Source organism: Amblyomma maculatum, chromosome 10 (assembly GCF_055883805.1).
Source record: "Amblyomma maculatum isolate TAMU_Amacu chromosome 10, ASM5588380v1, whole genome shotgun sequence".
In the NCBI taxonomy this organism is placed as follows: domain Eukaryota; kingdom Metazoa; phylum Arthropoda; class Arachnida; order Ixodida; family Ixodidae; genus Amblyomma; species Amblyomma maculatum.
In genome coordinates this window covers 38,729,253-38,801,341 of record NC_139353.1, presented here as the reverse complement: position 1 = coordinate 38,801,341, position 72,089 = coordinate 38,729,253, and the positions used below count along the sequence as shown (strand labels likewise).

General features: G+C 43.3%; 1 protein-coding gene across 1 annotated transcript; it reads left to right on the top strand.

The window, feature by feature from the left end:
• Positions 1 to 25,315: 25,315 nt before the first annotated feature.
• LOC146176209 (phospholipid-transporting ATPase ABCA3-like) lies at positions 25,316 to 64,079 on the top strand. The gene is made up of 23 exons (XM_084580935.1): positions 25,316 to 25,564; positions 27,160 to 27,348; positions 28,372 to 28,556; positions 28,927 to 29,046; positions 29,848 to 29,965; positions 31,133 to 31,287; positions 32,537 to 32,692; positions 33,337 to 33,509; positions 36,497 to 36,707; positions 39,115 to 39,271; positions 41,737 to 41,996; positions 42,844 to 43,043; positions 45,217 to 45,538; positions 47,158 to 47,320; positions 48,018 to 48,143; positions 50,086 to 50,343; positions 53,098 to 53,321; positions 55,412 to 55,588; positions 57,009 to 57,167; positions 59,076 to 59,257; positions 60,524 to 60,697; positions 62,025 to 62,247; positions 63,780 to 64,079. The coding sequence occupies exons 1-23, from the start codon at positions 25,318 to 25,320 to the stop codon at positions 64,017 to 64,019; spliced, it is 4,419 nt and encodes a 1,472-aa protein (XP_084437061.1). The 5' UTR covers positions 25,316 to 25,317; the 3' UTR covers positions 64,020 to 64,079.
• The last annotated feature ends 8,010 nt before the right edge of the window (positions 64,080 to 72,089 follow it).

Here is a 72,089-nt window from a genome sequence, read left to right as displayed (position 1 = left end):
CACGGTGATCGCAAGCTCACCGTGCCAACCATGACCTGCTTTGAGAATCACGAGACTGCCTATAACGCCTGACGGCTTCTCCTGAACAACTGTTATCAAAGTTCTGTATTAGCATTGAAAAGAATAAGGCTGAAATCTCTCCACACCCTCTGCACTCGAGGTGGATGTATACGTGATCGGGAGCACTCGAACGCACTGTTTCTTCATTTTTGTCAGGCCTCATCGCGTCGCGGCTATTTCTTCTGAATCGCTCTGCATTCAAATGCTGTCACCATTTTTTTTTTTTTACAGATACCTGCTGTCCTCTCGCTTCCAAGACGTTCACGCAAAGCAACCTTGAGTGTTTCTAGTAACTGCCGGTGGCAATATTAAATTACAGTATGATGTGAGCCTACGGTCAACAGCCCCCGCGACTCAGTTCTCTGTCGTTTGTTTAAGGGATGGACCGATGTTAAGATTAAAGCAGAAAATATGCATTTGAGAAGATAACATACCTGGTTAATAAATTATTTTTTTGTTTGGATCATAGACATTCCAAAGATGATTGTTCTAAGGTTTCAGCTAAACACGCTGCAAGCTTTGAAGGTTGGAGCTCTCGTCAACAATTAGTAATTACCAGGTTTTATTTAATGCTATTTTCAATGTTTAAGCTTGTTCAAGGTGCCCAGTTCTATTGCACTGAGTGATGGCATATAGAAATAGGCTCCAGAGTTAAACACTGAACGGAGCCACTGGTTAGTAGATTTCGTAGCATTAATTATGAGAAAACGCTAACCAACGACTTAAAAGTATACGTTGGAAAATAAAACTAGAGGATTTCGCTCTGCGTCATGATACGCTGGCTGCTTTAAGAAATTTCAAGATGAATTGGGGTGAATATAAGCAGCAATAATATGTACCAACACAGAGCATAAAATCATCAACTCGTATGACGTAGCAGCCACTTGAACTTCTAAAATCGGCGTTAAGAACACCGACTTAGAGGCGGGCATGGTTACAGTTGTCATAATTTCCTTTGGCACATTGATCAGAATTTAATGACGAGAAAGCAAACCATACCTTTACCTTCGCTTGCTCTAATTTTCTTTAAAAGTTGCTTCATGCGAAAATTGCAAAATGTTCAGGTTAGAAAGGTTCAGTTCACAAATAATGAACAATCTTGAGGGATCAGGTCTTAATTAAATGTTAGATGTTTTGATAATAGAACAATTTTTAGGACTGAATAATTCTAGTAACATTGGTGCTAAAAGCTAAACCTTATAACAGAAGCGCTTAATGTTTACTTCGTGTCGTTCATGCTAAAAGAAAGAGCGAGTCAAATATGTCTGCAAAGTGTGAACCAAACAAGGCTGATCGAAATCCTCTGTTTGCAAGCTAACATTTGACAATGGTTTGCAAACAACATTTTGACAATGATGATCGCCATCAAGGCAGCGCGATCATCATTGGACGGGTTTATATATTTTTTTGCTTCCTAAAAGAAAAATTGAGAGATGGGAGGAGGGAAAAGGAGGGGACGAAATGGAAGAGTGTTTCCTTGGTGATGGGTTTCTATGCACATGGAGCCGTTAGCGGCCATGACCTTAAAATACAAATAAAACGGTCGCAGCAGAAGAAAGAAGGACAATGTTAGGTGCATGATGCTTTCATGTGTTGTTTTTTTTTTTTTTTGAAAGGGCAGGCATTTGAAAGAAAAAAAAATGCAAAAAGATTTCTTTTTTTTACTTCCTAATTTCGCTCCCCATTGAATCCTTTTTTTATAATATTCCGCTTGGCTAGTATGGCATACGCTGATCTATATATAACTTACATTTTTTTTTCAATAGTCCTCCCCTTCTCCTTTTTTCAGACAATGTTCTTTGCCTATGATGGTATTTCTACACTTCCAGAAAACTCTTCACAAGTATTCCTCTTCAGCTGAATTGTTTATAGGGTACTTATAGAATGCCTGTCCCCTTCAATGAAACATGTGCCAACATCGAACCTGCTTCTAGTGCTGACTGCTCATGCAGTTCGCATTGTCCTCTTCACCACTCCTGCCGCATCTTTAAATTTATTTTTCAGGTCACAGGGCCAAGGGTTCCATGGTTAGGGAAATACATCACCTAGAAAACGTTATTTTATTGCTTTACCTGCTCCTCTTCCTCCCTTCCCCCCCCCCCCCCAATTTTTGTTTTTTTTTTCTTCGAAAGCAAAATCATATTTGAGCCCTGCCAGTGATGATCGAGCTGCCCAGACGAAGACAAGTCTCCTTTTCGAAACATTGGCTTCCTAACTGAGGCTCCGCCTCAACCCTCTTTCGGTGCAGTTTCATGATGTTAAACAGGTATTATAATTACGCTTGCAAGATTTGATGCAATAATTAAGGTTGTTTGGACAGAAATCGTCCGAATGCATGGTAAAAGGAGGGCTTTAGAATTTATAGGAGGCTCCAGGAACCATCGAAGAGGTATCGCCAATGCAGATACTCATTTTCAGAGAGGGACGTGAAGAATTTGTTTTAGAAAACTAACTATTTGATGAAAAGGAAGCTTCGATCGTCATTAATCCCAGTATGAGTGATGCTTACGTATACTTAATTTATAATGTTTGTAGTGTTTCTGCTGTTTCAACTTAGAATTGCAGAATTTTGTTTTACTTTCCTGAATGTAGAGCACTTTAAGCCCTGCTGAACAAACAACTTCACAACGGGAAGTTTTTATGATGTCTTGCTGTTGCTATGGTAATAAAAATACCTGAAATAAGAAAGGCGCTACTCACCATACATCCCCATCCCTCCGTACACCCTATTATGAATCTGTAGACTTGGATCTGGAAGCCCAATGTCAGCTGCTATAAAGTAAGAGAACACAGAGATCACTCCATGCAGTGACATTGTGTAATTAAAATCATGACATATTCGGTGACGCAAGGAACGGCCGCACTTTCTTGTACGTTGCAGTCCACTGTCAATGCCTGCTGTTCTTACACTACACTGGGACAGGTCTGTTGGTTTGTACATACTATGAATATTCAATTTTACACATCATGGCCCACCAGATATTGTAGTAATCGCACGCGACAGTGGGCTTACCGTTGTGACCTTAAAAATAATTTGAAATAGCATGCTACACAACGTTGCAACTTAATGAAAGGAAGTAGGAGTAAAATTTTGCTTTGATTTTCTAACGAAACCGACAGCTTTGTCAGAAAAAAATAAATATACCATTTGCCTCATCATATAATCATGTCATATATGAAGCATGTCTTCAGCACTCACCTACACTGTACGCGATCGAGGCTGCGTGCTGTGAGAATGCGGTGCCAGCAGTTTAGTTTAAAATTTCTGTTTGGATAACTTAAGGACAAGTTTGAACAACATCCACATGCGACCTCAAATGCACTAAAGCTTTTTCTCGACAACTTAAATTACCTGTTGTGCTTTTATCATCTGTGGTTCTGAAACGCTTAATTAGACTTATTAAATATTGCACTATTTAGCTCGAAAGCCTGAGTAACCGCATTTGGAGAACATCCATCTCTCGCAACAGTCAGAACTCCATGCTAACAAAACAACTACAAAACTACAAACCAAATAACTATGCAAACGAAGAAATCATCACCCAGGCAAGTGGTGTAGATGAATGCAACCGGCGCACACAATAAACACTAAAATGATTGCACTCCTCTCTAGACTGAGAAGTATATGAAGCTAGTTCTGAATATAATACCGTGCAACAAAACTGGGGCATCAGAGCAGATATGGCAGCATTCCATCAACAATATTGAAACATGTGCAACGATTTGATATCTGCCTCTAGAGGGGCACAACGCCAAGATGACGCAAGTCAAATTGTCTTGATTCGCGGTGAATGCTAAAGTTAATGACACTGTCGCCAAAGAGCAAAGGCAACTCAAATTTGTCAAATTGGGCTTGCAGGTAGAAACATGAGTGGCTGACCGCCTCTTGGCAGTGATCCTCTCATTATCGGTAACTGTGTGCTCCAATACTCTTTGACAGGTGGATACCTTTTTAGACGCTGTGGAAGAGGTTAACATCAATGCGAGGTCACCTCACAGCATTGTCCACAACAACAAAAGCACCTGTTTGCTACATACATAAATGGAGCTGCTGACTCCAAAGAAGTGACGATGACAAACGGGGCATCGTTAGGATGCAGAATTTTGCTCTATCCGCCATATTCCCCAGTGGTGCCGCTAAGTGACTTTTTTTTTTTTGTATGAAGAGCACACACCACGGGATACATACCCGTGAGGACGAGGAAGTGATTGCCCATGTGGAGCTCTTCCGATACTCTCAAAACGAGGTGATTTGCTGCGATGGACTGCGGGAGCTCTTCCATCCTCACCAAAAGTACACGGACGCGAAGGAGAACATGCTCATAAATATCAAGCTCCCAATTATGTCTCACTTCGTCATGTGCATGTTCATGAAATAGTATGAAATTCATGAACGCGATATGCAAGGCGGTCAGAACATCAAAGCATCTACATTTATCAGAATCAACAGATTTGAGAGGTCTCAGTCCTAGTCTCTGAATGGCTCGATTTATTTACCAAGGAATAACAACAAAATAATTCGAGGCGTGATATTCAAAGAGATTTCGAGAACTTAAATTATGCTATTATCATCATCCAAGAAATTCCCACTGAAGGGCAAAGCATGTGTCATATTTCTTCAGATTACACAGATCAGTACTAGTTACAGCCTTGTTATCCCCGCCTACTTTCATGGGCTCATCCAGCAAAAATAATCTGGCCCTCTCTTCTACGCTTGCCTCCTTTTTGAGACAAAAACATTTTTTTTAGATCACTGGAGAATATGCACTGCAGAAATACGTAAGCCTTAACGTTGCTGTGTTGTTAGCGAGATGTGTGAGCGGGATTCCGTGAGTGAGATACTGCGCCTTGCTTTCTTGAGCTGAGAGCCAATTATAGAACGCCGGTGAACTTTGATGCGTTCAAAGGAACAACAAGGGGTGTTCGACTGAGGCACGTGGATTCCCCTGAGACACGTGACCGAAAGCTGAAAACCAAAACCGAAAGTTGGCTGGCTGCCATCTTGGCTCCCAATTACATCTTAATGGATCTAATTATTTACCTTATTAACCCACATCAACCATTCTGTCACTAGCACACTTTACCTTCACGCACTATCCGATGGTACCATTTTTTTCCTGAGACAGTACCAAACAGTTCCTCTTTTATATCTGGGACAAGGTCAGGCCACTGCGAAACCCACTTACATACCAATCTCCGGATCTAGGTCCGGAGCGGAGGCGATTTGGATTGCTCGTTGGTTAGCGCCTGCTGCACAGCAGGCTGTCCAAACGCATCGGTTTGCGGGCACGAGCGATGGAAGCTGCTATATTTTTGTTATTTTGGAGACCTAATGCTTCTACTGAAGAAACGTGGTCATCAGTACATACATAGAAAATGTACACATTACCTTTAGCTGCCTTTATGAAGGGGAGGAAGCAAAAAGCCAGCGCAAAAGCACACATTCGCATCTTCAGCATGACTGGTGAAAGAGGAAACTGTGCAACATTTTATGTGGCTTCCGCGGCTTCTTATACTAGCGAACGTGCCTAAAAGACCTCTCTGACATTTTTATTTCCCGTGGTATGCGCTTTTAATGAGCCAGTCTGAATTTGCTGATTATATTAAGAAAATTCTCGTTATCAATTTTAACACCGTTTTTGTTTTAGTTATAAATTTTGAAATACTAATATAGAGCGCTTCCAAACCCCTCTCATTATATTATGTGCATTCTGAATTAGGCGCTGCTTTCGAATAAGAGCCCCATGCTCTTCGTAGCTTAACTTATTCTGAGTAAAAGGTGTTGTGCATAAACTAATCGCTACTAAGTGCGTTCTGCAGGCCGTACTGATTCACTTGAATTTGTTCGGATTATATCGTTAGCATAGCAATGGAACTTTTCAAAATAAATTTATTACATGATGTACAAGATTTCCCGTATTTCGAAAAAGAATTGCAGGTAAGCGCTGTGCTGGCGCTTCTTCGTGGTATGTATTTCTACATCGCTTAAAACAGATCGACTGCATAGTTTTTATTACGGAAAGGTCAAGCGAAACGTCTTCGGTTTAACTTTTCCATTATATTCTGTTGTATCGTTCGAACTGCTAGATACAATTTTTGATACGTGAAATGTTCTTAGAGCGTGTTTCCAGGGTTTACTTTGCTGAACACTGTCGGAGGAAGAAACTTGCCAAAATAGAATATTGGTGATTGTTAGGTTTGTTGACTGCCTGCAAGTGCCTTATAGCGTTGTTTTCTGAGTGAATTTCAAAGCGGCGCAAAACCTTCTTTCCAGACAGTGTAGTGCCAAGTATTCCCCGTTCAGCAGTCTGGACAGTTAAAGCGGGGGGCCATGTTTTGAAGACGTATGAAAAGTGATAGCGTGAAGGCTGACGTGCGGTAGGAAATACTGTTTTATCCTGGTTTCGTCCAGTGCCTTGTAGAAGGATAACAAGATTGGTTGGCCTGGTTTTGACATCAAAAGAGGTAATTGCAGGGTTAGTTGGTTTTCGCTTGCTCTAATACTATTACTTAGCACGCGTTTTGTCCTGTGTGCTTCGTTCTTTTGTCTGGTGTGCGTTTTGAGGAAAAAGATATTATTACCATGGTATGACGTCACAACTTCGCGCGTGAAAAAAGAAAATGGTTCAAAACATATTACGACAACTAAATGTTGTCGCAACACTAACAAGAAAGAAAGTTCACTCCGCGTTAACAAGCCGGTAGATATTCGTTTCTTACGTTTTTATATTTTTTTTATTTGATTTGATTTATATAATACTGCAGACATAAAGTCCAAGCAAGGTGGGCTTACAATTCACTGACATTACATACAAAAAGCAACACTTCAAACCAAAAAAATACTACATACGACAATTTGGTTAGACCTCATTGGGCAATGGCTGAGTAATCGTATCAATCTGTTATTACGTGGGGAAAAAAAGGAAAACTTCAAAGTGTTTGTTTTAGCGAATTGACGAATAATGTGCACTTCAGTGGAGGCGAAGGGATTGTAATGGCGAACAATTGGCGGTGAAGTCAGTAGACTACGGAGCGTAGTGGAAGCATCGTCGCAGGTTGGAGTCCAGCTAATTCACCGGCCGGCAGAAACTCTCCCTCGCTTCCGCATTCATATAGGTGGCGTAGTACGAGGGATATTCCTGTTACCATACCACAAGTCTTCGGTGCATGCAGTGGAGAGCGCGTTTGCGCTGCCTGCCTCACTCCTTCCCCGCAGCAGGTTTTAATGTGCCTTGCTGGAACTCCGCTCATTTGGATGAGGCGGAGAAGAGACAAGAAGGTCGGAGATAGCCTCATGGTGAAGTAGCGAGGAAACTTTGTATGAAAGATCACATTTTTTTAGGTCACAATAAGAAGTTACAGACAGGGCAGGCATCGGAGCCATGACACAAACCGAATGGAATGCACATCCTCGCTCTTCCTTCCCTTATCCCTAGGTATCTGATTATGACAGTAGTCACTTCGGAAATGAAATTAAATCAAAGTATTTTATCTCACTCGACACGTTACAACTGAGCTCAAAGAGGAAAATGTTGCTAGCCGCATCTTGAAAGAGTACTCTGTGTCCATTGTTCACACTGCGACCGGGCTTGAGCATTCGCGGAGTAATACGAGGTCTGTAGTTTGTGCACAAAAAAACAATTGATTAGAGTGCAGTAATTATGTCCCGCATATGTTAAGTGCAATTTACGAATCATGCACCCACTAAATCTGGCAAGAAAAAAAGTGAAACACAAGAATTGATACAAGAACAATAAAAGTTGAGTGTGAAGCATAAAACTACCGGAGAAACCTTCCGCCACAATGATAAAATATCCGAGCCAATTATTTTGCCATTTTTCTATGGTCTTGACATATTTTGTAAACATTTTCGTTACTTCTGAAAGTTGCAGCACAACGATTGTGTATCTTAAATGGTGAGGCTTAGTGGAAAGGATGAAATGTCATGATTTTGCATTGGACATGCAGGTGTGTATTGAATTCAATGAACCATCCAATGCATACAGTCATTGTTAACTAAAGAACAATTTTATACATGCTTAAATGTCTCAAGGTGTGGCAACGTTCTGATGGTTAGTTTATCAAAGTATGCATCAGTGTGCATATGGCACGGCATGTTAGCAATAAATTTAACAATGCTTTTTTGTGCGGTAGATAATCTGACTATTCTGTTTAGTTATCGCATTTCAGATGGGAATGCAGTACCTGATAAATGGCAGAAGGAAATCACTGTTGGTTACAATTTTTATTGTCGTCGGGAAACAATGCGGTGGCATAAGATGCCAGCAGTTTTACTTTATTTTACAACGAACATTTTATATTTTTATGTGTCCAAAAAATAAAGAGGGTGGCCTACGACCGTCCTCTTCACCATGATCTTCCACAGATGTACTCGAGCTTGTTTTATTGTACTCCACACAACGGACATACCGAAGTAGTGGGTACTGTTCAGGCAGGAAAATGGAAACGCATGTTTCTTCATTGTTCACAAAACCTTTTGCCACAGCAAAGGAACACAAGAACTCCACCACAACCAACTACAATGAAGCGTTTCCTGCACAGCACAGCCATGGTATTGACAGGAGAGCGAAGAACGACCGGTGACATCCCACCCTGCGAGCGAGCTTTTGTTCCAGTCGTAAAAATGCCCCACAGCACTTCGCTAAGGGGTGGAGTTCTTCCTTGTGTGAACGCCGCTTTATTTTCTCAATTGGAAGGAGTGCATTTAGATATCGAAGGGCAGTAAAATACTTTTCGGTGGTAGCTGCTTCGATACGCTCCACCCAATGAGATTTCAAGGATGGTTTGCAGACGAAAGCAAGAAAAGTATGACTGTGTCTGTGCATAAGAAGAGAAATGACCCTCAATCATTATTTATATATCTATGCCTGTAGCTCTCAAAGTCTTAACTTATCCAGACTGAAAAACGAGAAACGTGAATCACGCGCGGTCGCTTGGTATCCGCTCAGGGAGTTTTAATATTGCAGTAGAGTATGAATAGTGCAGCGTTCTTTGAAAATCGGGTATGAAGATTATGGCTTTGAACCAAATTAAAGCCGAATAGTCTAGCAAACCAAAAAATTAAGTTGCTATCTTATTTTTCCGAAGACTAATTTGGTACTTGTGGCATGAGGAGAAACAGCGGAGGAGCAACAGCGTTGCTCGACACAGCCCTATAAGTTTAAATTTAATCAGGCCGGATCTGCACTGTAATAACGCAAGAGTTCCACATTATATGCAGCAAAAATTACGTTAATTATTATTAATCGCAGCTGATAGACTGTTACCGTCGTATCTTGGTAGTAACACAAGCATGGACCGGCATCCATGGTGTCCTGGACTGGGTATTAGGCCAAGGTTTACTACACCCAGAGAAGTGTTGTCGTTCTACCTACAATATTTACTAGCTTTCGCCACATACAAACTGCGCTTCGCAGTGCTTAACCTTTCTTGCATTCATATATGGCTGCAGAATGCTGCGGGACATTAAAAAGAAAGCAGGTTTTGAGAGCTCTTAAAAAATAACTCACGTTTTTTGAAAATTTTATTCAGAAATTTATACTGAAATCAAAGCTTCGTGTCCTTTTGGAACCCTGTCCTTTGGTATAGCGTTGCACTTTCTGTCCTTAGAAGAGAGGGTAAGCCATGAAGATTCAAATAAACGCACACAAAATTATTACTTATCGTGCTTTTCAATCAAGGATGGTACTCACCGACTGGAAGTGGCTGTTCGTAGTGTATGAGTGGGTACTTAGCCGTACAGGATATTTTCGGCGATAATCTTGACAAATATATACGCTTTAACGAAAAAAAAAAACATGCATGAAGGGTTTAGCCATAGCTGAGAGCAAGTGTTACGTGCGGAAAGTAGAAATAGTAGAAGTAATTTCACGCTAACTACCACTACAATGCTTTCTGCTTACCGTAAAATGCTTCTCTCAATTGAGCCGCTTGCTTTCGAGCTTACATTTCGCGCAAAGGTGCCGTAACCTGTAATTATCAGTACCAGTAATTATCAGTAACCTGTACTGTAATTATCAGTACCAAGTCTGGATGATAGCCGTACTTGTTTTGATGAGACGTATTTACAAATCCGTGTCACCTACAGTGTTGGCGACCCAAAATGAGCATCTTTTGCATATCTGATTATTGATGCGCCAATGCTGCATATCCGAGGAAGGCTTGTTTTTTTCTTGAAACTGCACGCGATTACTAGAGGGGAAGTGAACCAACACTCTTAAGTGGCTGGTTTGAAGGTAATATTTCGACTACATTAATAAGATTATACTGAGAATAAGCTATCAGTGCGATTTAGTTCGCCATTTAGTTCAACAAGTCTTCTTGGGGCATGCTGAAATAAAATGATGTAATTATTGCGTGAGTATGCCCTAGATAGTGCCACCAGCATCATCATGAGAAAGCTGCGTGTTTTGGATCACCGAGATTGAGAACTGCACAGATTTGTAATCAATTCGATCAAACCAGGTATGTACTTTCATCGCCTAAACGTGAAACCGGAAATTATATACTGCCCAGAGCTATCAGCACCAAACTTCAGCTCGATTGAGCGATAGGCTCAACCAAATTCGTTTTGCGGTGCGCATTTAGCATTGCAACTGTCGGTAGGCTTGTTTAGACCTACGAGAATTAGCTGAACCTAATCAAGCTTAATAATCAGAGGAGGTACAATTTTTGTTTGTTTATAGAGTTTAAAGTTCCAAAGCTTCAGGCTACGAAAGTCGCCGTAGTGGAGGACTCCGGAAATTCAGACGACATTGAATTCTTTAATGTACACTGGAATCACAGAGAACATGGGCCCCTTGCGTTTGCCTCCATCAAAAAGCGGCCGCCGCGACCGCGATTCGATCTCGTATCCTTTAGCACAGTAGTCGAGTGTCCTAACCACTGAACCGCCACTTTTGTTTTCTTTATTGCCTAATTTGTGTGTGGAGTAATGTTCTTTATGTGTAAAACCACTGAACCACCACGACGGGGTGCAGGTATAAATACGGTCAGTGTTTGTTCGATAGCAAATTACTGCTCTAATATGGCTTGGAAGTTCATTAGATTCAGCTAGGACGATTACGCTGAGCTAGATCTGATAGGCTCAGATAGGCTCACAGCGACATATTTGGAATAATCTGTCTTCAGACATGTGCACAAGTCATCTGTATGTAGCACTAGCTTAAATATTAAGTCGTGTAGGTTTCTTTGACTTTGACCTTGGTCATGGTCACGGCAGTCATGACCACTTAGAAAAAATCACACTATAAATATGTTCAGCGAATCTTGGCTTTTTCAATACCATATCAACTCGATTTTTTGGCGGGAGGAATCCAGAACTTGCAAGTCAGCGAAACACATTGCTTTAGGATAAAAATGCTGTTACACAAAAAACTCTTTTCCAATCTGTACAGTTTATACAGAAGTATATTTTGAATAATGTTTCTGAAACAGTGATGCAAAATACATACATCAAATGCTTTACAGTTTATATATAAGTATATTTTGAATAATGTTTTCTAAAACAGTGATGTGAAATGCATACATCGAACGCTTTACCGTGTATATATAAGTATATTTTGAATAATGTTTTATGAAACAGTGATGCAAAATACATACATCGAACGCTTTACTGTTTATATATAAGTATATTTTGAATAATGTTTTCTGAAACAGTGATGGGAAATACATACAGTGAACACTTTACAGTTTATATATAAGTATATTTTGAATAATGGCTTCTGCAAGTGATGCGAAATATATACATCGAACGCTTTACACTTTATATATAAGTATACTGATACGTGGCAAGGTTAGTCCACGAAGGTTAGTCCAAGATGACACAGCACACAGAAGCACAGCAGCGTCAACCTTCTCCTAGCACCAACAGTTGCTATTCCGTCTTCTTCTATGTCACTGCTGCTGATCGTTTTCTTCTTCAACGTCCAGCAACGCAGGGCATATATGTCATAATATTTTGAATAATGTTTTCTGAAACAGTGATGCGAAATATATACATCGAACGCTTTCTTTGTCGGTTTACGCTGAACCTACTTGCAGGAACGTTCTAGCAGCTAAGTTTTAACCTTCAACGTAGTTTCACTTGTGCGTATAACTATATGAATACTTGTATGGTAAATGTCAATCATAAATTTGTCTCTTGAACCTAGAGTAACAATGAGAATATGCGCTTAATTGCGGTCGCATTGTTAACGTTGTACGCTTTTTTATTCACGTTGTAGAAGCATACATAACGCATAAAACATGTTTCGGTGAAATAGCATGACACGCAGGAATATAATTGCCATTTTAGGCGAATACGATAAGGCATATGTTACGGACACAAGCTGCTGATATTGCAATTTCCCCTAAATGAAATTTTGATTCAATGTCAATTTCCTCTTTAATATTTTGCCTGTGTACGGGCTGCCTTTGAGACCATGATGCCTCGGGTGAAAGTGCTGAATGCTTGAATTTGCTCTCACCCTGGAGACAAATCCGAGTGCACAGGCAATAACTACTCAGCTTGCCTAGGGCATAAGCCGCTGACCATTCGTTGTCAGCCGAATGTGAACACGGCAAAATGACTGGACGTGTTCGAGCATGTTCAACCAATAAAGTCCTGTGTAAAATAATGCGAAATTTGTAAATGTCTTTAATTTTTTTGCTGTATAAGTGAATGCTTCTTCAAGCCCTGAACACGAAACAACATTCACGCCTACACTGTGGTTGCTTCCAGCGGTGATTGTTTCCAGCTATTTTATGGCCACGGCGGGTCCGATAAGACCTGGCTGCTATCGGCATGACAACATAGTTCTCCGGGAAACAATCTGAAACAGCACTCTATGGACCGCGACATTTTGTGTACACTTTGAAGAATAGGTTGGGTGTAGCTGGAGGTATTCATAGACAAACTATAGGGTAGGAGCAATATTAGATAGAGCCAGATTACGCCACTCCTTCTATCGACGCTGATCATCGCAAGTGAGGGAATAATTGAGTAGCGACATTCCTCGGCCCAGTCCGCACTTGAGTTGGCAGGCCGTAGTCTGAGGCTTCAAGACGGCGAATAGGAATTGTGACAGCAGGTTTGAAGGCTCAAGTCTAGAAAAAGCGGATAATCTTTGATGGTGAACTGGTCGATGCTAACTGAAGGGCAAATCAAGAACGGCAGACCAAGATCCCAATTTTTGCAGTCGGGACATATATATGTCCCTAAAATATGTAACTAATTCCACTAAACTTGCTCAAAACCACGCCGTTCGATTCATCTACTCAAATAACTCGTACTCCACCAGTGTTACTTGCCTAAAAAATAATGCATGCCTACTTAACCTACAGCAACACCGTATTGTTGCAAGACTATGTACTATGAAATGTTTCACAATTTTCCTTATAACTATTCTATTCAGCCTGCTCATCGTTCTTCTTCTTCCTTGCTCGTCCGTAACATGACCCGGGGGCGTATTAGCAAACCATATCCCGTAGGAGCACTCGAGCAGACTACGCTTTGGCACGTGATTCCTCTGAGCATCGCCACCTGGCGACAAATAGTATATATATATATATATATATATATATATATATATATATATATATATATATATATATATATATATATATATATATATATATATATATATATATTGTCTAAAACGAATAAGAACGCATTTGAAGGCCGCCGTTCTTGTCGTTTTGGTGGCGTAGGGGATCAACATCACCCATCTACGCACTAATGCCACTTCAGAACACAGGAGTCGAACAGATGTTCGACTCCTATGTCCTGAATATTTTTCTGAATATTTTCTTTGCAATTGCCTTCAACACAATTATATCCTGCCTTCGGTGAGTGTATGTTACCTTTAGGTTGCGTTACCATCTCAACCGTGGCTAATTTCCAGAAAGCGGCCTCTTTCGCTTTAGCAGTAATGTTGGCGGAAAATATTCGTCGATAGCATCGAAAAGCTTGAAACCGGAACAAAGCGTAACTTACCGGCGACATCGCAAGTTGATCTTGCTGTAACGTTTACCGGGAGCGTTGACAATACCAGGAAAGAGAGCGCATGGCACCTGCGTGCAACGTTGAGGAGGATCGTAAAGTCGCTGGCACAGGCCGAAGCAACGAACGGAGAAACAAGAGCAAGAAAGGCGCAAGATGCGCGATATAGAGCGCCTGCGCAATTGGTCAGCGTGCTGGTGGCGCCACCCGACGATTGCAGGTTCCCTCTGCAAATGGCCAATCATACATTTTCTGAATTGATTGCTATGCTTTCCGAATAACAAGCATCGATGTACAAGCATGTCGGTCTGGAGATTAATATAAAATTTCTGTAATGTATTCACGAAATATTTCACCTAACTCGTCATCGCAAAATTTATGCAGAATGTTGAAGAAGCAAAGGAAGGGCGCACAGCACTTCTTTTCTGTGATTTTGTCGTAATTGCATGTGGAAATGTCCGTGTATATACCACTATACCTTGGCCGATCTCCCAATGTAGGCATCTGCCATGTTCCAAAAGGTCAAGAAGAAGAAGAAGCTTGCTGTCGCGAGCGTGAGCCGCTCGCTCCATGAGCTCGCGGTGAGCCCATTAAGAAGACAGCGTAGGCGTCCATCGCTTTCCTCGAAGATTTCTACGACCCCTTTGAGCAGCCACTTCCCCTCTGGTCAACCATGGATACTCGTAAGTGAATATTTATTTTCCTGCGCGTGTAGTCCGCCTGGCTGCACCAGAGCCTACTGTTCAAGACCCTGTATCATGGGTACCTGCTAGTGTTAGGGTTTGAGCCACGGACAAGCCCGTTTTGATATGTGCTGTGCAATTACAATGAGGTCATCATGAAAGCTTTGGTTTCTGGCCCCGGCCTAGTCAGGCGAATCTGTTTACCGTTACATAGTACGTACTGTTCAGCGCAGTGAATTTGACTAGTGATTGATAGCTGTTCGTGATAGCCTGTCTTGAACGGGGCGAAGATGGCGAGGCCTAGTCGGAGCACTCCATGTTGGGCCAACCATTGTTACTGCATCGTAAGCACGGTGATCTCTTTCACCACTACAATGGACGACTCTTTCTTTTTTAGTATCATTTCTTGGCAGTATTTCTTACTCTGACCCAACTGGGTCAGAGAAATAACTCAAATTACTGACATTGGGTCAGAGAAATAATTCAAATTACTGACATTCTAGTGGAAATCAAGAAGAAGAAATGGGCATGGGCAGGGCATGTAGTGCGAAGAGAGGATAACCGATGGTCGCTTAGGGTAACAAACTGGATTCCAAGGGAAGGAAAGCGTAGCAGGGGGCGGCAGAAAGTTAGGTGGGTGGAAGAGGTTAAGAATTTCGCAGGGGTCAAGTGTATTGCAGCTATATCATCGGGTTAATTAGAGAAATATGGGAGAGCCTCCTCCCTGCAGTGGGTATAGTCAGGCTGATGATGACGATTATGACGATTTCTTACTCTAAAATTATTGCCAACGAGTTCGTTCCCATCTACCGTACCTATTTAACCTCACTCCACCGTAACGTTCACACTTCCTTTATGTTTTTGCTTCTCATCTTTTACCATTTCATGCGCCAATTTCCCGTGTACATTCATTGGCTTCATTATATTAATTTCAGACCATTTAATCAAACATATCTAGCACAACCTCCCATGCGTCTAATTTGTTCAAGTTGAAGTTAGACACAGTTACGTTTCGGTAATGTAGAATTGCCCGTTATATGCTGGGTGGCATTTTTCGAGAACAGCTTTGTATATAGAAAGCTCGAAGGGATATGTAGGGTTTCAGGTGGCGCTTTTGCATCAAGCCTGACATCACGTACGTGATAAGGTGTGATGGCTCGAATATTACATACTTAAATTAATCAACTTTACATTTTTTTTTTATTTCAACAGTCAATATTGCAGAAACGTATGGTTGGCAACATCAGATGTGAACGTTAAGGTTTAGTCTTCGTAATTACCGCTGGCGTTCAAAAGATCCAAATTATAAATGACAATTCAAATTTAAAGGGAATCTGAAAGGTGTTTGACATTTGGACGAAATTTCACGATTCGAATTGAAGAAGTTTGTAGCAAAAGCCTGAGTAGCTTCGCGCTAGCAATAAAAATGATTACGTAATCGCGCATTAAATGTTTAAGAATCTTCTCAGCGCGTAGCGGGAATGATAAAACTGATAATGACGTCATGTTGCCGAATGGGTACATTTCCACTGGCTTCGCCCTAATGCTTCGCACATCGTCCGATGATGTCACACAACGCTTCATAGGGTATATATTTGGTGCAGTTGGTTTTTCTAAGTTACCATTCTTTTGCTTGAAAAGTAGCGCCGCTGTGCATGATGTCATCATACGGCCCCAGCCCTATGCTGCGCATTGCGGATAAGTCTGAACGACTACATCACTTCATTATGTGATTACATTGGCAATTCAAATGCTGGCACTTTAAATAGACGTCACATTTTTTACCTGTAAGATTCAAACTTGCATCCCTTTAAATCTCGCCGAATTCTAAAAATCTTGTCATATGTCGTTTAATTCAGATGTTTTTGTCTCAGTAATGGTATAATTAAGTCGTTGGAAGGGGCTATTTGCCCCAACTTTCGTCTCCTTTTTCTGCACCATCCACCCCAAGGACGCGGGATCGAATCCCGGCCTCGGCGGCCGCTTTTCGATGGAGGCGAAAAGCAAGATGTCCGTGTGCTGTGCGATGTCAGTGCACGTTAAAGAACCCCAGGTGGTCGAAATTTCCTTAGTCTTCCACTACGGCGTCTCTCATAGCCTGAGTCGCTTTGGGACGTTAAACCCCACAAACCAAACCAAACACAGTGTCTGTATTTGAAGCATAGATAATGAGCAGACGATATTTTCTGAATTTTCGTTGCTGGAAAGGAAACCTAATGATCCCTGAAATGCTCATTTAAGAGTTCAATAAGATCATATTGAGAACCCCCTGCGGATTAGAGAAATAAGGAGACGGTGGTGACCATTGATGTTGGCGTCCTTCAACCTCGAAATAACATTAAGTTGTAGCGTTACTGGGCATAAGCTCGAGAAAGCATCGCCGTGGCCATTTCCGTGGCCCTACCCTAGATTTAAGAAAAACGTGTTGGAGAAATAGGCGCATGATTTTCTATCAAATTTGTGAGGCCATTGCTCTTTCTGCAGTCCTCAGTGTGGTGGTATTCCATTTCACTTCCCATTTATGAGCAATCTGCTGATCAGATTGTAGGCTGGTTTGCGATAACAGAGCGAACAGAAAACATATGCGCCTCCAATTGTATGCCGTTCATTGTAATTGCAAGTATCCACCGAAAAAGTGAGACAGGTACTGCTCCTTCTTTTCCCCACGAGCAAAGCAAACTAAAGAAGTGCGCTTACATTACACAGCAAACAAACGACATTGCGTTTCGGTGGCCGCGTCTCGATGGAGGTAAACCGTAATAGCGCCTTGTTGTCCGGTGTCAGCGCGTGTAAAGAACCCCATGCGGTCGCGAAACTTCCGGAGCGATCACCTACGGCACCTCATTATAAATGCCGCAGCACTGCTACCTGAATTCTCGCAAAAACCCGAAATCTGAAGACGATTTGACCTTTCGCCTTTCCGATGGACTTCAGGTGTTCAAAGATGCGTGACAGATACTGCGCCTTTTCGTTCCTGTAAACCAAATATAGAACGCCGGTGAACTTTGATCGAAACGCTGCTTTTGTTCGTCAAGGGGCGCAAGGTGTACCGTGTTACAGTGTACTAACCGTGTGCAGTAGCAATGCTCAGGCTTTCGTACGAAGTGTTTGTTTGGTTTGTGGGGCTTAACGTCCCAAAGCAACTCAGGCTATGAGAGACGCCGTAGTGGAGGACTCCGGTAATTTCGACCTCCTGGGGTTCTTTAACGTGCACTGGCATCGCACAGCACACGGGCGCCTTGCTATTCGTCTCCATCGAAAACTAGCCATCGAGGCCGGGATTCGATCCAGCGTCCTTGGGAACAGTAGTCGAGCGCTGTAACCACCGCGCCACACCGGCGGGGTTGTTCGAGAAGGGGCCCGTGGTGTACTTGTGCAGAAGCAACGCTCAGACTCTTTCACCACTTCATATTCTGCAGTGCTCTCGAAACTTTTTTTACGAATACTTCAAATGCCCCATGAAGGGGTATTACATGTGTGAGTAGAACATTCAGCAGATGAAACTCTCGATTTGAATTATGAGTACTCGGTTGTGTCCAATATGGAATTTGGCAGGTGATTCCAATCCCTTGCTGACTTGACAAAGAAAGAGGATAAATGTGCATATTTCCGGGCAGGGGGATGGTAGGTAGCCTTTCTGTGGTTTTTGCGATCAGAAATGCGGTGGTTGGGGTTGCTAATCGAGTTCAGGAAATGATAGTAATAAAACATTTGGAATAAACACAGCCTGGCTATCCCTCGGCTGTTAGATAAGATTGGCAGCTTAGCACTGCGCTTTAGTTCAGAGGCACTAACGTTATGAGAATAGGCATAGAAAATGAATTGAGCAGCGCTATTTTGTACTGTTCCGAGAGTAGTGGAAACGTTATTGTGATGAGGGTCCCTAATAGCGCACGTGTATTCTAGTTTGAGATGAGCGTGTTAAATATTCGAGGAATTTCCCAAATAACACTTCACTATCGGGAACAACGACACTTCTATTCCACACCTCACACCTTTCTCTCTCTCAAAATCTCGTGAAATAATCGGGCGACAGTTACAAGCTCAAATTTTTCTTCCCCTGCTTAGTTGGCCTTCACTCATCTGTGTGGTACGACCTCACGTACCTTCTATGTGGCGCACTGAGAGCCACCATCAACCAAATTATGTTTATGCGCAAAGACTTCCAGCCAACGCCCTACTGTCATTTAACGGATCAAGACGGTGGAAGATCGCGGTCTCCAGCTCGGACCCGGCCCGCTGCATAGCCTGATCGACTAGGCTGAAGCGGCGTCGCTGCCATCCACGACCTCATTAACACCACACGGCATCAGGAACGATCCTAATCCTTTTAATGTACCATCCTTCACCCAGTAAATATTTTCCCACCACCTTCCCTTACGGCGCACTACGTGTCATCCGAGAAGCGTGGCATACACTACAGGTTTTCTTTCCTATAAACCAAATTACAGCTACGCATTTCTTTTTACTAAAGACGTTTAACTAATTTCCAAGTTATGTGCCAGTATTTTAATGCCAAACGTTCAAGGAGCGGAAAGACGATATAAAACGCACTATTGCGTCTCCTCTAAGACAAAGCTTATGTTTCCTCTTAATTGTCTCCTTGGAACAGTAAATAAGAATATATTAGTAATTATTGTTGACTGCGCCTCTATTTATTAAGCACTATCTCGTGCAGAATTTCTGCCTTGTTGTAAGCGCCACGTGCACAGACTGCGCACACTTCTGTCGCAGTTTTTAAAACGCGTGCTTTTAAATGGTTACGAAAAATCTATATGGGACTACATTGAAAAATCTATTTTCATAAATGCATCATGTGCATGCACGTTTGAGCTGTGCGAGTGTGAAATGATGTGTGCGCAGCAACAACTGCTACAGCTCGGAGTCCATTTGCGCGTTCTTCTTTCAGCCACCACTGCCACTTACGTACCTCGCACCAGCGTAAGCAGCGACTTCCTGCCGGTCAAGCAGTTGTACATAATGCTTTGGAAGAATGTGTACGTGAAGAAGCTCTGCCGCCACTACTACTCCACGCTGATCGAGATCGCTCTCATCTCGGCACTTCTTCTGGGCATACAGGAAAACTCTGTGGTCAGGGAGCCCCTAATACGCCGTGGTGACACCCTGTATCTACCCATACATACCAACGCCTACTGGAACACCCAGCGGGACCTTGCCACCATACGTCAGGTATGCGCATATTATACTGCAGCGTAATAGTTACGCACTGGCCCCTCTCTAAAATAGGGAACACTTCTTCAAGCACACGCGTGTGGAACTTCTGTGCCACAGAGGGCATTTAAAGACAATTTTTCTGTCCAGCGCGAGAAGTGTAACGATAAGGGCATCAATCTGCAAACAATAAAACTTCCTGTGTAGGAATAAGTGTAACTTTTTAATATTAGAAATAATTATAAAATGATATCTTCAATGTTTTTCCATAGGCTGCGATGTGCGCGACGTGGATGCTTGAAAGAAAGGCTAGTAATCTTCACAAAAGCGGCCAGTTTGAACCTGCATCCAGCAACCACAAAGATAGTTAACATGAGGGTCTGTGGCTAAACCACAGCTATGGCTATCATGCACCAAACACAAGAACAAGGAGGTTGCGAACGAAAATTTCCGCAATGAGTTGACACAATGAAGGTGTCCATTCTTCTAAGGGATGACAAAGTGGGTACTCTATATTATTACTGACGATGCCTCGTTTATGAGCACCCACCATAGGTAAACGTATCAGAAAAACTAATAATATTACGCGCTAAAGTCATGCTGCTCAATATTATCGCCTAGTTTTCAAAGAATAACAATAGAACAAAACGTTTAATAACTTGCAAAAAAATCAGATTGTCGCATATTTATCACGGCAATATAGGAGCTTGTAAAGTCCTATAGTGAACGTGCGAATCGATAGCAGATGTAAGATAAATAGTCCTCAGTACTCGAGCAATCCTTCCGTTACCCCTAACTTTGTCTGTCGCTATTCTAAATACAATATCCTGGGCGCTATTACAATTGTGGATGGGCTAGGTTTATATCTTCTATGATTATGTTTTGCTGTAAGAAACCAAAATCCGCCCCGCTCATTCATCCCTTCTGCGGTGCTCTTATTTGATAAGGTTCTGTAACAGCGTGCATAGAGCTTTCACATCATCTGAGTGTGCAGCTATGGCATGGCAGCACAAATTTGCGTTGTACCATGAGATTGGTGCACTTATTGTATACCGTACAGTCGGAAAAAACTACAGAAAATTTTCTGATGTTAAGACAGAAATTCTGTGCGGTTTTTGACGGGAAACCTGTTTTGACAACAGAACATTCTGTGGTAACATCAGAAATTTCTGTTGTTACAACAGAATAGTGCAACAGAACTACAGACAACAGAAATATACTACAGAAATACTACAGAACTACAGAAAAGTACTACAGGACTACAGAAAAATCTGATGGTTATGACAGAATTACAGGATATTTTGTCGTATTTTTGACACAGTTCTGTAGTGTTTTTCGACTGGGCGTTAGGGAGCTCGACTGCTGTTACCGAGGGTGCGGGATTGAATCACGGGCGAGGCGGATGCTTTTCGATGAAGGCAAAAAGCAAGGCACCCCTGTGTTGTCCGATGTCAGTTGCAGTTTAAAGAGCGCCAAGTGGTGAAAGTTTCCGGAGTCCTCCACCACGGCGTCTCTCATAGACTGAGTAGCTTTGGGACGGTTAACCACATAAAACCGAATCTATATCGCTCAAAATGAGCGAAGCTAACGAAGACAAATCAGGGCATAAGTACTGAGGGAAACAGTCATTCGTGAAAGCCATGGAGTTTATTTCTGTTTTCAGAACGGGCCGTTCGCAAAAGTTTTATTTTCAGGCGTGAAAATGTGGAAACTGAAGTACATGGGCGCTTTTTTTTTTTCCAAGACTGTGGATTGATAACAGCTTGACAATCAGTTGAATTTCAGACCCACTGTGACATTTTGCAGAAAAAGCTACAGCATATTAAATCACCTGAAAACAAATCTTTGCGTTGCCGTCCCAAAATAGTGATTAATGCCGCTCATCGCATGCACCATTCCTTCTCCGGTATGAATCCAGGTGTACTACTACCCTGCGATGAACAAATACCTAAGCCGACTGACTCACGACGCATTCAAGACACTGCGCGTGGCCAAGGTTGTGGAGGTGCGCACTTTGCAGCAGCTGTCGAAGATCCAGAGCGAGATCACCCAGCTCTCCTCTAACACCACAAAACCCGCGGTCGCAGTCACACTACAATACTCCAACATCGACATGAATGACACCGACACGCAGCCCGTCAGCCTCCACGTGTCGTTTTTCGCTGGAAACCTTCCTTTCGACGTACAGGTACGATACGGAGCCATACGCGTCGTTTGAGTTTGGCATTACTGAGTTTGGCATTACTGAGTTATGTATTAGCTTCACATAACTACCATCTCCTCTTTTAGCGTCAATATTTTTTTCTCTGTTAGACGGCTCAGAAGCCACCTAAGAAAACACCTACTGGAGTGTTCCCGCCAGTATTTACTGCTGCTATTTCCTAGCGCCTACCTAAAAGGGCGGGTTATTATTTGCCTATTAGTCTGAATTGTTCCAGATTTTCTTATTCTCTCATAACTGCAGGGTACATAATACATAAAGGCTCACTTTTGAAACGGCCTTATACCAAGTAACCGCAAACTTTATGCTTCTAATTGAATTTGAACCATTCGTCTAGTTTAATTCACTGCCCTCGCATTTTCATATCGCAGTTCTTCACGATGGCTTTAAAAACTTCTGTACTCACGCAAGGGCTCACAACGTCCATACATAACGTTATTATGGAGCCATTTCTCAACTTCTACCGCTATAGTAAGGACAGATTCAACATGCTACCTATGAACAGTACGCTTCAACGGCTTCGTGGTAGGAGTGCAGCCCAAATTGTTTTCATCCTGAAATAACTGTAACCAGAGTTTGTGAACACACACCTTTTTCGGCAACCGTGCACTTCATAAAAGATAGCTTGCTGGCACACAGCTCTTGTCTTTACATATGTTCCCTTAGTAAATCTTAAATATAACCTACTAGAAGTAAGCATGAAAGAAAACCGAACAAAGGTTCAGAGGGAGCCTCAGTTCCCAAGGCAAGCCAAGATTTTGACAAGGGTACTGATAGACTAAGACAAGTCCTCTTGCGGAATCGTTAGGTTTGCTTACGACTTGAGGCTCCCTCTGAACCCTTGTTCAGTTCTCTTTAATGCTGTACAGCCATTTTCCTCTCTCTCTAACCTAGAAGTAAGCATATGTCACTTTGTTTTGGAAGATTTAGCCACTGTAGCCCAGTGTAAGTCGTTATAAATGTCACATCGCGCTATTTGAGCTGGCCATTTTAGTGTCTCTTAACCACAAAGCAAGAAAAAGCCTCTCTTAAGCGGGAGTATTGCCGTTAAAGAACATAGTAGAGGAAACCTTAAATGCCGTTTGACCACTTACTTATCGTACTTCAGTTATATTCGTCATGGGTCCCGCGCAGTTGAACTTCCGACAGCGCTTGATCTCTCTACCCGAGGGACCTGTTGCGGAGGAGCGATTCCCGGAAATCCACACGCTGCTGCCCATTATGGGGGCTCTTCAGCATCGGCACCTTCAGCTGCAAGCCGACCGGTTTCGCTATCCCCATCCGCTTGAACGGGTTCGCCTGCAAAGATTTCCCTTCCCCTCCTACATCGAGTACCGCGACCAGAAGAACTACGCTCTAGTCCTCACCCGCTTTTGCATCGGTATGCTGATCCCCTTCTCCCTGTTCGTGGCAAGGCTTACCGACGAGAAGGCCACAGGTGAGAGTTATTCGGCTGCATACAGTATCCGTACAGTGTGACGTGAAAGAGGCGTAGACCGATGGGCAACATCCACCACATTCGCTTCTGAATTGCTTTTATTTAGTGGCAGGTGCTCTCCGGCCGCCTTTGGTTTCCCTGTTATAAGGGCCTCACCTCCTGTTCTAGTATTTCTGCTCCCGTTTAAAGTCCCCTTGATAGGGTGAACATTTTGCCCATCAGTTCATAAAGACGTGATCTGATCACCTAGGCTAGAAGAGGTCTATCACCTCTTTGACGGTGTGACTTTGTTTGAATTGAAGTGGCACTCAATGTAAATTGTATAACTGCGACGGACGTGCTCAGTGAGATTATTTTTCCACTAAGTAGATTACCTTTTGTAGGTCCTGCCGTGTGTAACGGAGGAACATATTGCGATGTTATTTCTTTTCCGCTCTTCGTCAACAAATGAAATCATGAGACGCAACCTCCATTGCTTGGCCCAAGCAGCTCACACAGAGTGATCACAGGGCGTGGATTCTTTTAAGGCGAAAACCTTTCTAGGTTCATGGGGGCGTTCTTCTACGTCAACTGGATCTGCCTCCCTGGTGTATCCACCGCTTGAAATTACAAAGGAAATCTCTCTCCACCAATAATCGATCAACTTTCCCTTCGACTTCCAGCCGAGCGCGCAAACTCTAACTACTTCTTCACGCCGAGCTTGTGAGAAACCGATCGTAATACTACTTGTCTAGCGTCTTCACGACAGCCCCGCCGTGGTGGCTCAGCGGTTACGGCGCTCGACTGCTGTGCCCAAGGAAGCGGGATCGAATCCCGGCCTCGGCGGCTGCGTTTGGGTGGAGACGAAACGAAGTGGCGTCCGTGTGCTGTGCGATGTCAGTGCACGTTAAAGAACCCTTGGTGGTCGAAATTTCCGGAGTCCTCCACTACGGCGTCTCTCATAGCCTAAGTTGCTTTGGGACGTTAAACCACGTAAACCAGCCAGCGTCTACACGACAGCAGCGATGACATGGACTACAGTCAGTGGTAATGATAATTGTGATAATAATGATGGCAAGGAGGCTAAAGATAGCGATAATGATATGACGATAGTAGCAGCGACGATGACTGTGCATTTAGTGATGATGCTGATGCTGATGATGATGATGATGAAAGCAGGGAGGAAAATCCTGATGCAGTTAGTAAAAGCAGACCTGCAAAGTGGCTTTCGCCATTTATGCTCTTAAGCAGGAGGCTTTAAATTTGTAAGAATATAAATATTTTCATTGAGAACAAGTACACAAAAACACGGAACGATTTATCATCATCATCATCAGCCTGATTATACCCACTGCAGGGCGAAGGCCTCTCCCATATTTCTCCACTTAACCCGGTTCTGTGCTAGCTGCATCCACTTGACCCCTGCGAACTTCTTAATCTCATCCGCCCACCTAACTTTCTGCCGCCCCCTGCTACGCTTTCCTTCCCTTGGAATCCAGTTTGTTACCCTTTATAATTCCGAACAAAGCAGAAATATAAAAGCGTCTTTCTGGTTGCTGCAAAAAAAAAGCAATTTCTTTACGACAATTACCAGCCTGTGAATGTGCGTTGAGACAGGCGGCCTGGTTGTGTTTCACCTAATAGAGTTAGAGTTATCATATTTAGTGGCAGAAAACAGCACTCACAGGTCAGTGTAGATTTGTTCCGCATTAGATGTGCTGCCTCTTCATCGGCGCGCTGTCTTTGTGGGTTCTGCGCAGGCATGAAGGAGATGCTACGAGTGGCAGGAGTCAGCGATTGGGTGTACTGGATGAGCCACTACCTGAGTGCCTTCTTCAATCACCTGATCATTGTGACGCTCATGCTGCTGTTCATGTGCGTCAAGCGCAACGACGAGGGACGGGCCTTCATCCAGTTCAGCGATCCTGCGCTCCTTTTTGTCGTTCTCATGTTCTTCTGCAGCCAGTGCATGGTGCACGGCATGTGCCTCTCGCTGTTCTTCGCAAACCGTAAGCCACTTCTTCATTTATTTCTCCATTGACGCCAGTCCTACTACTTTAGTTTTAGAGGAGCAGAGCTAGCTATCTACCAGACACCTACTTTAGTTTTAGAGGAGCAGAGCTAGCTATCTACCAGACACCTCGCAAGACACGATTTCCGCTTTATGCAGGACCCATCCAAGCTAAACTGTTGTTTTGCAAAACTAAAGATGCGCTAAGCCGGATTTGAACCTTTGTAACATGAACGTGAAGTGGTCATCACGGAAATTCGTATAATTCATTACTTTACAATGCAATACCATTTCAATTTCACTATGTCCCATATAATGCAATCTATTGCAGAAATTTTACGACAAAATGCTGGCAATAGGAGCGCGTGGCAACGCAAATTTGCATGCTTACAGCAAACGGTGCTTCTCGTTGACGCTCTTCACTCACCTAACTGTCTCAGCCTAGCTGAAAGATATGGGATGTAGTGCTGTAATCATCATCATCAGCTGCAGCAGCAGCAGCAGCAGTAGCAGCCTGACTATACCCTCTGCAGAGCGAAGGCCTCTCCAATACTCCAATTAACCCGGTCCTCTGCTAGCTGCATCCACTTGACCCCTGCGAACTTCTTAATCTCAACCGTCTAACTGACTTTCTGCCACCCCTTGCTACGCTTCCCTTCCCTTAGAATCCAGCTTGTTACTCTAAGCGACCATCAGTTATCTCTCTTCGCACAACATGTCCTGCTCATGCCCATTCCTTCCTCTTGATTTCCAATAGAATGTCAGTAACTTGAGTTATATTTCTCTGGTCCACACTAAACGCTTCTTATCTCTTGACGTTACCCCTACCATTTATCGTTCCATGCCCTCTACGTTGTCTTCAACTGTAATGCCCTCTTCTAACTCTTTCTTAAATGGGATGTACTTTAATCAGAGTTATGATATTAGGGCCTGTTCCACTGATTACGAGCCAACGTACTTCCAGTTAGGCGCAATAGCGTTAAAGACCTCACTTTCCAGAAATCCGCCGTTGGCGTTCACGACGTTTCCGGCTTTAGTGTTGTGAGTGAAGAATCTCGAGCGTGCCTCCGACGGATTAGGCAGAGATGACAAAGCAGGGGGCTAATTGGTCACTTGGTAATGCGATATCGCCATACGTCATTTATGACACCGTTGAGAGGCACTGCCAACTATGAGGAAGGACTCTGAACTTATCTGGGCCCTTGAATTATAATAGAGACACGCTAATCTATAGACCACACAAGAGCGCTTCTGTTTATATCTATGCCGAGCGCTCTTTATAATGTATATTTGACATAATATAGGTACAGATCCGGAGAATAAAAAATAAGCAAGTAAAAATGGCTTGTGCGGGAAAGAGGATTTTTAAGTGAAGCCTCGCAACAGCAACGATTGCGGCTTTCCCGTTACACCCTCAAAAAGCTTAACTTTAATCCAGTTGTTGTCTTTAACTTTAAACATTCATGTATACAACACTTTGAGATAATAGGAATGTTCCGGCTTGCATGCAGTGTCTCTGATCTTTGTTTCTTTATGGAGCACCTGATTGAGCTTACCTTTGTGAAGCTGGCTCTGCCATCTCACGTGTTGCAGCGCACTCCGCCGTGGCTGGGGCAATGATGTACTGGACCTTCAGCTGCGTAATGCCGTTCCTCTTTTTGGAGCACGCTGGAGGACAGGGTTATTATTACATCGCCCGCGAGGACAAGCTGCTCACCGCAATATTTCCGGGCATGAGCCTGCACTGGAGCTTTCGGGTGTTGGAGCGCTTCGAGAAATTCGGTGAGGTTTCTCGACGAGCATGAAAACAATGATATCGTTGCTTAGCGCTGGCGCTCGCCTGTTTTAACGGATGGCACGCTTGCCAGCTTAGCAACATAAGGATAATTGCTCGTGAGGCGGGCGCAGATCGTGATATTTGCTGAAATTTAACACTCATTCCGCTAACATTGAATTCATTGTTTATTTGGGAAATGTCTCTTTGTCTATGTAGTCACAGCTTGTTTTCCATTCTCTGTTATATTTTAACGGCATAACCTTTCGTTGAATGATAAATGTGCATCACAAGGGCCAATTAGTCATTTTTATGAGGCGGCAGTGACGTTCCATTAGAACACTTTTTCCCGCCTTAAAATGGCGTTGCTTCTCAATAGATCCTTAGAGAGCTGCAGAGAAAGCCATTAGTAACTAAAGGGGGGGGGGGGGGGAGAGGGGGGGCCGCGTAAGTACGCTCGCCAATTGTCGTTTCTTGAACTTTTTAGGCGGTATCCGTAGTGCGTACCATCTACGGGAGCTGGTGTGCTTCCACTAGACTTTAACTCAACCGCTTTGAAAGTGTCGTTCATCAAAAGATGTGCTATCTGCGCAATATCGAGAAAATCCTCATTAGTTGAAAGAAGGGCAACTTCAGAGCCAAAATATTTTGCTGAAAACAGCAATCGGCTTCTTTCGGTCTCTAGTAGGTCACGCTACCTCTGCGCCATAAAGAAAACGCTTTCTGTAAAGGTAAAATAGGGGTAACCCTTCTTAATTATATGCTCAAAATTGTCTGCATGAGAGGTTTTCAGGCTCCACTGCTTCACTATTCTGTCTTGACAATATTATTGCTGAAGAAGGACTTCGTCTTCAAAGCAGCCTCGCCCATTTCAGTCTCGAAATCTTGAATTTTACAATGGCAAAGGCCTGTCGGCGTCAATTGGTTGCTTAAGTGCGTAGTTGAACTCTTTAATCCTTTTGACGACACACACATGTATTCTCTGCTAAGTTGTATGTAAACGTATTTAGATTTCGTCTTTGTGGTTATAGTGGAGCACGGAGCAAATTGGTACAACTTCTACGACCGTGCGGCTACCCCGGACAACGTGACGCTCGCTGAGATTGTCTTCATAGGCTTCACTTTTGACTGCTTCTTGGTCGTCGTCATTTGGTACCTCGACAACGTGCTTTCCATGGGGCCAGGAATACCCAAGTCCTTCCTTTATCCCTTCAAAGTGAGTTCCCAACAAAATTATGGCGTTAAATTTGTGACACATATTTCACTCTATATTAATCCCAATTAATTAGGCAATTTTGCACAACTTAAAAAATACGAATAACTTGCCTAACTCGGACTAAGAATTGGAGCACAAAATTACAAATTTTACAAGCTAAGAAATGTGCAGCGAGAGCTGAGGCCTTCTTGCCTAAACCTTAAGTTTATTTTTGTCTTTTATCAAGAATGCACTGGACATTTGAACAAATCATTCTGGCGATTGCGAATGGACTACCGAAAAATGGCAGCTGCTCAAATGTTACAGACCTTGCGATATGCTTTCGCATATAATTTTACGCAAATCATTTGCGACGTGCTGTCCTTATTAGGTTGACTATTGGGTTCCGAGAATGACATCCCTTCCTGCGCCCCCGCGGAGGCCGGATGAAATCTTTGAAGAGGATCCCACAAGTGAACTCGTCACTATTGACCTTGTTCACGCCAGCAAGGTACAGTGTCTAAATGCGCAGTTGCGAAGACTAACACTTTCCTTTATTATCTATGGTTACAAAATGTCATGAATTTTTTACACTGAACGACATGTATAAATGCAAGCTAAAACCTTTGCCGCTGTTTCAATACATCGCATTATTGAATTCCCTCCTTTGCGCAACGCTGAAAATTGTTGCAAAATAAGTCAGTTTGTAGCCAATTTGTGAGAGCACTAAACATTCTCCACCATGTTAGAGCATAAGCAATAGTAATAAGGAGAGCGAAAGAATAACAGGTCACATGAAATGCATGATGTTGCACATCCAAGTTATTGTAGGCTAATTAAAAGAGACTTCTGTTAGGTCGCAGATTTTATTTGTCCCATTTTATCATTATTCTCATTTCCTAATAGATTAGGTGACCGGGTACGTTTTGTTACCGGAACTGAGCTCGCTAAAAAAGACGTGCTGGCTTTAGCATTCTAATGTCCGAAGTATAGAGCAGGTTTTTGTACTTGACTTTCTTTCCTCCGTTGAACATGAGAAATAGGAGTTTTTCGTTTTGGTAGGCGGTAAACACGAAACAAAGGCGCCAACAAGACATAAGCAGAGGCAATTAATGAAAGTTGGACGAGCTCCCGTCCGACAGCTTTATGCGCTTTTTCTTATTTTGACGAAAAGCTAGTTGGGTAAACTAGAGCCATGGTTCTTGAACGGGCTTGTATTGCAAGAGTATTAATAGTCTATATTTATTTATGTGGCGCGAGACGGCGCGTGACACAGTAGACATCTGGAGCATCAAGTGTAAACCTTCTGCAGGACTATGATGGTGTGGTAGCTGTGAATGACGTCAACCTGCGCATATTCGACAACCAGATCACTGTGCTCTTGGGTCACAACGGAGCAGGCAAAACGACACTTCTGAACTTGATCACAGGTGAGCTGATCGCAAGCAATATATATCACTTCGCGCAATGTTTACGTAACGCGTGTAGATTACCCATCAATATTTTTGGAGGTTAACTACTAGAGCATGTTTAAAGTTGTGCACGCCGAAAGAATATCCGCGATACAAGTCTACAAAGAGAATTTGCTTAAGAGCAGTTCACCGTTTCACAAAACTGTATGCTAGCTCGGGGTATCCAATTGCTTCTGGCAAGTCTGTTTTATTTCATTTTTTTTAACTGCTTAGTTGAGATCCGGCAACAGGCCCGTACCCTTGGAATAACATAGAATGTAAGGTTCGTTCTTGTATAACTCTAGAAACCGTCGCCATGCCTTGCATGCTTGGTCCTTTTTCACGGCATGATAAGCTATATCTTCTTACATTTTTAGATGGCCAACGACTTTGCAGCATATATTTTTCCCCGCATTCATAGCTTTATGAATGTGGTCAGACGGCTGAAATACAATTCACACTTTTCAAGCCAGATGTCTCTCTAAATTATACACAATTCTCAGGACAGGAGTGTTTTCTCTCGAAGCGAAGAGTAATTGCTAGTGGGTCTCTCTATATAAGAAAAGGCTATTGATGGCGTGATTGTTCAAACTCCTCGTGGTTTTCACTTGCTATAAACAACACCTCGTTATAAATTCATGTATGCAAGGGGGCATACATGATTGCCTCAGGCAAAATTCGGTCGCAGAAGCTGAATTCTGAAATCTCACTGTCCGTATTTTCTTCTGTGATGAACGCTTCCTCCCACCCAGGAAAAAAAAAATTCCTTGCAAGGTATTCATATATTCTCATCAGCATCGCTGTCACATACAAAGGCTTTGTCTGCCGGGAAAATGTCTCCATATGAGATGCGGAAACAACTCCCTCTGGAGACCAACCTTTGGACCCTATGTCAGAAAACACCAGCCAAACACCAACTGAATCGTCTCTGAGGTTTTTCACGTCCAACTTATTACCTCACCTGATATTTACTAGAAACAACCTCGTTGTCTTCTTTTTCGCACGCATGCCCACGGGGCGTGTATTCCAAGAGCGAAAGAAGGCAACACTGAATAAGAAACTTTATATATTCGGCTCTCTTGAGGATATCTTCTCTCTACGATGTGAGTAACCTGACCTGTGAAAATAACACCTGTTTTCGTCCAGGTTTCGTGCCCGCCAGATCGGGGAGCGTCTTGGTTGGTGGCTACAGCATCGATACCTGCACACGTGATGCCAGGCGAAGCATGGGTTACTGCACCCAATACAACATCTTCTTTGATGACCTCACCGTCGAAGAGCACCTGATGTTTTTCGCCATCGTACGCGCATTCAGCTTTTATGATATTGTATTCGTGTTAGGAAAACGCTCAACCGGCCACGCGTGGTAAATGAGACGAAATAAAGAGGAGCGATAAAAATTTAGTCTGACGCACACTCTCGTTTAGTTTGCTTCACAGTACCGATAGTACCTAGCAGGCACTCGCTATTATTTGTTTGTCGTAAATGCTACGCACAAGGAAATTCCTAGAGGCATACGATATACACAACATAATAGTATTTGTTCAAAGATAACAGGATAGAGGAATTACTGGAGCTGTTGCGACGTCTTAGTTCGAACTCGGCTTTTAGCAGAGAACGAAAAAAAGTTCTGACGTTTTCAGTGTTTTACTGCATTTCTCCATACTGGCAATAAATGTGTGGCAGTGGCTGGTCCTGGCGTAGAGATAGTTTTAAATTAAGTTTAAAGGAATATCAAGTAAATACCAAACGAGACACTAGTTAAACACTTTGAAAGCGACCCTCATAATAAATTCGGTGATCTGGCTAAATGAATTTGCTGGAAACCCTTTTTCTGGAGAACTATATAACCGTCGCGGCAATGTAGAAGGGGTGTCAACGCCTTAAAAATTAGTAGCGGACTGTTATAAGCACAGTAATTTTAGAGAAGCACAGTAGCAATAAATTCAAACATATTGAACAGTGTCGATGGCACGTAATGAAAAAGCCGCTCAACGACTTAAGAAACATGGCGACATAGAACATTTCTACCACTGTGGGCAGCACTGCGGGGTAAAAAAAAAAAGGACTTAATGTTAAGTCGTTGGATCCATTCATTTCTTATGTTGTATAGATCGCTTTCCCAACAAACAGTCCCATCAATAGGAAAGAAAAGGCTAAGTTCATTTCGTCGATAATACATACTTTCAGGGTAGACAGAAGAAATTATATGAGGAAACTCGATTTAAAATCAATTAGGTTCTAAATAAAAAAGCGACGCAAATTAGCTTACGTCTACTCCTTACTTTTTTCCCCATGGATTTAGAGTTCATATTGCTCCGTGAAAAATGGACAGCGGGAAAAAGCAGAGCATAGCCCCGTACTTTCACCTGTTAGCAGCACCACGGAGTCCAGCCATGGACGCCAGGCAAATAAGCAAATGTTAATACTTCCTCTGTTGATGCACGTAGTGTCGGAGATTTAGGCTCTCTGAAATTATTCTGTGTTGCGTACTGATCCCTGCTTTTTGAACGTTTTTGAAAGCATGGGATTGGCGCACGTCATTTTCAGATAAAGGGTGTGCCCTTGGATATGGCTCGCGACGAAGTCTGGACGCTCTTGAACGATGCCAATCTGACGGATTTCATCTCGATGCTGGCTATTGACCTGTCGGCTGGCCTACAGCGGCGACTTTGCGCCACTCTTGCCATTGTGGGTAAACCCAAGGTGCGACCTCGACTTCCAGTCCAGTTTTTAGTTTGGGTTAGGAATTCGTGCGCTGTAGGTTCTTAACGTTACTACTCCAGGGAGGAGAAACTGTGTATGGGCGTCACCTAGCAGTAATGTCATAAGTAACTTTTTGCCGCAGTGCGTAGCATTGGCCTTTTCGTCTTAAATCAATGGTTTGAAACTGTATAAGTAGATATTCGTTTCGATAAGCAGCCAATTAGTTAAAATATTCAGACATAAAATGTGGTGATGTGTTGTTAGTTTAGAACAAAATCATACCCGACGTTTCATCACACGCCAGCGAATCAAGATAGTCGCTTCTAGCATACTACGCTACAGGCGCTGGCTCGCTGACAACCTCCCGTTTAAAATCATAACCGCTGGCGCGTCCAGTAATTAAGGGAAGGATGAGCGAAAAGGCCAAGCGGCACTCAGAGGTTTACGTTTTGAGCTTCCGTCTACTGGTGTCATGTAAGTAGGCTGTCTCTCAAAACTGTGTTAAAGTGACTGATTAACATGACCATCAGACCATCTCTAAAACTCTTGTAGTGACGCAAGTAAAAGATTTTGCCATGGATAATATTCGCCTCTGAGAAAAACCAAAAGTCAGACGCGTTCTATGGTGCATTCCGGTTTCTCAGGTGGTAATCATGGATGAGCCGACTACCAGCATGGATACGGACGGACGTCATGAACTGTGGGAGCTGCTGCTCAAGCTGCGCCGCAACACTTGCGTGTTCCTCACGACCCAACATCTGGACGAAGCAGACGTCCTTGGCGATCGGGTTGCTATCCTTGCTAATGGAAGAATAAGGTATAGGGCTGGGGGGATTCCCCTAAATTTTTGACCAACACTATTCCCAGTTCAAGTTATTGGTCAATTCGCTCTCGCCTTGCCATCTAATCTGTTTACCATTGTGGTTAGCTCAGTGTCACTGTTCTGGTGAGGTGGTGGTACCGGCTTCAATCCCTGGATAAGGCCGAATTTTTCTTTAAGAAGTTTGTGAGAAAGTTGTATAGTTTTCAATTGAAGCCGTGTGGCTGCACTTGGGCAGACATGAATGAGTACTCACTCCCTTATTATAAAGTATCAAGTTGAAACAAAATTTTGTAGTAGAGGTTAGGAGGCTCTGGGAAATATTGTGGCAATCAAAAAACAGAAGCATTCGTTCCTGCTCACCGCTACGTTACGTTAAACCCTCTGAACATTAAACCGAAGGTGTCGAACTGTTAACAACAGCCTTTCGTTTTGTATTTCTAAATTATTGACTAAAATAAATAAAGTAAGCGCGGTATTTCTATATGAGAGATTATTTGTGGAGAGTTTCTTACGCATTTATTTTTCGGTCGAAACATTTTTTTTTTTTTTGTGCAAGCAAGAGAGAATAAACAGCAATCGGGAAATGCATATTAAGATCTTGACGAATAAGTAGAGCGAGGTCATAACTTAATGGCTAGAGCCGCTTCACGAATCTCATCGATGAGCTCGAGCTGATCTCCCAAAAATACCCTACGTGGCAGTGCCGTCCATGTTTCTTAGGTATTCGTTAAATGTTAGGACACGGGAGATAGAAGGTCTTACAGGCTTATTCGTGCACACTCATGAAACGTTAAAAAAGGGGCCACTGAGGCAGCTACGCCGTTTCATTGCTCAACTGGCTGAGGTTATGCCATTGTTTGACGCATGTTCACAATTAATGTGTCGGGAAATCACAAATCACATTAACCATAGCGCCACCACTCTGGGAAAATGAAAATTGAAACTAGACAACATTCTGGCTTCTTTCAGTTCACGGTCGTCTTTGGATTGGCCTTTGTAGGACTGATATATAAACAACGATAGCAGCTAGTATTCTCAAATTCCTGCTAATTTGAAAAGTTCTTTAATACTATGAAAATTCTTTCAACACTGTCACATGGTAGTGACAAGGCCATAGGCAGAAAGAGAAGACAGGCGTAATGTCACTAAAATCAAATTTTAATTTGGCTGACTTGCGCATGGAAAAGAACTGAACAACTTAGCGGTGGCGATAGCAACAAACGTGCTCTCTGGTCTTGTTTTGCTTTTTTTTTTCTCTTGTTTTTTTTTTTGTTTTTTTTGTTTTCTTTCCTCTTGTTCTTGAAAACCAATAGGGTTGTTTTTGTTTACCTCTGCATAATTTTCTTGTGATCGCTTTCGGCCTGCCGCCTGTTCTTAACAAATTGCTTTATTGACCCCCAAAATATTCTCACCTGCGTGGGTAGATTTCTATTTTATCCTTGGCATCTCTGCCAGGTCTATATTCCGTCGATTGATTCAGAGGCTTTCTAGATTTTAGCTTTTTAACCACCCAGTGTTGCCACTCGAAAAGACAGGAAACCCCAAAACCCGCTAAAAACCGCTAGACTCAATAACTGCGTCACAAAGCTAGTTTTTATACACTTAGCTTTGTTATTTGGCCTGCAAACAATATAACCAATGTTTTTTGTGTATATTATAGAGCTTTTGCTTTTTTTTTTCTGGTGTAAACGTTCACTTACGAATACTTTAACACTCGGGAATATTGCGCCCGGCTTCTATGGGTTTAAATTAAAGCTGCAAAATTACGTCTTCCTTTCCTGCCTTTAAGTTGCTATCTAAAAGACTATCACTTTCAAAAAGGCGTCATCTGCTTAATCTTGGCTTGCCAAGCACTGTGTGAGCAATTGCTCGTTCACTGTGCCAGTTTTAGGCTGGATTCCGACCCTGGTTCCCACGTCGTTCTAATCGGGCCTGTCATTTGGATCACATTTCCGCCTATTCGTAAATTGGACAGCATTTTTTTTCTGCCTTCGGAGCCCGGCTTGAAAATATAAAATCACGTTCGTATTACTTGCTGAAATTATCTTCCTGTTTAGAATTAATAATGCGCAGGAGACTGAACACGCGTTCCACCTCTGCGTTATATCAAAGCAGCATGAGCATCGAGAGAGCAAACTCTGTCAGCTTGATGAAGGGACCTTTGTCGGAAGCACCACTGTACTAGTTCACTTCATCCTCAGACTGCAGCTGTGCCTGCTCCCATGGCTGTCCCAGCTGACGAGAATAGGCTACTTGCACTATCGCTGACTTGCAGAGATTTTCCTCACAATTTAGGACCGTGCAGCCACTCTTTCCTAAACATCTGCACCTAGTTGACAGGTTCCATTGCCTTGGGCCACAATCCCGTCTTCAGCATACTCGTGGATCTCTGCACTAACAAATACCGCATGTAATCAACTCGAAGGCGTATTGGATGTGTTCCCACACTCGCCACCTTGAGATCTCAGCGACATCTTGCGCTTACAGTACCTTTCTGCTGCAGAAATGACAATATTTGCAAACAACTTGTACTATTGTAAACGAATTGTGTAGTACCGTAAACCACGAATAAGGAAGTCAACAGTACCAAAAAGCCTCTAAAACCTCTACTTCTCGCAACACAACATCTTGGACCACTAAACAGTGCTAAACCCGCCAAATGTAGCGGGAAAACCGCTAACTTGGCAAGCCTGTTTAGCTCATCTATTCCTTCTTCTGTGAGATCTTACCTCTATGCCTTGCAATTGTCTTACCTCCTACTTCTGTTGCATGCTTTGTAACGATGCCTATAAGATCATTCTTCACTGCTTGGGCACTATGGCTATTTTGTGTAGTGCGATATAAATTCATTTTGCTCTAAGATGGGATTTCCCATTTGCAAACATCGTAGTGCGTAAAGATCAGCTTAACATGTTTTTGAGGCGCTGTCACAAATGAAGCCAATTTGTGGTACTTCATTACACAAAAAGCATTGCTTGCAGGTGCTGCGGTTCGCCTATATTCCTCAAGCAGCGCTTCAGCACCGGCTATCGCATGCATATCAACAAGATGCCGAACTGCAACGTGTCGGCCATCGAGAATCTGCTGCGCAAATACGCTTCGAAAGCGCACATACAAAGCGACTCGGTGAACGAGACCGTCTTCGTCCTTGGCCAGATCATCGCGACCAGGGTCATTATAGACATGTTCAAGGTAGAATCTCTTTAGAGATTTCATCTGCTACTTCAAAACATTGTTACGGGATTTCTACTTTATGAATAGGTGTTTATATATTTTGGAACTACACAGAAGTTCTATCTTTTAGAAGAACTGGAAGCGAAGCGTGCGCAGTGTAGAGGGCGAGTGAAAATCCTAGCAAAAATCACCGATCACAGAAAGTGTGCGCGGGTTGGAAACGTAGGGCGCGCGGATGTAAAACACACATTAGCATATTAGCCGGTAATTCCCCATTTTAGTCTTAGATCAGCAGGCCACCATCGCCTGCGAAGGCTTCCAATTACTTTTTTCTATATTTGATGAAAGGTTTTCTTTATATAAAACAGCGTAAAACGTCAAAGGAAGATATCGTAGCTCAAGACAACAACACTAAAAGGAAAGGTTGATTCCTGAATCCAGTGCTACCCATCAAGGCCTGAGCCAGCACTCTGGTATACTATAATGTGTATTATGTGGCTCTTACCAGAGAATTTGCTCCCTGCCGGCGTTCTTTGCATAAATGTGGGAGCATGTACTAGAATCAGCATGTTCCAGAACTTTTTACTGGGCTAGCATGTTCGCTAGCCTCAATGCCTCATTGTATATTATTCTGGTTTTCTGGCCTTCAGCCAGATCTTTTAAAATCTTTTATTGCGACTGTTTTAGCGGCTCCGTGCTTTCTGATGCGGAATGTGTTTGGGAAACTTGAGCAGCGATGCTGACAGGCAAAGACGTGAAGTAAATAGGCATACGTACCTTCAAAATTGGTTCCGTGTTTTTTGAAAGCTTAGCGCACCTTTTTTGATGTTCCTTTGAGAATTCAAATTAAATAGGTAAACTCTTCGGTGATTTATTGTTGATATTTGAATGCTCATCTGTATCAGGAATCCAGGCTCTATCTGGAAAATAAAATTGAGGGTCTCATTGCTACTACAATAAGCAGACAGGCAACGTGCACTGAAACCAAGGAAAGCATTGAGGGTACGGTTCTTTCTCCTGCTTTTTATTCACTTGTGTCCTAAACTTGCATGATTGTGGTTTTCTCGCGAGTATTTGCATAAAAGTTTGGTCGAGATTACTACTATTCGTATGTATAGATACGTTAAAACGCGCCACGATACCTAATGCTAGAAATTTCCTTTGTTGAAACATCTCGGGTTTCTTCAGTCCATATCGCCACCAAAAAAAACCCTTTCGAGCAAGTATATTGGCATGGATCTTCTTTGTCTCATCCCAAAGTCATCCATTGGCAAATGATGGTTCTGGTCGCGACGGGTTACGTAACACCGTACGATGAGTCCACGTCGCTTGCAAGTGAAATAGCTGCTGAAATCTCCGAAGTGTTTGCGCGCAAAACGTCCTGCTTTATGATGCTCCAGCAGCTATCATTACTGACCACGGAGCTTCGTTTACGGCATACTTCACTCTGGCGCTCCTAAATCGTGCACACTCACGCCATAGACGTACGGCGGTCAACCACGCAAGAAAAAATGGCTTGGGGGAACGCCTCAACAAGCCCGTGGCCGACATGATTTTCATGTATGCCGGTGTACAGCATAAAAGTATCGAATCAAATAATACCATACGTAACATTTGCTTATAACACTTCTCTGTAGATGATGGCGTGGCTCACTTCCTTCCAATTAATCTTCCGTTGACAGGTTTCCGTTTCGTTTGACACTATGCTACATTTTGATTCTGACAGTGACAGTGAAGGTGACTTCGAGGACGTCACTTCTGTTCGGTGCGTGGAAAAAAACTGAAGACTGGTGTGACTTGGATACCACATGTCATCAGCAGATAGACACTGATCATTTCAAGTTGGGACAGCGATTCGTTACCTACTTCAGAGCTTTTATGTCCAGATATAGACGCTCGCTCGTCCCCGTGGGAAGTCCGAAAAGTTACTTCGCCGCTACTTCGGCCCTTATTGCTTTTCTCTGTCGCGTCAGCGACGTAATGTAATGAGTCACACTAGCCTGAATAGGCAGCTGCTTACTATTGGGATGCCGGCTATACTGAGCACTTGGGACTGTTGCAAAATATCTACATTATAATTCGCGTCCACATTTTAAACCACATAATTCTGCGCTTTACGCGTAAACCTTCTACACGTTTATAACTTTCTGATCGTGAAGGACACTATTTGCCTTTTTAGTACTGTCAGATTCGTTCTCTATAAGAGTTCACAAAGTTTATATAACATTTTTCGTGTTTTATGCAGTGGCATCGATACAAAAGTACTCGCGTAGCAAAGTTAAACGCTGTCGTAATCTTTTATACCTATTAATTACTAGCTGTGTGACGCTTCGCTCTTTCCAATCATAAAAGTTGTGTGAAAAGAATACTACAGCTAGAAGCATATATAAGAGGAATCGCCTTTTTCTCTCACTGCGCTACGTAGGACATTGAAAAGCGCACGGAGGAACTGGGCATCGGGTCGGTGGGCATGACTGTCACCTCGTTAGAAGACGTCTTGATCCGCGTGGGAGAAGACCATCATGTGCACCGCCAGCAACGCAAGATGCCGGAGGACGGCCACTCCATTATGGAGTCACTGGGTGAGCAGCTCCGACACACCCCTCACTCCGTTCCTCCGTCCTGTAGTCAATCATACGCATCTCTGATTTCCTGCCTTTGACCCACTTCTGTTCAAGCGTATAAATGACTACAATATATATGTAAAAACTTCGAACTCTCCCCGAGACGTGCGATAGCAAGTGATTACTGCAGTTACTTTTATGTTACCGGATGCTTCTACGTGCGTCACAGGTTTTTAATGCGAGCGCCTCTCATGCTGCTAGTCCTGCCGACTACACATTAATCTCGGGTACTGGAAAATGGAATAATGGATAAACTGGTTGCAACACAAACCGGGTAACTTCTTTTTATTTGTTTAACCTTCTCAGTACGCAACATCTGCAACTGTTCTCTACTTAATCTTTAGGTTGGCTAATAAACTCCTCGCGCAGAAATGATTTTAATGGTCGTCCTACCAACCAACTTCGAAAGTAAGAGTTGCTGGTCTACACCATTTCTTTTGTCTTAGAATTCAGAGATATGCAGCCGTTCACATCAAAGCGATGGCGAATAGCTTTTTAAGGCTATTACCAGCTTTGAATGAACTGATGGACACACTTTTAAACAAACTTTGCACAATGACAAAAAATAGCTTTACTTCTGAAAATATATAACCTGAGAAAGAAAGACCGAGAATATCAAATTTTGTTTCACATACTATTCTGATGACGTTTCGCTTTTCTAGTCACGTCGTGCTTACAAGCTTATTTGGTGTTCACCTCAAAGAGCTGCCAAACAGATATTATTACAACTGTTTAAAAATGTTCGATAAAATTTTGAAACCCATTTTTGTTTCGAGAATTTGGTCTGCAGCAGGCACAAAGCTTAAAACGCGGGCTATACCCTGAAAAAAGAAAAACGGCTATGCAAAAATGAGTCTTGCTTCACCTGGCAGCTGAAGATACAATTTAACGCCATTGTCCTAATTCTCCTATTTAGGAGGAAATCCTCGGAATGTAGCTCGCGCTGCCTCGAGGAGATGTTCTAGGTCTAGCTGGTGTAATTCCTCGTTTGTACACAGAATCATGACGTCATTCTACCACAATTAGATACTGTCTGTGAAAGCGCAAAAATAGTTACATTGAAACGAACAATGGTCGCATTAGGGACCCTAACCTCTGTCGTTTGGGTTATGAGATGAGCCAGTTAACACAATACAAGTGGATTTTCGATCAGTGCAAGATGCTAGGACGCTTATAGGACTATGTCATACTGCTTAGATAGCTGCGAATAAAAACAAAATACAAATGTGCATTTTCAGAAGTAAAAATTATTGCTATTTTCGGTATAGGACCGCAAGCCGCTCAAGGGAACCATAAGCGCTTCCGCATCATACGCTTAAGGTAGAGATTTAATGCCTAAGGAGAAACAGAAGCTGTAATACAGCGGCAAAAACAGCCAGCTATTTGGGGTTGACTAGAAATCAACTAAAAATGCATTCACAAGCCAATCACTGCATTGCGCTGGGTACAACTTCAATTACGCAGCGACTATTAGCGTCCTATGTACGCGACATCCATACTCACAAGTTCCTGAGAATGCAAAGTCAATACGAAATGCAGAAACTCATGCTGTCTATAGGTAGCCTTTAGAAAGTTTTCCTTTTTTTATGTACAAATCGTTTTATATGTGACTGGTGTCCTCTATGCGACACGGGAGTCGACCCGCTATCCATGTACGCATGAGAGATTGTCTCTTCCTAGGACAAGTCGCATGGAAAACGACCGAAGAATAATGAAAGCGATACCTGAAAGCATACATAAATCTCAAGCGCACTCAACACACCATTAGCTTAGTAGGAAATTAACCAATAGGCCGTAATATTCAAATTAGTTTCATATCTAGTGGCTTTCTGACCCAAACCACAAAGAATAAAGAGCAGAGTTCCTTAGGCTCTCTTCCATATATGTCTGTCGGCTTTGTTTTTGTTCGCTCAAGGACTAGACATTCAGAATGTACAGGGCGTCCTATCTTAGTTCGAACACTCAAGCAAGTGGTCGCTCTCTTCAAAGCGCCATTGGCTGCAGCCACGCCCCGCACACTCCAGGCCCCTCTAGGCCCGGGTCACATTCCTTAATGTACGGCTACGATGTGCGGCTACATCGGGCGAAATAGCGCCTTGAAGGAGTGACCACCTGCTGGAGTGTTCTTACTAACCGTGGACGACCCTGTACATCGAAAAAAATTGCCTTTAAATTGGTGTAATTTTATCTCGAATAAAAATATCAAACTTATTGGAACAGCATTATCGATTTATACATATAGTTAATTTTCTTCAAATCAACGGTCCACATAGACGAATCTGGAGGAAAATGCATGTTCAGTTCTTGTGTTCGTACGCACCTATGCGCACAATTTTACCTTTCCTCCATCAGTCGTAGGGCTACTATTGTGGTATTAAGTAGAAGGGAATGCCTTAACAGATACTCCTTTGAAAAATGTGCAGCGCCAGGGGTGAAGATGGTAGCATGCACCTTGGGCACTGACGCGTCGCTCGCTGATCGCGTTCGTGCCGTTTTCACCAAGCGCACCATCCACGCCTTCCGTGAGCGGCGGATGCCGCTTTTCAGCTGGATACTGCCGCCCTGTCTACTGTCCCTGCTCTTCATACTGGAGTTCTGGGGTCTGCGCGGCAGCGTCCGGGAAGTGCAAAACGTCGGGAACAGGCTCAGATACACCTTCCCTGAAGTGCTGGAGTATGCCATTGTGAGTTCCAAGGGTTTATTACACGTGCACGAGGGAAACGCATCGCATCCTGAGTCTCTATGAAGACAGTATGTTATGAATTTGAGCGCGCTGCATGAAGCAAGAGGAGGGCAAGGTGTAAACGATAACGGGAGTCTTTATGAAGATTCATGAATGAAAGTGACTACGGAAAAAAAGTTTTAATGTTTAGCTTGACTGGTCTTCGATGTTAGGCGAAATGACATCGCCAGTTCAGCGAACATAAAAAAATAATGTTAAAAAGAGTAAACTTGGAGTCCACTTGCAAAAGTTTATACAAAAGCACCTATCTTCGCGTATTCATTTCTTTCAATCATGTGGTCTAAACGTTGGCAAAGGAACTGGAACTTCCATTCCGCCTGTTTCCTCGCCCTAAATTGCTGAGGCTTCTATTTTGAATATAACACATGACAAACACTTTGAAAGAGCCCCTCAAGTTCATGCGCAGATGTGATTCGTAATACGAGGAAAGAGTAAAACGTGCAAAGCTCCTCCCTCGGTGGAGCCCTTCCTTAGCTTCGGATTACATCGACAGTTGGCATTCTGCCGTAAGTCGCTGTATTTCTACAGTACGCAGCTGAACATACAATCAGCTGTGCTACAAAATTGTCCAGCTTTCCATTATTACAAGCAATGCATGCAACTGTGGCCAAAAGATTTCGCAGCTTCACTTTTGGGACTCGTAAAGGTATCTTGATCTGTTACATAAAATAACAACGGCGGAGTTCCACGCGTCCAACTGAGAGTTCCCGTATAGATTATTTGAGTAGTAACGCTGTTGAATGAAAATACAACACAGCTATGTAATGCGCTGCATTCATTCTTGCAGGGCTTCGAGCAAGGCGACACCGAAGAAGTGTTCCGGGAACGCTACCTCCTCCCGATGGTCTCCAATCCCCGCCAATATTTCTTGAGGCACGTAGATGCAACACGGGACATCGGAGTAGGACTTCTGGATTATGCTAAAGAAAAATACTTCAAATACGTCTTCAACTTTCACTTCGGTTTCCAGATGACGAAGGCAGCCGGGTACGCTTCCTTCTTTCTTAAGGCGTCCATTCCTTAATGGCGGTATATTATTCGGGCTGAATGAACAGTTGCTGACAATCAGTTTTACTGCTTTCTTCATTTTTCCATGAATACAAATTAATCCAGAGCTATTGCACTTGCAGGTCTGATTCGCGTTTTAAAGAGTAGCAGCGCCAATTGAATCTTAATTTTCTTAAGATGCTATTAGAAGAATTGAGATCTATGTTTACAGTTTATATGTCTCCGAGATCATTTATTTTTTGGCGATGAGTCTACGCATACTTGTCGCAATTATTCACTGTGGGACAGTTTTTGATATCTCTATTACATATTCTAAACTTGGACTGGCTGCGAGCCATGCCGTACTAGAGGGAAGCGACATTGCAACGACCTGTTTTCCTTAACCTTCTAACAGGCTTTTTTTTTTTTTAATAAGCCAAAATGGTCTTTTAGTGATCATACCAACATATCTCACTCGTACTAAGAATTTTCTTGAATTAGGCTCTACTAGGTCAAATCCAGCCACAGAATGTCACAAAACAACACGAGCTAAAGTAGTCGGGAAGAAGTAATAGAAGTCTGTTTAATGGCAGCAATAGTCACCCAGTCCATCGAGGGGTTAGAGTGCGGTGACATTGCACAGTGCACGGGCGCCCAGCGTGTGGCCTACATCGAAACTCTGTTACCGCGCTTGGGATCCATCCTGTTTCCGCGTCTCAGAAGTCGAGCTTCCTCATCACTCAGCCACCGTTGAGTAGAAGGAGCAATACATCGGGAACGAAATGTACTAGCTAGACAGAAGCTTGAAGATCAAGCCTCCGCTATTCACACAGCAAGCAATATTGAGTGGTACTTAAGTAAGGCAGCGACCGGCTTGAATGACATTTCTAATGTCATTGACCCCCAATTGAAGGGTTAGAAACAACACTTGGTGTAGAGCCGACTATTTAAGGGAGTAGGTAATTGAACAAATATTGGAGGCTACTGCGATAGCCGATCAGTCTTATGCAAGCGGAAATAAATTGCTCTGTTTGCCCCACATGTGTTCCAAATCGCACCTCTAGGAGGCAGCTGTATTCTCCTTAATTGACGTAATCATAAGGATGGAGCGCTCGAGGTTACTTTTGCCCAGTGGCTCAAAAAGGCACTTGGGCTCATGTCTTCATTCGATGGGCATTGTCATGTGCACGAAATTTCGAAGCTCTCTCTCATTGTCCCAGTATAAATTCAGCTGTCTCAAAGCAAAATCTGCAGCTTCGTTTGCGATCACACAGGGTTTTTGTATCTGAAAGTCTATGAAGTGAATGTCGCACCGTCACAATCTCCTATTCGTTCATATACAAGCTGATACTTCTATGACGGCATGACGATTGTAACACGTCGGCCAAATGCTGGATACAAGCTATATGCACACGGCTAACGTTGTAATAATTAATTGCCTGTTTCGGTATCGAACCCCTAATATGTCTCCTTTTAAACGTCCCTTTTTTCAAACATTTCGTTCTCGTTTTTGTCCATTCAAGCAATAATGACTATCAATTCAACTACAACGTTTTGCGCGTCCAGGCTACTGATCTCGAGTCTGCAGGAAAGCTGGTGTTTGCATCAGCCGCATTTTATTGAGGTTGATATCCGAAAATTCTCGCCAGTTGAGCAATCAGTGGAATGAAAATTTTTCCTTGCTCTCTTATTCTACGCCGGACCGCCAGCAAAACTATTATGTAACATAAAATTTATTACTGGCAATGATAAAGAAATTGGCGGGGTAATCTGTAATGAAATACGAGAAAAGGTTTTCTGAACATACAACGTTGTCTGGAGCTTCCGTTTATATACTGCCCGACATGGTGCTCCTTAACGTACTCTGAAAATGCTGAAAAGGAGCGTTTTGTACCGCCGCCATTGAAGCACAGCCACTATTACTTCCATTCAATCCTGTGTCCTGTTGTTTTTCAAATGAGTACCACACCGTTCAATTGCATAACAATCTTAAACACCATTATTGCAGAGCATAGACTGTTGATTCTGATGTCAAAACGCGGCTTCGTTTGTGTTTATTGCAAGACCTGTTTTGAATGATTTCACCGGTAACCCTTTGAGTTGTACCGAAATATGGTGAACGTGAGTGCCCGCAAAAAGCTCGAAGTGACGCGCCACCCGTCTTCTGTCGCAGTAATCTGCTGTGGTACAACGGCCAGATCCAGCACACTGCCCTTCTGATTATGAGCGCGTACAACGACGCCCGGCTACGCAATGTCACCGCAGTGGACGACGCGAAGTTCACCTTTGACGTGTTGGCACCACCCCAAGCGAAAGTTCGCGGTGTTCTTCACACTACCGGTACAGAGTCCGAGGAAGAGATCGAGCACATCTACAGCCAGAATACGTATCGTGTGCTTCTGCCTAAGGTCCTCCGCTCCGTGTTCTTCCCGCTCGTCTCCAGTTTTATGTGCAGCAACTTTGTCCTCTTCCCCATCGCCGAGAGGGCGCTGCAGGTGAGCGCGAATCTTGAAACTAAATGCACATGTTGTGCAGTGTGTGCTAAATTATTTCCACCTTAAAGCTGGTTTCTTTTTCTTACATTACATAGTGGCTGTTGCGTATCAGCGCACGTGCCAGGAAAAGCGAAAGCGTGGTCCTCGTTGTAGTCATCCGCGGTGGGATTTTACAGCAGTCCGCATTACTCCGAGAGTTTTATGGCACCAGTTACGATCGCAGTAGGTTTCCTTCACGGCAGCTGTCGAATCGAGCTGGAAAAGGAGGTGTCTGTACAGGGCACCGGATAGTAAGGACCACGCCTGATTCAGCTGTGAAAGACGCCGCTGCACCATTGACTCGAGTATTTGTGTTTGAAAGGTTAAGGATGGCGATCAAAATACGTTTGCACCCCTCTTTCACATTCTTTGTGGAATATTACCATGCATGATGACACACGTGTTTCATCAGCTCTGGCTTTTGTTCGCGCTTCTGGCCAGTGTATTGGCCAGTGTGTATTGGCTATTTTATGAGTACCGATCCAGATAAGCAGTGGTTTACTCAATATTGTATGCAGCTTGTACCGTTGAAAGAGCATCCCCGTGAAACAGCATGGAGCCAAATAGTCTGTGTATAGTTGCAAGCGTCTCCAAGAAATCCTGATTTGACGAAAGGATCAGGAAGCCACCGCACATGACCTCGTGCGTGAATTTTCTACACTACCCAACCAAAAATAAAATCCCGGAATAAAAAGGCGGTATTAAAGGCGCTATCGCCTCTGCGCTTAAGGTGAACCTGCAGTGATATAAAAATATGCCACCTTTTTCTGTGAATAATCTTTAGAATCTCACTCAGTGGTTGGTGCATCATTTTTACTTATCTTGCTATATCGCATATAGCAAAATGCTTCTAGAGGCCAGATAACCAGTATAGCTGTGAGTGACTTCCATCGTAACTCTTCGCAACTCGGAATGGGCGCGGATGCCATTTAGAGTTTTTATTAGTGTACTACATTAGTTGCACCATTCTTCATTATTCTACATTTTTATGACAAAGAAAAAATCGCTCCAGCCCTGCATTAAGCATTCAGTCCGCCTGTAGTTCTCGGTGGCACTTTTATTACAAGCACGGCATGCTTGAAAAATAATAGAAATGTTTAGAAGTCAGCTTCAAAAATAATCTTCTGTCTTTATAGCAGTGGCGTTGCGTACTACGTGCGAGCATGCCAATTTCTGTAACCTCACAGAAACGTCTTTTTGTTTTAGGTAAGAAAAGAGTGCTAAGTTTTAACAAGAGCGCACTAAGTTTTAGTATAACGTCCGTTAGTTCCGTTACCTCAGTGTTTATTTATAAGCAGCTGATTGCATCAAGCTTCGCTATTAAGTTTAGCATAATTTTATTCAAAATATTATTTTACATGCCTTTGAATGCATAACTGGTTTTTCAGTCAGTACGCTCCGGCTCTGGTGTCTTCAAAGCTAAAAAATTCTTTCTTTGTGGTGCATCACATACCACATCTAGTCGCTAGCCCATCCTGACATATTCAATTTGGCTGGCAGGCAAAAACCAATAAGGATATAAACTATTCATAAACTCGACGATAAATATCATTCATGATTGTAATTCTGGGCTTATGCAGGTGAAGCACTTGCACCTCCTGACCGGCATAAGCATCAATCTTTACTGGACGCTCAACTTCATCTTTGACTTCCTCTTCTACATGGGCACAGCGATGATGGTGTTGCCGCCGCTGACCTACTTCGAAGTGCTTTCGTACACCGACCTTCGTGAGTGCAACCATTGTTGCTCTAGCCTCTTTTCACACATGCCTATAATGCCGACTTCAATTCAGGTTCATCAAGAACAAATGTCAATTAACCTGTTTCGCTAGAATGAGCTACAGCACCTGAATCACTATCTTTTTATCTAGTAACAGGTATGCCATCAATGTCTTGATTTGGGCGTTTTAATGTCTCAATTCCTTTAAACAAGATCCGTATCGGTTTGCGAATGTTCACATTCAGTTTCTTCAACAGGATGCATGACGCTTTTATCAGCCCTAGAACAGATTAATTCAATTCAGCTTGTCGTGGTTGTGCCTGACTGTATCACAAATACAAAATTGGGCTTAAAGAAACTTCAGCATCTTGGCATTATTAAAAAAAATACGAAATTGATTATCTTAGTGTGACACATGGCAGAAACTACAGCTGTTTTATTTCTCTGGCGTACTTAGCTTGTTGAGCCTTGCGTTAAAAAAAAAGGTCAGTGGAAACTTCTTTCGTGATTTTCAACACTGGAAGGTTATGCTGCGATCGTTTTGCCGTACGGGATTATCTTTATCGGACTCTCAACATGTAAACTTCTTGTTACAACGTTGTTAGCTGTTACAACGAGAGTTATTCTCATAACTGAAGCAAAAGTACAGATAAAATGGTGGAAGAGAGAACGTCAGCTTTATTCCACCTTATGTCCAGTCGTACACTCTCCTCCACACAGGCCTCATTTTCGTGCTGAACCTTCTCCATGGATATGCAGCGCTACCCTTTATTTACATCGCTTCCTTCTTCTTCGACAACCCTGGATATGGCTTCACTGCTCTCTCTATATTGATGTTTGTCATCGGTAAGTTCTGCTTCTAAATGCATAATTGTAGACATCTTGAAATTTATGGAGAAGTTGGACACAAAAAAGTAGTGCTGTTGTCGAATCTCTTCGCATTTCTCTGGGTGTTTTGCTCTCCCGGAACAATTTAGCGTTCTTTCGCAGGGCATGGCAAACATGGTACGTTGTGATAAATTATATATTCGTATATGAAGAAATGAATGTGTAACTGCCTTCAGGGAAGAACCCTACGTAAAAATAAAACGTAGTGGTTTTTTTACAGCATTTTCACGTGGAAACAAATTACATGACCATGTCAAAGTATTATAATGTATTCTGTACTTCTGTCGCAACTCTGAAATTTCCGCAGTTCGTCATTTTTTACTGCAGTACTCTTCTGTAGTTCGCGTATGCATAGTACCTTTTTGTTATAAGAAATGTTATGATATTACAGAAATTATTGTCACAATATGTTAATGCCGAAACCCACGAAGAAATTCTATTTTGTCGACTGAAAATTTTCTGTATGTTTTTCCCGCTTGGTTGCTATGCATACCACGCCCATATCTGCATGTGAGTATGAACCTGAGGCATTTTTATATCTTTCTTGGCTTCTTTTTTTAGAAAGTATCTGAGCCAGCTAATCTCAACTTAAAGTCAATGAACAAGCGTTGTTTGAGATTTATCTTCTGTGCTGTTGCATACTGTTGTACAAGAAACTTTTCTGGGGGCGGATGCCACTTGTATATTTTAAAATTATGCTTCTCAGGATGCCATCATCATTCCTTCAAAGCATCTAACGGTCATTCATTATTTGTCACGTAGATTGCACGAATTTGAGCCACCTGGAGGAATGCACCAGGCACAAGTAAACAAATAATGCCGACAAAGCGATTGTATTGTTGGTGTTATGTCGAAGTATGCCCAAAGGTCCGACATTCGAACTGAACAGCATGCAATTCAATATGTGGAATTTGGCGCTACATTTTGTCTGTGTCCGTGCTTAATGATGTGATTATTTCACATATACTCAGTATTAATTTTTTAATGATATTATTGTAAGTAATATGCGAAGATGACCGCCGAACACACGCCTTGGTGGCGCAATGGTTAGAGCTCGCCACTACTGTGCGCAAGGATGCGCAATCGAATTCCGGACGCTGCAGTTGCTTTTTCTATGCATCCCAAAAACAAGGCGCCCGTGTGCTGTGTGATGTCAGTGCACAGTAAAGAGCCTCAGGTTGTCGAAATTTCTGGAGCCCTCCACTACGACGTCTCTCGCATGCAACGCTTCGGAACGTTAAACCCAATCAGCCAAATCGAACGACAGTCGAACGACGCTGTCACTTGCGACATGATCGGCTTTACTACAGAAACGTTTGCAACATTTCTCAAAAATTTAGACAATATGCAGCAAGAAATAAATACATAGGGCCCTAGATTATTGAAAAAACTAGTTTCACTGCACCACTGTAGCAACTTGAATTGCGAATCGTTCTTTGAGGTTTAGCTTCGTGGCGCGCGTGCCTGTACGACAGGTCATTTGACTTGCTGCTTTTATGTGTATATAATAAAGCGCGTGGTAATATTTAAAAAGGTCACCGTGTTGGCCTACCTATTTTGCAATCTAGAGTTACTACATCAAAACTTTTTTTTATTTGCTATTGCTTTCTTTGTTGAGGAACTGCAGCGCTCAATCGCCATAAGTTTTTCCCAGGCTGACTTTTTCATTAGTCATGTCATCGCACAATGCGATTGATACATACTGCGGGGCACTCTGGCTACAGGTAACTTGTAGAAACGCCAAACCGAAAGCAAGACTTTCTTGAAACCCTAATATGCAGCTTTGAGCAGTCTATTAATGTTGTATTTCCTTCAATGAACTGTTAATAAAGAGCGATGGTAATTATTTTCTCCATAGTGACGCTCTTCGCTCATTATTCCCTCCATTTTTTTCTCGCAGCGTCCATTGGATGCCTTGGTGAGGTGTTCATGGAGCACTACGCAAGCCAGATGAACAACGCGTTCGTCTCAGCGGTAATCGGCACAGCGAGGGAGGCAGTGCGTCTGTTGCCTTCGTGCTCCTACTCGCGCGGTATGACCAAGATCCTGCAGCTGGCCACCGAGAACCGTATCTGCGAAATCGGGGGTGCCGAGCTTGAGGGACAGTGCAACAGCAGAGTATCCCACGCCAAGCTCTCTCTTCAGCTTTGCTGTGATTGTGAGTCTGCTTTGCTCTCGCAAAGCGTCACATGCGAGATTAATCACGTAATGTTGCATGTCACGATTCAAAGGAGGAAAATGGAGGAAAACGTTTAGAAATCTTTAATCTCCAATTGTAGCGTCGAGAACAGCTCACATCAATGAACTCTCAAGCAGAGTTTCAGTGGCGTTACCTCCAAAATATATCACGTTGTTTTGGCATATGATGTATGGAGCTTACATTCGAAGAATTTCGCAGTAGCCATTATCGAATGCGCGTCCTCTGAATCAGCATTCTAGCTCACAAAGCCTTTCAATATGACTATAGCACGAATTGTGGGTTTATAGCAGAGCAGCCGAAACTGACAGTGAAGTATATGCGACGATAGAGTTTAGCTATGCATTGAACTGTGTGTGCTCATGTACTTCAAGGGCTATGCGGTAACAATGCGGCTTTGATTATCTGTGCTGCAGTCTGCAGCACGTACTGAGTGTCTTCGTGGAATGAACGCATTTATCATTGCGGTCACTCAAAAAACCAGTAACTTAGCGACTTTGTTTACGCAGCGGGATCTGACGCCCACTGATTTCGGTAATATTATAAATAGCGCTGCGAGAACAGCGATAAACATCATCATCATCATCAGCAGCAGCAGCCTGATTATACCCACTGCAGGGCGAAGGCCTCTCCCATATTTCTCCACTCAACCCGGTTCTGTGCTAGCTGCATCCACTTGACCCCTGCGAACTTCTTAATCTCATCCGCCCACCTAACTTTCTGCCGCCCCCTGCTACGCTTTCCTTCCCTTGGAATCCAGTTTGTTACCCTCAGCGACCATCGGTTATCCTCTCTTCGCACTACATGTCCTGCCCATGTCCATTTCTTCTTCTTAATTTCCACTAGAATGTCGGTAACTTGAGTTATTTCTTTGACATTTCTGACATTTCTCTGGCGATAAACATGAAGGATTTTAAAAAGCAAGCCCCGGAATTATTCAAGGTATACGTTCCACGCAAAGGAACAATAAGTTTTGGATGCACATAGCATATATTTAAACCGATTAGAATCTATCTTTCAATAAGAATGATAAATATCATAACAAAAAACTCACAAGATAAAGCGCGTATTTGGCTACGTTCATACCTTTCCTGCCATTGCCCCCTGACAATGCAACAAAACGTTTTCGTGTTGTTACTGTGGATCCCGTCCGCAACCACTCTTTCGTGCTCACAAATTTCTTAGCTATTGGATCGTTAAATTGCAGACACATATCACTATTGCAGAACAGTTGAGGCGAAAAGCCACATCTATGCTCGACATGATGTACTGATAAAGTGGGCTCTTAAAACAGAAAACGGCAGTCTTTGAAGCGGACATCATTATTGAGAAAGTACGCGTTACTTCGCTTAGTTTACTTCTTTTAAATGACACGCTGGCAGGATTGAGGACCCCAGTATTGCATTGTTTCTCCAAATGCAACAGTGAGTTGATATTTTGAAGCGATAGCTGCACTACGGTAGGTGAAATATTCGTCAGTTTAACCTTGAAGTGATCTTGATAGACAGTGCACCTTTCTATTTATATAAACCAATTTTGAATTGAAGCGAAAGCTTCATTACGCTATACAGATTCTGTGGCACTAAATTTATTACAAAATACGAAAAATGGAAATAAAAAATCAGCAGTTGCTTAGCTCAGCTTGGCCAGGATATACGTAGCGAGAGGTACACCCTTTGTCAAAAGATTAGAGCCCAGGGTTCTACGTATGAGCCATACTATGTGCTTGTAATGCATTCCCAGAATTCCAAACTTGCTGAATGCAAGATTTTTCGTCCTACTTTCTCCAATGGCTAGGATAGTCACGATTGGTTAACAAGTCATAACATACGGCTTCAAAGCAAACCATCTAGGCTCTAATCTTTTGACAAAGGCTGTGCGTTTTTCTGGCTAAGCTTGTTGTCATTCATGTGTAGCAATGAGAGCTTTATTTATACCACAGAAGGCACTTTGGGCCACTGAATTGCGATGAGACGAGAGCACATGTCACTCCCACCTTCGTTTTCCGTACAACTCGATTAAGGTGTCCGCGGAAATTTGGAACAGATACTGTGCCTTTTCTTTCCTGTAAACCAATTTTAAAAGCCTTTGATGCCTACTGTACTCAGTCTGACCGAATGTGACGTCATTATGGCGTCAGACTCGGTCATGACGACAAAGCCAGTCGTTGACACTACGCATTAATTAGCAATGACTAATAACTAATTAGTACTAGTTAGTCATTATTATTATTGGTTAGTATTTGTAGTGCTTAGAGACCTTTCAGCCATCGCTCATTAGTACTATACCACTGATGTAGCTCGCCAGATGGGGTGTAGGAGCGGTGCGACCACGGCTCGGCCACCGCCACAGCGAAAATGCGACTTTGCGGCCAATTTAGCTCTCGATACAATGAAATACAGTGCGTCACTAGATTTGACCTTCAAGTGAGCTTGACCTAATTAGGTGTGGATATGCACCATTTCCGTGGTTTCCACCCAAAAGTATACTGCGCGTTCCTTTCCCCAAAGCGTAACTTAAACGAAGAGGCAGCCTTGTATTAAGCGATGTAAGCGCACTTTAAAGGCATCCATGTTCGTATAAAATGAAATTTCCCTTTTGCTGCACACAGCCACTTTATCATCCCTTCAGTCATGATTGCGCTAAAACAGGTGAATTGTAGGATAAGGTGCGCGCCCACATCAAGCTTTCGATACAAACCACAATAATTTTCAGATATTAACCACCCAGACCGCATGGAGCACATCATCAACCCTTTCGACATGCATCCGTACTCTGCGTTCTACGAGGTGGTCACCCTGTCCGTCGAAGGCGCCGTACTTTTCGTGATACTGCTTTTGCTCGAGCGCTGGATTCGCAAGGCTGACCAAGAACTGAGCTCTCTCGAACCAGGGGCCTACGGGGAAGACATGCAACAGATGTTCGCCAAACGGGGTGCTGTATTGCTGCGGGATATCCAAGGCTCCAAAAAGGTGCACTCCGTATTGAATACCTTTTATTGCCAGTTGAACCTCTGTGATGATCTGCTAGAAATACTCTGTGGGGTTCGAGAGTAAACGTGAACTCTTCGCACAGGAGAAGTGTAGGACAGGTTAACAATGCAGATTCGGAACGACGCTCCTAGCGCACGCATTTCATTAGGAGCGTTCTAGCGCGGATGTTTGAGAAAAGAGCCAAAAGTAAATGATGCGGAGGGGGACGCAGTTACTTCGCCCCCAGTCCAGCTTACACTGTGAAGTCAGCGGTTCATTTAACCTATGAAGAGACCGGAATGCACATGCGCTAGCCACCAATGGCGAATGGTAGCAAGCAAGGATGCTTACTTCTTATCGGCCTCATGTCTTCATATGGATTGCGTGGACATAGCTTACATCTGAGCTTCTGTGCACATTGCGTCAGCTATTTACGCAGCATAACGTATACATCAGTTTTCTTTATGGCTGCTCGTCTTCGCCTAATTGCGAAATTGATACCAATAGCCCACGAAGCATCTGCCTGCACCAAATAGCGCTTCCAGAGCACCTTTGCTGATAACGCACTCTCTATAAACATTAAAATTACATTGCTTTATGGCGCGAAACAATGCAGCAAGTTCGCACATGGCGCAAATTAAGATTATAGTAAACTATATGCTGTCTTATGTTTGTTTATTCATAACCTGTGACACCAGTGTGTTTAAAACCATCGAGTGCTCGTGCGGTTTGTCCTTAAAGCTGAATAACTCTTCTCTGCGCCAAACACCACCGCCATAAGACGAAAACAATAGCATTGTACTAGCACCAATAATTGTGCCGGCATTATGCTAGAAAACAAAACGGAGTCAGGCTTTTACCGAATGCTTTCTGTTGAATAAAAAGAAGGCCATATTGTTTCTCAAACTGACATGACAATATTTTAACCTCTACTTGGTCTTGTCACATTTTCGCCGTACTGCCACATTTAGACTATTTGAAATGCGATACCTGAAAAAACAGATACCAAGTTTGGCATACGCTTTAATACCAGAAAGTATAACAAGTCTTATAACGGCAACAATGTTTTAACCGCCCCTTTCTGGTTTCTTTTCAAACATGTTCAACTTTAAGGAAATTGTGAAATTTCAAGAAACCCCACTTGGTTAAATATAGATTAAATGTTCCTTGTGAAAATAGTGTTTTCTTATAAAATGGTACGAAGAGCAACTTCATTATTCCTGGATCCTGCCAGAAGTATGTGTGCCTTTTTTGGGTGCATGGGTAATTAAAAGGGCGAAATACAGGAGGGACTAGACTGAAGACATCAATGAAAAGTGCTGAACATGTTTAATTCTTGAAGTTCTCCACTTGTCCTTGTTTAGTGTTTATCCATCGACCTCTCTTTTTTCGTTGCTCTCGTTGTTCATTAGCAAGTAACATTGCGTTGAATTCATCGCATTAATTAAACTTTCATCTGTTTGACATAAAAATATATTTGGGTCAAAATTTGCACATTAATTTCAGAGATTATCACTGCAGAAGTGAAAAGGTGATTAGAACAACCGCCTTGTGTCATTTACAATTTACGTGACTGTTGCCATGATTTCGATGTACAAATATATCACACAAAATTCCCTGAAATTTTCTCTCCTTGCCCACGATTACAAAATGCTTCGTATTTTTGACCAGATGATCCTGTCTCTTTTCAGTTCGGGTTGGCAATGTAACAGCTCTCCCACTGATGCCACCTTAACGTTAGATCGCGTTCTGCGTGACGCCCACTCTATAACAGAACATCTTCGTCTAAGTTGGTATAACGCTTTATGTTTCACACAAAGTAAATTTCAAGAAACGGAAGCTCTGGCGCACCGCTGCCATAATACATTTGTATGATAGAGTACCACCAAGACATGTGGAGGTGGTGAATACGAGTTCGGCCTACGACCTTCGGTTTCTTGTCAGAATATAAAAAATGGCTCGCTCTAAAGCATGCCTTCTGAAGGAGAACAGTACTTAGTGTTACCTTCTGAACTACTTAGCATATTAAAAAGCAAAGTAGCATTGTTTCTTACAAGGTAAATCGGCTTTTGTTTTTGCAGGCCAGCAAGCCCGAGGACACAGATGTTATGTTTGAGAACGAACTCGTGGCAGCCTTTGGTCGAGGGGAGATGGCGCCAGAGACGCGACCACTGATGGTCGTCCAAAACTTGCATAAGACGTATGGATATACCGAGCCATACCTCGTTCTCAAGGTGAGTGCACGAGGGAATAATTTGGGAAAGTAGCACTATCCAACGAGGACATGGTTCATGATTTTTGAATGGTTTAATTTATGTGCGCTGCTTCCAATACAGACTTTCAAATATTAGACGAACCGCTATCATTTAGCCACCCAGGCCATGAAAGTTGCTTCCCAGTCTGATCAAGGAATTTCTGACAACTCCGATGAAGTGATGAGCCATGACATGAGTGTGTAGCGTAAAAAGACGACAGACATAGAAAGGGTACGCAACACAGGTGTTTTGTGTTGTGTACCTTTTCTATGTCTGTCGTCTTTTTGCACTACACTCTCATGTCATGAATCACTGTTACAGACTAGCCCAAGTTTCCACCCTTGTGAAGTGATGAGCCACGCAAATATCAGTGGCATCTTTGGGCACGTATACATACTGAACTGTAGGCAGTTCGTTTAATCAAATTTAAGCAATAAAACAAGATGAGAGAGATTTCAAGTGAAACGATTTATTGCTTGTACAGCTAGAAGAAATATGAAAGGGAACACGGGAGCGCGTGGTCTCCACGCTTTCAAATGCGCTTTCACCGACAGGTGATAAGAACCAGTGGTAAAGACGCATCCAAAGTAGGTTTTGTCGGCTGCTCTTTCTGAGCATACCCTTGGTGCCACCTATTCTCGTATTGTGTTGGTGGCAGCGCTTTGCAAAGTGCGCAGGCCACGCTCTCCCGTGTTCCCTTTCATATTGCTTCTAGCTGTATACATATCAGTGGATCATTTGAGAGTAATCAGGAATATCAAATGGCAACAAACGTTCATGACTTGCGCCTGGAACGACAAGACCTCTGCTTGTCTGGGGCAGCCAAGCACTCCGCTACGTAGAACAGCTTGCAGTTTTCGGGTGGTACTAGGCATAAACCTGAGCCTTAAGAATTTCCCAAGTGTAAAGAAGAAGACGGGTTTACGCTCGAGCCGCATGCTAATCGTCCGGTGCTCGCGCCTGATTCGTAAGCAGATCTCGGGCTGCTGTTAGGCCTGCTTAACTTACTACGCTTTTAAAAATGTGCTGTGTTTTCCAGAGTTTTATGGAGCATAAGCAAATATAAGGCTATCATGTACCAAGAACAAGGTTAAAGTTTACAAAAGTAACTCCCCCCCCCCCCCCCCCCTTATACAATTCATATTTAGAAGGTAATCCTGCATAGATATGTAGCCGAAATAATATGGCGGCGTTTGGGTGATACCTGAAAGAAAAAGTTTCTTTACATATAATCCTACACAGATTTGTGGCCGCAGTATTATGGCGGTGTTTGGGTGAGACCTGGAAGAAAGTTTTTTTACTACATTAACTATTTTGGTTCAAAGCACGTTGACGATGTTTGATATAGATATTCGTGTTCAAATAACATACCATGATTTTCCGTTTTTCTGTTGTGTAGGGTCTAACATTCACAGTGCGGAAGGGAGAATGCTTTGGACTTCTGGGTGCCAACGGCGCAGGCAAGACGACAACGTTCCGGATTCTGACCGGGGAACTGCTCCCGCACGCAGGAGACGCCTACATTGGACCTTTCTCGCTCGTCAGCGATACAGAAGGAGTAAGGCTGCACGTTATTTTTGCCCCCGACTTTCCATTTTTGACTGAACTCAAAAAATGTCTTATCAGACAGCCATCACATGTGAATACTGTAATATGAAAGTTTGTTTTTAGCGACGTACCTTTTAATTCCGCTGTCGTTGTAGTCGAAGTCGGCTTTTTGAGCTATATATCACTCACAATCACAAATCTAGCTGATAATAGTAGGGCCGTATTCAAGTTACGCGACCTCATGACACGACGTGACATTACCGTATTTATAAGGGCTGCCAACTCTGGCAGACACCTAGGACCCGAATTATACACTCTAACCCTAAGCCACACAGGTGGGTTCGGGTCGCTTGGTTTAGCTGTGCTTTATATAAACATGTCGGGAGCCATTGACACGTATATGTTGCTTAACATTGTATGCTAATTTATTAACTACGAGTTAGTAGAGATGCTGATGAAGGAATTTGTTAGCAAGCGAGTTCAATGGTGCAAGTACGCAAACGAAGACCCATGATGATAGTCACAGAGAGGATTCAATAAGGCTTTCGCCTCATACGCTTTATGGCGGCACTTACGTAAGGCCATACCCTTAGTTTATTACAGTAGGTTAAAGGCCACGCTGTGCAGAAAATCTGGCGTTCTCCGCGATATAATCGAAAACCCCGAGAATGGCTCTCGCGTGTATTACCTACCAGGAAACATTGCCGGGTACAGATTGTTATCAGGGATGTGCGACGCCAGCTTCGGATTATTGTTTGAGATGCGAAGATGAAACGGGAACCGAACCTACTGGTAAGGCTCGCCCCTCTTAGACTCCGTGGAGACATACTTACGCGCTGTCAAAAGCGCGGCTTATTTGCCCCGCTTATACATAATCGTACAGCTCACGGCTGTGTCCTAACGACCATGTGTGGAACGATCGAAGCGCAAATTAAACGGTCAGCGATAAAGCGAGTATAGCAAAGTGCACGTACGCGAGCATGGAGGTAAAGTGTCACGTCCTGAAATGACGTCGTTCCAACTAGGGCTAAATCAGAAACTGTCAAGGATTTCAACCGCAGTCTATCATTGAGGCAGACTTGGGGACTAATTTGCTTCAAGAAATTAAATTGTCTTAGCTATTGCTTAACGCAAGCCGTTCAACGAAGACCTGTCCACTTGAAATGCTCTCGGTGGATGTGATGAATAGAATAGGAAGCGGTAATGCTACAAAAATAGGCATGAAAACATGCGCCTTTGCCGCGGAACATAAAGTGGGAAACGGGAAGAGGAGGAGTGGTGCTCTTGAATATCAGACACATAGACATGCCAGCCCGGCTGACCCACGAAATCGCAAAATTAAAACCGCAAAGACAACAGGACGGAGGTGACACAGGGCGGTACTGACAACTAACAGTTATTGAAAACGCATTTGACTATGTGCTCGTAAACTGCCAACAATTCGCATACGTCAAGTGTGTTTTCAATACCTGTTAGTTGTCAGTACCACCCTGTGTTCTTTGCTTGCCTTCGTCCTGTCCTTTCCGCGGTTTTAATTTTACGATGCCCCACCAAACTACCTACAGCCAAGGCTCTTTTAAATGATCCATGACTGCCTGTTATTTACGCCTAAAGCCACTGGCGGACGATGTCCGTTCCCTATTCATCACAATTGGCAATTCAATAGCTAAGACTGTCGCTATGCACAACGTACGCGTAATAAATGTTATTCCTGAGAATGAAAAACAATTGACCTACTTTTATGAATCATTCTAGCATCTCACATTGCAAGAGACATTTCACGAATGAGAAATGTATAGGTAACGGAGGTGAATCTGGAATAAAGCTAGGTTAATCGATGTGGCTCACAATTTCGACAGTGAATGATTTATAGAAAAGCGAATAATTTACTAAAAAATGACTTTTTTCTAACGTGCAGTTTCAGCGCAACCTCGGATACTGTCCGCAACGAGACGGCCTCCTTGACATGCTGACTGGCATTGAGACCCTCGCGCTTTTCATACGCCTCAGAGGCATCCCGATGACGCAGGAATATATGACAGCGATGCTGGAAATGTTCCGCCTGGAGGAAATAGCCGAGCAGCAAGTGCGAACGTACAGGTACGTCTGCCCCTTCGCTGAGTACGAAAACAGCCAATAACCATTGCGACGGTCGATGTATATTTAGGAAACAGAAAAGTGCTAGGAACGCTTGCGAAAGTGTTTTGGGTGTCTCCAGCAGTAGTGCAGAGTGGTTATGACTTAAAAAGCACCCTGTAGAAAATTCTAAAACTAAAGCGCTTGCTGATTTTGCCTCTATAGATGGCAGTATCCTTTAATAGCACGAAAATTCAGCCTTAAAAATGAAAAATGAGTTCCTCCTGTCAAATCACTCTCCTCAAAGGTGGGTATAGGTTTAGAAAGTTCTAGAAATTATTGGGTTTCTTAAGCAAGGTAAGTTTTCAGTCCTACAGGCAGAATACATGAATTCTGGAAATATTTTGTGGAAAAAAACATTATTTAATAATTATCACGACCGACTTTGTATTTGAAAACAAAATAGGGCACTGTAATAGCCGAACTTACTCTCACGTGCAAGTAAAATGCCACTCCAACGCAAAAAATCAATTTCCAAGATACCCAAAGGAGTTTCGAAGCCGCAATCGATTTGTCAAATAAATAATTTTAACGCGCCTTTTTTCTCATAATCTTAATTCATGGCCGTATCAGGTATTTTTTTGAATTGCAAATGCCCTTTTAAATACCTGTTAACAAATCAGCCCTGCTTCCTTGACACACCTTAAACTCTAATAGCGTGTCAATACAAGGAATCTCATACATGAAAAATTACAGAACTGCACTTAACTTTGCTTAAGAGCCTAATGGCGACATCCTTCCCAGCTTCTCTCCTTTCTCGTCTATCTACTTCTCTTCTTCGTCTATCTTGCGTGTTTCTGTACCCGTTATAATTTCACTACTTTCTTTCCTTTGGCTTCGTCATCAGAACCTATTGCGACATCTTTACCGGAGAAATTATGTTGACGTCAGAACTTATAGCGACGTCTCACTGCGCCACATCTCGTGGAATCTCGCAAAACCTCGCTGACACGACTTGCGTATGCATCTCCCTGAATCTCACGGACACATCTCGTAGATGCGAGATATTCACCATGACCCCAGAAAGGCTTTCGCCAGCTTCTCAGCAGGACAACGGTGAAACTCCGTACAGAGACATTTGCTTGCCACAAAAGTTTGTATTGTAAGTCTTGCAATTTGGCCAGCATGCATATTGGCGACCAAGCGCTCGTGTCACATCTTGGTTTCCACTTTGTCTTGTTTTTCGCGTTTCTCGTAAGTATGACTTTCTGCTTTTGTTCCGTCGCGCAGTGCCGGCAACCGTCGCAAGCTTTCCCTGTGCGTGTCCATGCTGGGCATGCCGACAGTGGTGCTCTTGGACGAGCCCTACGCTGGCGTCGGCTCCACGGCACGCAGACATATCGTCAACTACGTCAGCGAACTGCAGCGTATCTCAAAGATATCCATCATTCTGACCTCACACAGGTGCGTCCAATTAGCGGATGTCATATGCAGCTAAAAACGCACGAGAATGCGCTTGTCTTCCTAAGAGCGCAAAGGGCGAAAGCCCCTTCACAGGACTGTTTTCACAAAATGCATCGTCGCTGACATAGCTGCTATCATCATGATCACCATAGCTACTATGATGATGATGATGATCATCATCCAGACTATACCCATTGCAGAGCGAGGGCCTCCCCCATTTTCTTCAAATTAACCCGGTCCTGGGTTACCTGAAACCATTTGACCCTAATTTGAAACCATTTGACGCACCTAACTTATGCCGGCCCTTGCTATGCTTTCCTTCCCTTGGAATTGAATTGGTTAGTCTTAGCAATAATCGGTTATCCTCCATTTGTTCGTCTTAATTTTTGCTAGAATATCGGTAACTCGTTCTTTCCCTGTCCCAACCTGCATGCTTCGTATCTCTTGACGTTACACGTACCATTTTTCGTTCCACAGCTCTGTGCGTTGTTCGCAACTTAAGTAGTACGCTTTTCGTTAGCCTCCATATTTCAGCCCAATAAGTGAATACATGTAAGATGTAACTGTTGTATATTTTCTCTTAAGCAATACCGGTAAGCTGCCAGTCATAACATGCGAACACGTTCAAAATGCGCTCCATCGCGATCCGGTTTTCCTTGTTACTTCCCTTTCGTGGTCCGAATCTGCGCTTCCTACTTTTCCTAGGCATATATATGCGCCTACTACTTCCGGTGCTTCACTACCTATTTTAATCTGTTGTTCTTCTCCCAGGCTGCTCTACATTAACTTAGTGTTCTGCACACTGACATTTTGGCCAAACTTTCTGCATGTTCTCTCTAGGTAATTAATCATTCGTCGCAAGTGGTACCCTGAGCTATTAGCAAGCTAATGTCATCAGCGAATCGCAGATTACTGAGATATCTCCTTCAACCCTGATCTCTAACTGCTCCCATTCAACCTCTCTGAACACGTCCTCAAGCAAGCTTTTGCAATCACCCACATTAAACTGTTATGTCGTGTTACTCTGAAAATATAGTTTTGTGGTTCCTAGCTGGCTGTGCATCACGCAAATCTACTCGCATTTGCTTTTTTTACCCTGCAGTTTGCTTGCAAGCGCTGGAAATAACAGCTAGGAATCGTTTGTATTTTTTGTAATAGATATTATAGTGTAGTCTGATTTAATCGACAAGTGACACAGAAATATATCGTAAGAATCAATAAGAAAGCCGAATTCTCTTGCTGTTTCTCATTAAGGCTTCACGAAATGACATTTAAGCAAAATAATTTATGTACGAGCGTATTTAAGAGGTTTCACGTTATTTCGCAGCCTCTCGGATGTGGAGTTTCTCTGCAACCGCATGGCAATTTTGAACGAAGGCAGACTGCAGTGCCTCGGCACGCTGACGCAGCTGAAGGAGAAATTCGGCCAGGGTTACTCTATCACGGTTAGGAGCTTCCCAGACAAGAAGGAGGATTGGCTCTACCAGCGTGACGTGGCTCGTGAAGTGGTTAAGAATTTCAACCAAGCGGAGCTTGTGTACACTTACGAGGTGAGTGTGGTTCTATGACCGCGGTGCAAGGAGCGCTTGGTCGTGACTTCTAGCACAACGTAAAGGTATAAAGCGTGTAGCCATCAGTGCTCTGGCGTTGGCTTCCTTGGGTGCTTCACTTCGGTCTTCCTGCTTCATAAATATGAAGCTCTTAGTGGTTTATAATTATGACGCAGCTTGTGAAATGTTTTTCCAACATACATTTGCACGGCATTTTTCTGTGCATAATTTCCTTCACCTTGCTCCTAATATTTGTTTCGAAGTTTTTTTGCAGATCGGCCATTTCAGTTAACTGATACACTATAGAGAGTTCCTTAATCACTTGCACTCTAGACAACGTAGTAGAGCTGGTGTGAAGAGCAAGTGAAGGGCATTGCAAAAATACCAGCACAAATGAACGAAGCAAATAGCCAGCGTGGAGCTTGTAAAATATCTGTGCTAGCGCAACTGTAATATACAGGTACTTTAAGAAAGTATTTAGCAAAGGTAAGTATTAAAATGACACTCGTTTACTCATGCTGCACAATTTCGCTTCTGTTATCGGATGGACATTTAAATTTTTCTCTGCTGTTTTCATCCTATTGCGAGTAGGTCAATAATACTGAGCTTACAATTCTTCTGTGTGTTTGACAACATGGCAGTTAACCTAACGGGTTAAATGTCTGATATTTATTTGCTTTATCGGCAACTCTTAATTTTATTAACCTTTGCGCTCTAGCAATTTGTAATGCAACTAATTTCCATGCAACCGCACGTTCGTAGCAAAGTATATATATCATTTCGAAATTTCTTCTATCGTAGGCTCTATTTTATCTTATAGTTTGACCTCTTTTATGCCTTGTAAAAACCTGGAAATCACAAACTATATGCAGCATGACGCAGTAAGTAAAAAGGATCGGCAAGAAGGCCGCTTTTGCCTAAAGACGAAGACTAAGGATTGCATGTGTCGCACTTTTTTCCCAAGTAACCAGATGCAGGGTTTTGTTGGGGCTGCTGATAGGTCAGATGGCGAATTTCCTAGACACCAGACCTCGCTGAAACGTTTGCTTGGCTCCGTCCTAAAAAGACACAGCCTGGGAAGGCCTTTACTGATGTATTCATCAATTGCTAGCATATGCTCTCGGCCAGCTCGGTTAAACGACGCTGATTCGCAGATTTCATTGTGCTGAGCGCTCTATTTATTTCTGTCCGTACCGGTACAAAACTGTCTTTTATGAGGTAGTGGTCTGGATTCTCGGGAAGAGAAGCGTGTAAAGCAACCTCGGAATGTCATTGAGGCTAATTTCCTCTCATGAAATTCTAGGAAATGAATTGTTCGTTGCTTGTAATGTACGTTTTCATTGCAGTACACGAATAGAGGACAAGCATTTCTTATAAAGTACACGCATCTATTTAGATTATGTTGATGAAAACCCTAAAAGCCTTAGTGTATGACTACTGTGGCATACCGTGTTTTGAATTCACCTGGCACAGTGTGGGAAACTTCAAGCCTGTCATCTTTGTTCTGTTTCTTTTCTTCTTTTTTTTTTCAGGGTGTGCTGGAGTTTCGCATGTCCCGTGTGCGCCTTCCCTGGAGTGAAATGTTCGCCAAAATGGCGAAGATTAAGAAGCGCTTCAAGCTCCTGGATTTCTTCATTTCGGACGCATCTCTGGAGCAAATCTTCAGGAGCGTCACGCGGAAGGAGGCTATCGAGTCTGCGGCCGCAGCTGCCGCGCAATTGCCCCAGGCTCCGGTGTTGGGACACACCATCGCCACCACGCTGGGCATATAGGGTCCACTTGTTTGGTGGTTCCTAATAGCTTACTAAATACACGCCTATTCTTCAGGGAATCCACATGATGTTCTCTCTTTTGTTTAAGTTAAACTCAACAGTCGTTTTATGTTATCAACATTACACGCCCTATGTGTCGAACTAGGCAAACCCTTCCATGAAATAACGACGCCGGAGAGCGCCCAGTCAACGCTCTTAACGCAACCACTGATATCTTACAACTTTGGCTTTTAAATTAGTCGTATCGCTGCTCGATCGGTCCGCATCTTCGCGAGTTCCTTTTTGTGCAGTTTGCCCAATACACATTTTTTTATTATATATCTGTCAATAAAATGCACTTTAATATAAACATCAAGTTCATAAAACACTCGTAGACCTCAGGCTGTTATTAGGCCTAATGATCTGAAAGAAAGTGAAGAAAAGCAGTTATTACGTTTAAATATTACTCTGATATTTAGCAGATCACACTAATGTTGGAAAGTGGTCGGCCACTGCACCAAGACTAATAATTTTATTACAGTACTTTCAATCCGGCTTCACATACGGGTTAAAACAGCTCCTGATATAAGCGAAACTTCCACTTGGAACCTTTATACAACGTATGCGGGACCACTTTGGGAGTGTACGATACAAATTGAGTTATGCACTTGAGTTATGCACAGTATACTTCGTGTGTATTTCTCCGCTGTAAAATAAATCAGTTTTTAAAACTTGGTCATACCAAACTAGCCAGAGTTATCAAAATCATTGACCTTTTAATTTGGTCTGATCTCTGAGCGTTTTATTTAAAAAGCCAGAGGCGCTTTATTAACAGACTACTTACTGTCACAAAGAGTGTGTTGCGCTTACTGCAAACGTCAGTTGTGCAGACCTACAATAATATGTGGAAAAATAGGCGTATGTTGTGTTTTAGATTTTATAATGTCCTTTGCTCGGGACTTCCGTTAATACTTGCTTCCCATGAAAGAATAGTATTGGAAAACTCTCTCTAGAGAGTCTTCTCAAACTAGAGCAACGATCCTTTGCAACTAGGCATTGATTAGGCACTGAAGGATTTTGTAAACGATATAGTAATCTTGTCCTGTTAAATCTTCAAAATAGCGGCTATTATTCAAGATTCCTGGATAAAGTGACAATTTACTCTGCGTTTTAAACCTTTCAATTTTTCAAATTTCAAAATTTAGTTTAATGATAGTGGTGAGAAGACAACCTGCTTCAATGTCACTCGAACACAGCGAAAACATACTAAAGCTAAAGGTAAAGCGTGAAAAAATGAGAAGGCTGATGTGAAGGGAAATTGAAGGTTGTTCGTCTGAAAATTGCAGCCAATTTGCAATGTTTTGTTTATTGGTGGTCCAGAACTCCGGTCTTCGAAAACTCGCTTCATTAACATTCTGAGCGAGAATCCATGGGAATGATCCTGACATTCAAATTGCAGGTGACATAGGAAAACCACTATTTCTCCGCGGCTTGTGAGTACAAAAGATTACAGTACATGGGCGAGCTAAGGGAACTTCTGTTCGCTGAAATGCGAACCTTCTGGTTCTTAAATTCTGAATAAGACACGTTGCTCCAATGCCACGCAGACACGTCGGTACGGCGTGCTCAAAGCGAGGCTTCATACCTGTGACGAGTAGTCTTTGGCAGATTGTGGTAGCTGACTGCTGTATGCTACTGCGTTTGGGTCACACACCAGAGCCTGAAATTATGAGATTGAATTAGTGAATAACCGATTAGAAAAATGCATGCATCTCAATTACCGTTCGAAAGGAAAGGTGCAAAAGGGAACGCTTAATGCTGTTGTCATTGCATGTCTGCTCATTGTTTCACTGAAGAACGGCAGATTGGGCGAGTTGGTGAACCATGATGGACAGTAATATAAGTGCGCAACAAAGACGAGACAAAGAGAAGTGAGCAACGACGGCCTTATTTGTGTCCGCTTCTCCTCTTTGTCTCGTCTTTGTTGCGCACTTATATTACTGTCCATCATTGTTTCACTCTCTGGAATTAACCATGCACCGTACAATACTTGTAGTTAGTTCACCTACGGCATTTTGAAGTATATAGGGGGATTCGGAAACTCCTCTGCCTTATATACTGCACTTCAGAATGTAGAGACATAATCATTTAATTAACATCATCATCATCACTACACCCAGCAAAACTATATCCACTGCAGCGCAAAGGCGTTGCCTATACCCATCCAAATAAGCCGGTCTTTGGCCAGCTGCATCCATATAATCCAAACTTCTTAATGCCACCCGCCCACTTACCTTTCTGCGCCCCCTTCACTCTTTCCTTCCCATCCACTGAGTGCCCATTTCTTTATTCCTACTAGAACATCATTAGCATATGTTCTCCGTACCCATCAGGCACGTTTCCTATGTCAACGATGTACCTACTTTGCATTCCAAAGCTCTTTGCGTGGTCCTACATTTCAAATTCCACCTCTTTCGTTAGCTTCCACGTTTTCTTTCCCACAGGGGAGTACCTCTAAGACAGCTGTTATATACTTTCCACTTTATGGATACTGGTAACCAGCCGTTCATGATTTGATAGCATTTACCTAACATCAAAATAATCAGGTTCTCGTTCTTTTACTTTCATAATCCAATCTGCGGCCATATAGTTTTCCTATACTTAGGTGGACTTATAGCCTTACTTCTTAAAGCGCCTCAATACCTATCGCATATAGCTGTTCCTCTCCGAGGCAGTTAATTTTCTTACCCGCATAAATAACATGGTCTATCAATTCAAAGAACTGATGTCTGACATCAAATTGCAGAAAAGACCACTGATAAACGTGTTCAATGTGAAGAACTATTTATTTATTTATTTATTTATTTATTTATTTATTTATTTATTTATTTATTTACTTATTTATTTATTTATTTATTTATTTATTTATTTATTTATTTATTTATTTATTTATTTATTTATTTATTTAATTACTTATTTATTTATTTCTCAACGGTCCGGGGATATTACATGAGGGGTGGGCTGTGAAATTTAGTATGAATACAAAAATATACTCAAAATACGAACGCTTTTGAGTATTCGGCCGAAATACAATTTCTTAAATCGAGTAGCGGTTTATTATTAATTTCATTAGGAGTGTTACTTTATAATCCATTGCGCACATTTTCATCAGCCATCGATGCCACATATTTCTTTTGGTGTTGTGCTTATTGTGTATTGGTTCGGTCTCTTTTTCAATTATTTTTCAGTGTGTAACATATTGTTTTGCTGCTGGTTATTTTTTGTGCATTTCCTTAACCCCACTCCTGAAATTGGCCCATCAGGGGCTGCGGTATGTATAAATAAATATTCGCAGGACGATTGCACCGCGCGTAGGGGTGAGATTCTGAACTATTCTTCTTTTAGTTCATACTTCGCAACTATGATCGATAGCAGGTCAGTTGTTGGGCGAGTTGGTGACGACGTTTCATAGCTACAGCGCGAAAAACGAGACAAGAGAGAAAGCATATAACGACAAACACAGCGCTGTGTTTGTCGTTATGTTTTCTCTGTAGATATGGAAGATTGATAGCAGGCCAGTAGAGGCTGCAGTTCACTGCTGTCAACACGGTGGTCATGACGTGACGGAGACACTTCCCGTAGCGACAGAAGTTGTCTGCTCATGAACACCTATGCACGTCGACCTCGCTTCTCCTCATTAACTGTGAAAGTTGCGGCGTCTGTTGTCTGAAGGTCGCGTCGGCTCCCGAGTGCGAAAGCGGGGAGCTGGCCCGCTTCAACAGTGTATGATTCTGCTTTAGAGCAAGTTTCAAATCAGCAAATAAAATAGGGGGCGTCCGACGCCTTTTTATACAGCATCGAGTACCGACCGGCAACGCAGTAACAGCATAGTGCCACCCGTCTTTGCAGCATCAATCGTTTGTGCGGCGTGTTGTTAATTAAACTGGACTTTGGTCACAGATGATCTGCCCTCAGCGGCATTACGAAAGAGCGTAAGTTCGCAACGCTCGACGCACCGGATACCTCAACCTTAACACTGCAGTCCCTTCAGAGAGCTCAGCGGGCGACGGGGCACAGGCCGCGCGCGGCTCCCATATGGTCGTGGATATAAGCCTAGTTTGTTTCATATCGAAACCACGTGACCGGCGCTTTGGAATTGGACAGCGCTATAATAAACAGTCTATGCCTGATACTGCCGTATTTGTGAACGCTATTCGCAATGAGATAGCGATATAATTAAGATGAACGGGGCCGCAGCATAAGGGATAGTGCACACATGACTAGATTAGAGGAGCAGCACTGGCGACAGCGGCTATGCGGCTGTGAGTAACTTGCTTGTAGCGCTGCTGTCACTTAGACTAGCAACTTGTTATGGGTCAGCAATCCCCAAGAGGGTTGAATAATGGGTTTAGATTATCACAGGAATTATTATTCACGACACCAACAAATTATAGCGCGCTTTTGTGATTCCGGTGCTCGTGATCCCATAGAGGAGGTGTTGGCGCAGCCGGATTTTTTAGGTTAGGCGGCGCCGCCAGCGCTGGTGTTGGAGGGCACCTGCGCAGCCTCGCATTCGGAAGGCTTTCTAAACAATATGATGCATTATTTTTAAATATAACTTCCTCTACATTTAGAGATAAATGGCACTCAAGTTCAGTGACCAGCGGTTAGGCTGCCCGTGTCGCTATATGATTTATAGAGATGAATGCCCATCACGGCAGTAACTACCAGCAGTCGCGCTTCGAGCTCAGGGTTCTTTGTAGCAGGCAACGCATACAAGAACATAGAAAAACAACACAAATAAAAATGATGCTGATAATAATAATAATTAGTTCACAGGAAGGGAAACGCACAGTATCTGTCACACTTGTTTCTGTGGACACCTAAGCCACGCCGTAAGAGAAAGGACAACATTCTTGGACGAGTGAAAGAAACGGATCTTCTAGGCAATGGGTCCGCGAGAAATGGTCTCGCCCAACGAGTAACAAATTCAGTTTGTATATAACATACGTCTATACATACAGAAAGGCACTTTGGAACGATAAAACTTCGAAAGACACTGCAGAGCGAAGCATACAATCGAGGCTTGCGGTAACGCTATGTCATGATTACAAAAGGAAAGGGGGACTGTGCTTTAGGACGCGAATAGGGAGATGCGCCACTGCAAAATTGCTCCTAGCGGCACCAGACGCATTGATTCTCGCGTGGCAACAACTCACACAAACAGCGTAACCTTTCCCCGGAGGCACCGCTTCCGTCTTCATCCTGGTAAGGGTCCGCTCCGCCGTCCGTGTTCACCCGGGATGCTTCCTGGCTATAATGAACTATAATCTTGCCGCTTGCTGACAGCATGACCGCGTCCCAGCCGCGCTGTCTTGGAATCCCCAGTTCTTGGCTTTCAGCCGTCGTTATCAAGGCTCGTCCTCAAGCCGAACACATATCATGCCCCGCGATAACGTACGCACATGCGCAGTTGCGCTACCTCCGCGCGCACCATGACGGAATAGAAGGAGCGCGCGTAGTTCAAAAGGCCGTGAGGGGAGTGGCCGGGAGCCCCACAAGAGGATGGTGGGAGTGAAAGTGAAGATCGAAAGGAGCCGTAGTGAAGGACTACGGAGTAATTTCGACCACATGTGGATCTTTAACGTGCGCTGATATCGCACAGCACACGGACGCCGCTTCGTGTCACTCCCATCGAAACGCTCGAAAGGCTCTTATAGAATCTGCCTCACTTGAATCCTGGCAGGAAGTGCTGCGTAACGCGAAACTCGATGTACAATTGGCCGCCGTAAATTGCGCTCAAGAAGTCGCCGCAAGCCACCGGCTAACGGCTACTTGGCTCTTCTACTAAGCCTCAGTAGCTCTACTCTCGACAATAAAGTTCTCTCTCTCTCTTTCTCTTTGAGGAATAGGAAGCACACACCAGTTGTAGTAGTAGTAGTAGTAGTAGTAGTAGTAGTAGTATAAAACTTTATTCCGCAAAATGTGAAGGGGTTCAGAGGTTGGAGTCTTGAGCTGCAGGTGATGATCCTAGTCACAGGGTTCTTGCTGCCTCTTCAGCCCGCTCAACCAGCGCTAGCTATCTTGCGGGTCGGAGCTGAACAGAAGCCCCCCTCACTGCTCGACTGACGGGTTTGTAATTTTGGGCTGTGTCGTGCACGCCCGGCCGCCCCATGTGGAGAGGTAGAGGGTGGTTATCTCTCCGCACCAAACGTATTTTAAAGTGTATTGCGTACGCCAAATCTTGCAAATTTCACAGGGCTGCCAGAGAAGAGCAAGCAGAGCGTTTAAGGTTACGGGCTTCTGCAACCGGAAAGCTGCGAACAAAACGTCATCCGATGACGCTTTCATGGGCTGAGTGCTGTCCGTAAGCTAGTTTAGGGCGAAAGGAGGAGGAGGAAGAACATTTATTTCCGCCGAATATGGCGCGGCAGCCATCTACGGGTCCGCACGCAGGCGTCCGGGGAGGCAGTCTGTCGCACCGCGGCCAGAGGACACCCGGCCCCGTCTAGGAGAAGAGGTCTTCAGCCTCGGCCGCCAGGCGGACGGTGAATCGCTGCGTTTTTTCGTCGAGCTTCTTAGCGTGGTCTCCCATTCATCGCTAGTTTTAATCGCGTTGCGCCCTGGGGCACGAACGCATCTCCATATTATATGATCTAATGTTGCCACGTGGCCGCAAATTTTACAAATTTCGGTTTCTGAACCGTCCCTCTTCCGCCCTCTGGCACCCGTCCAACTCCTCCACAGAGGCGAAAAGAAATTTCGACCTTGGAGTCTTCTCCAGTCGTACGATTCCTTTTTACTCAGGGATCTAACCGGTAGCGGATATATCCTCCGGTCTTTCTTCAGGTTGTCGGTTACATCCCTAAAGGTACCAATACATTCTTTGGTTTTAGGAGTTGTGGAGGCGTCCGCAGAACCCCGAGGTAGCGAGGAGCGGGCGAGCATGTGGGCAGCCTCGTTGCCGGCGAGACTGGCGTGTGTTGGGGTCCAGATTATGGTCACGCTTTCGGCGAGAGACGACTCGTTCAGAATTTTTGCAGCACGATTGCTGACTCTACCCTTGCTAATATTCCTAACCGCCGCTTTGCTATCGCTGATGACGTGTTTCACGCCTGGTCGTGCAATGGCAATGGCTATTGCAATCTCCTCCGCCTCTACCGGCGGTAGATATCGGTTTCTTTCGATTCCTATGGCGATCCCGGTGTCTAATAGGTCGACCGAGGTTACGTCGCCTTCTTTCCCGATCGCTGCATCGGTGTAGGCGACCGATCCCGGCGGGAGTTTGTCCAATTTGTTAGCAAGGTGCTTAGCTCTGCTTTTCCTCCTCCGCTCGTCGTGTACGGGGTGCATGTTCTTCGGTATGGGCAAGACGTATAGATGCTTTCTGATTTCTCGATCTACGCTTTCTCTGACACTTTCGCCTTCCCCGGGCGCTAGTAGGTTTACCCAGTCGAGGATTTGCCTACCCGCCGCCGTTCCTGCGAGTCGCTCTCTCTGAGACAGCCTGACCGCCGCAGCTAGCTCTTTCCACTCATTATGCAACCCCATTTTCTCTAGAATGTCGTTAGAAGTAGTTATGGGGAGTCCTAGAGCGCACTTCATGCATCTCTTAATTATGGTGTTTAATTCGTGTTCTTCGGTGTTGTTGATATTTAGGAATGGAGTCGTGTAGCACATTCTGCTCGTGACAAAAGCTTGTACCAGTCTGAGTCTACTAGCCTCCGTGAGACCACTCCTTCTGTTGGACGTCTTCTTAAATACTCTGACTACGAGCTCCGCCTGATCCTTTAATTTCTTAATCAGGCTTTTGTTACTACCCCTGCGGTTGATAATCATACCTAATATTCTAATTTCATCTACTTTCGGGACTTCGTTCTCGTTGACTTTAATTTTGATATCTGGAGTTATCTTCCCACTACTGCTGGTCATTACCAGGAGCTCCGATTTTTCTGGCGAACAGCATAGACCTACGTCCTCTGCGTGTTTGCTGATTATATCTGCTGCCTCTTGGAGCCTGGATGTGATGTGCGAGTCGTTCCCTTCGCACATCCAGATGGTGACATCGTCCGCGTAGATGCTTAGTTTTAA

Coding starts and splice junctions, on each gene's coding strand:
- LOC146176209 (XM_084580935.1), top strand. CDS start 25,318: ATGAAGGAGATGCTACGAGTGGCAGGAGTCAGCGATTGGGTGTACTGG. Junction 27,349..28,371: donor GGAGCGCTTCGAGAAATTCG/GTGAGGTTTCTC, acceptor TTGTGGTTATAG/TGGAGCACGGAGCAAATTGG. Junction 45,539..47,157: donor TCGCCGAGAGGGCGCTGCAG/GTGAGCGCGAAT, acceptor GGGCTTATGCAG/GTGAAGCACTTGCACCTCCT.